Genomic DNA, 66,485 nt, shown 5'->3' with positions numbered 1-66,485 from the left:
ATATCCATGGATATACGTATCTATTCGTACGTAGTTTATACACGACATTAGTCAGAAGTCAGCTCGGGTCATGTGATAGTAGCAAAAGGCGTATATATTTGTTTGAATAAATTGATGTTTTACTACAATCCTTTGCAATCGTTGTTTAAAAAATACATGGTTAACGATGGTGGTGGTCTGTTTGATAAATGAATAGAGTGAGTCCGAGCATCGGCTAGCTATGTAACCTATGAGCTATAACACATCGTTACACAGATAAACGCGATAGCGTTGAATCGGCAAAGACGATTACCGTCGTGACGATTTTATATGCAACCATGACAAAGACACCATTTTCTAAGTTGTAAATTAAAACATATTTTACTGATCCAAAGTATGATAACAGCTGGGTCTAGATACGAATAAAATTTAGAAAAACACGCATTATTGTAAAAATCAATACATTTGTCGCTCCATTCAGAATCAAATATTACTTACTCATAATCATAAACATATTATTTGTTTCGTGTCATAAGATTAAATCTAAAAATAATATTATCAAAAAATGTAAAAGTTGTAAAATAATCCAATTACAATTTTTCTCCCGTGTGACAAAAACTTTGCCATTTTTACAATTTTCTCGAAAACTACTGGGAAATCTTAAAAAATGATCTAGATAAAGTACAACATCTGTGTCCAATGTACAATTAATAATAAAAACTTTCAAAGCAAGTGACCATATACCTAAAATAAAAACATTCTAAGGTTTTGCTTAGAATCTAAATTGTAAAACGTAAACTTGATAACAAAAACATTAGCCAAGACGACGCACTTGTCGACTAAACATACGCGATAAAGGTTGTGCTGCGGAATTCCTGGCATCCCAATTATTATACATTTCGCATACAGTTAAAACCAGTAGCGTTTTGTAACAGCAAATAGAATAACATAATATTTACCACCACTACACCACTGAACCGTTACAATTTCGTGTCATGAAAACTGTTCACAGTAGACATAGACCACGTGGTTACGTTTATACAAAGTCCAAAAAATAAATAACCTGGACTACCCACGTTATTGTACTTGTATTCATATACCAACGCAATTTGAATTCTCCTTTTTACATAGTAATATTCTTCAAAGTAAATAACATCTCCAAAATAAAAATGTATTTAATAAAAGACGCCAAGTTTATATAAATTTGTTTATTCAAGTGTTTAAAACCAATCTTTTAAGTTTAAAAAAAAGTTGAAAACAAATTAGAATAAAAACATTTTAAACAGAATATATTAAATAATGTTTTCACATAGTTTATCCAACAATCAACAATCCTACAGATTTCAGATTTGAAAGAATTACAAAATTCGAAAAACCGTTGCTTTCAGAATTGAAAGAGATATTCTTAGATCTTAAAATTGGTATACTAATAAAGGATTTAAGAGTCAAAGTAAGAATTTTAAAATGAATAACACTTAAATAATTGGAATAATATAAAACTTTGTAAATTTTGAATAATCTAAGAAACAATTATTAATATTTTTTTTTGTTTCATAAGAAAATTTACATCATTTCACATTAAAAATACATTATACACAAATGTATTAAAGGTACATGTACATACTAGGTACATATTGTGAAAAAAGATGCTGAATGCATAATATTATATAAATTTTAACAAAAAATGTAACTATATTATATTTGATTGTCATAACTTATATTTTATTATGAAAAAACTTTATTTTAGTTTTTTAATGTTTTTTAATAGTTTTTTCTACATTTTTTTGAAATTGTCTACTTCATTTAAACGATACAGACAGTAATTTAAGGAAAAATATTATCAGCATAGGCATCTAGTACCTAGTTTAAACATAAGAAGAAGATACAGTGATAAGTATCGAATATTCTTGAAAATTCCTTTGGTGTATGTAGTTTAGCGTGAATATTTTAGTGCACGCAGCTTTATTTAATGTAGGTAATATATTATAGCATACCTGTGTGTATCATAGTAAAAGGTCTACAGATATTAGGCATAATAGGTATAATATTGCATTTAAATAAATTATATTCAAATATTTGCACTACATCCTGAACTATAGGATTGGGTACAAAACTTTTCAATTAATTAACACTGTTGGTAAATAAAAACATATAGAAGCCCCGTATTTAGAACGTTTCGGTAAGCCGATTTGCGGTCTGGAATTCAAAACGCGTACATCTTGTAGGTATATAGTGTTATTCAATTAAGTGTAACTATTCCGGCATTGAGTTAACCCCTTCCCCCCCCCGTACATCATTCACAAAATAAAATGTCTACCGTTTCTTCGTCGCGGTACCTACCTGTATTGTATACCCGCAATACAATAGATATTATATGCCTATAATATAGACTTTAATTTACAGGGTAATTATTTTAACAGTGAAACTTGTTATTTTGGGCGTATATTTTCGCCAAAAACAACCTAAAGAAAAAAATATTTATGTAATTTGCACCACATTTGAAAATTTATTTAGTAATTTGCGCCACTTTTTAAGGTTGTAGTTTGCGCCACATATAACTAAATAAAAGGACATTATATAATCTGCACCATTTTGTACCTTAAAATATTGTAATTTGCGCCACTTTTAAAAACTAAACAATTTTTTTTTACAAAATAACATATTATTGTATTTTTAATCATTGATCAATCAAGTTTCTTTTAATAGTTATACATTTCTTGAAAATCATTTTAAAAAGTATTAAATATAAGTACCTACAATTCCTGTAATAAAAATCAATCATATTATAACTATAAACAAATATATATAAGAATAAAATAACTTAAAATAAAATTATTTTATTTTGAATTATTGATTAATCAAGTTCATTTTAATAGTTATACATTTCTAGAATATTATTATAAGTAATTAAAAAAAAGTATAGTTCCAATGTATAAAATTCAGCCATATTATAGTTATAAATAAATGTATGTAAGTAGACAAAAATTCCAACAATTAAAGTTAAAAGTGTGGCACAGATTAGGTACGTATTCTATTTCGTTTTCTGTCGTGGCGCAAAATACATGTTATATTTTTATATTTTGGCGCAAATTACATGCGTACTTAAATTTACCTATTGGTAGTGCAAATTACAGGCAATAACATTGACGCAAAATACCATCTCCCGTTATTTTAAAACGTACAAACTCTTTTCAGAAGATTTAAGTCAGGAACTCGAATAAAAAATTTTTAAATGAAATTTTAATAGCCACGTATATCGTACACCGAGCGTTACAAAAAAAATGTTCCGAATGATTCAGTCACCGTCAAATAAGAAGTATGTAGGTCTAATAACATATATATTACTCATAAATATATATCTCCATCGTACATACCCGATAGCCAAGGATACGTATTAAGGACAATTGATTAATAACCGACCGATTATTACAATATATTATACCTGCCTATGTCTATTGCTGATGTACAAATGTACAATGCCTGTACAATCGCTTGGTAATAATGATATATACCAAGCGACACAACTCACAAAAGATCCGATTTTCCATTTGACGAGAAAACAATAAATAATTCTATTCGGCCATATCGAATAGATGTACGGATATATACATGTATAATAATGTGTACAAGGGCTTATTATGTTAGGTACCTATATAAAACATAATAGTCAAGTCCACAACACAACATTCTATTATATAATACCTACACCCACTTTTATTTACGAAACGATCGCGGTTATCACTATCTCGGCTCGCCCCTTCGAACTCGTTCCCAATAACGCCTGTCATTGCAGAACTTTTACAATATATAAGAATGGTACATATATGTTATTTATATAAGTATAATATTATTGTAAGTTCTATTTGATTTCTAATTCTGATAAAACAGAATTAATGAAAAGACTGCGAGCGGTCAATGGCAGTGCCTCCGATCGTTTCGTTTTGAAAATTTATAAGTTAAAACTTTTTAAAATAATATATTAATATGTATAGGTAGGTATCAGTGGCAGCGTCAGAGGTTGAACCAGTGTGACTCTGGACATACCTCAACAAATATCCGAGACTTCTAAACCCCAACCAAAAATTTAAATTAATTTAAATAGAATTTATTCAATTTTTATTAACGTTTAAAATAAAACAAAATCGGTCCTTAAAAATTATCATATGATCGATAAGAATACAAAAATATTGTAACATAATGTGTAAGTATTAGAATATTGTAATATAGGTAAATAAAGTTTTTAACGTATTGAAAAATAGATATGAACCTATTTAAGCCACATAAATAGAAGTGTTTTTACTTACATTTAAATGTGAGAGAAAATAAAGCTACTCGAGTATCTACCTACTATTTTTATTACAATACCTGTTAATTCTAGAAAATGCAAATTAATTTTTTCATGTATGAAAAATATAAAAATATAATTGAGACATTGTCTATGCTCCACAATATTCAATCTAACTTAGACATAATTTTATTGCTGTAGAAAAGTCTAAAAAAAAATTGTTACATTTTGACGATTTTTCTGAATGCCATATAATAGAGGGATATTGTTAACATTAATTAAGTAGGTAAGTAGGTACGAGTATATCATTACATGACTATGAAAAATTGTGATTTTTAAATGAGGCTTTTACAAAAAATTCTAAAAGTTTAAGATAATAAATAGGTAGGTTATTATTGGTATTTTATTATCTAATGGTTCTTATTATTATTTACGATCATTTTCTATTGTGCAAACAAATTAATACCCACGCATCAACGGATGAAAAAGATAAGGACGAAAAAGATCTACTTTTCACATTAAAGAAAGACGTTTTTGAGTCTATAAAGGAAACATAATACTAGTTTTTGGTAACTTCAATGCAAAGGTAGGATGAGAAAGAAACTATTGTCCTATAAATGGAAACCATTATCTAAACATAAGGATTCAAGTGATAATGACTTTAAGCTAAGTAAACTTTGCAGCTGAAAGGACTTAATTGTAAAAAGCACGATGTTCCCATGGAAGAATATACCCTATTATACAAGTTTACATGGATAGTACAAAAACCAAATTTATTACATATTCATAATTAACTGTCATAATTATTACACAAAGAATATAAGAACATTATAAAGAGCTAATTTGAACAACGTAACAAACTATAATTATGACTGATAGAGAATAAGTGTGTTATGTATCTGTTCCAAAAATAAAGTAAACCTACTTAAATTCGAAGAAAGGCATTTTTATAACAAATAAAAAATAATATTAATAAATATACAAATTCAAACCAAAGTCGAAAGGAGTAGAAAATAGAAAATATGTTTCCTATTTATCTGTGTAATATCATTTTTTCACATTTTGTCATGTTTTGATACATCCATAACAGTAATTCTACTAAACACATTTCAGCAATAACTAATAACATTTTGCTTTGTTATCATAGATTTTATTTCTCATAAATTTTATAATATAATAAATCATATTATAATATACTATAGGTACTTATTTGATAGGTATATAATAAATTGTAAACACAAATACATAAAACAAAATAAAACTATAAGTACGTATTATATTCTTAAATTAATATTAATAACTTTAAAATAAAACTGTATTATAAAACGAAATGGTTTACCCACACCCGTTTTTGTTTAGATACTAATCTCTTTTGAACTATAAAAAATGTATTTCTGTTGATCCATACAATAAAATTGTATAATAGTAAAATTTACATTTTTATGTTGACAATGCAGATACATAAACATAAAAATATAATATATATTAAATAATACATTGACAGTTTTTTATAATACTGATAACCTATGCTTATAGCATTTATTCTTGATTTTTTTTCACAGCCCTTAAGTTAAATAAAATAAAATAAAACTGTTGACTATTATATCTGTAAACACAGTGTTATAAGAACATTATTATATGGTAACATAGAATGACTAATTTAATACAAAATAAATTAGGTATATATCAAGTTGTACGGCTCACTAGAATATATATATATTTATATCATAATAATTTCCTTTAGAACTTTTTTCGATTCACTTTGAAATGTATAGTTTAAAAACTTTAAACTATAAATAAAAATATAGAATTCACTATTTATAGTGTATATAATTACGATTTATAAAAGTTTAAAGGTAATAATATGAAAAATGAACGAAGCTTTTAAGATTAGAGTTGTTTCACAAATAGGTAATTATTAAGACAACATAAAATACAAAAAATAAAAATAAATACTTGATAAAGAATTGTTACATATTTTCAAAAATATTAAATGATTATAAATAATTAAAATAAATATAGTAAACTGTCACATGTCAAATTTAAAATTTAAAATTAACATAAACAATCATAAATTCTAGTTAGTCGTACAAGTTGTGTGAACATTTCAACAAAACAAAACAAAAACAAAAATAAATATATGTATATCATAGACCTATGTTTTACATATGCCAATACTAGTATAACAAACAATATCTGAATAATTTATTTTTATAACGAGAATATAAATAAATTAAAAGTATGAAAATGAAAATTGGAGCCATTGCATAAGCACCTGTTTTCTTGTACATCTAACAAGATAAAATTAAATAATATACATAAGAGAATTTTTTAACAAAATAAAATTTTGAATAGATTTAAACAAAAATAAAAATATATCAATGGAATGCTATAAATTAAAAATACTTGGCTAATAATATAATTTTTTTTTTCCAGTTATTTTTATTATTATTTTTTATGCTTATAAACAGAATACCTAAAATCTATGGTTGATTATTTTGCCACTCATAGATATCAATTATATAATTTAAAGCTAAACAGTGATTCACATACATAACGTCCTTGTTGGTGAATAATAAGACAATTTATTGTCACATTAAAATTTTTTTTTATAAAAACCATTTTAAACATTATCTATTTAACTTCTTAGAACTTATATATTTGTTTGTTTGTTTATGTTAGTGTAAACAATAACTTCAAAACAAATGTATAGAAACATTAATAGATATAATAATTATTAAAAACTGATTGAGTTACAAAAAATAATAATTATTATTTGTTATCACTTTTCAAAATAATTAATATCATTTTTTTTTTTTTAATTGAGTTGAAACTTATTTTTAAGAATACATCTAACACCAATTAATGTACAAGAAGTTTTCAATTAATATTTTTACAAAACACATTAAACATAATATTTTTAATAAACATACATATTAAAATTTTTAATATTTTTACACAGACTTGTCATGTTAATAATTTCAATATTACCATATCATTAAAAGAAATAATTTAAAATTAATGATCATTAAAGTATACCATGATTTAATAAAACAAATATAAATAATTGAAAGTAAATTGACAATAAATATATTAAAAAAATAATACAAGGACAACTATGTTATAAATAATTTAGGTAACAAAGCATATATAAGATGAAACATATATGTAAAAACAAAGTATAAAACTATAATTTGTAAATTTACAAATTATCTAAAATATTATCTTCAGGCTAATTTTGTCTACAAGATTTACGCAGTGCAATAGATTTAGAGTTTAAATTGTGGAAAAAATACTCAAAGTTACTAGTCATAAAATAGTTAGAGATAATATTAACATGAAAAGACCTACCGTGCATTTTGGAGTTTTTGGTAGTATACTTCAATTCTGAGATACTTCTGTTCACATTTAATCTAAGGTTTCAACATAATATGGCCATATACAATGTTGCTTAAGCTTAATACAATAAACAAATTATCACATGTATTTAAAATAAAGATGGACATCTGCTCCAATCTCCTTTTTGTTTGCACTCCCAATATTCATGTGTAAAAGTAAAACAAGGCTTTTTTGTCCATTTGCAAACATCTCGTTTAAACCATACTGGTTTGATAGTACTGTTATCATTTTCTTGGATTGTATCATCATCTTCTTCTTCTATAAAATAATATAAAAATCATCTACTGATCCATTTAAAGAGAATGCCATGCATTCACTATTTAAGCCTTTATTAAATTTAATTTAAATTTAAAGGGGTTTATTAATAAAGACTATTTTAATGAAATGTTGAGAAGAATTAAAATCTTAAATATATTTAAATAATACTTTAAAATATTTTAAGTAATTTTTCAGTGCCAACAATGACAGTTACATAACAATAATTTAACATGGTACAAACTTTTAAGTTATAAGTGTATCATTTATAATAGATTTACCAAATTTTCACACTACATAGAAAATAACTTTATTTTGTGTAATGGTGTTTTTATTTCCTTTATCAATTCTCAATAACTTGAAATAAATAAATTTTAAAATTTTAAAAACTTAATCCATCATATATAGCAAAAAATTGAAAATGCTACTGTGAATACTGCCTCTGTAAGTTTGTCCTACACATAACTATTTTCATGCAATAAATTAAGAGTGATGTGGCGTCCTCTTAAAATATTATTTACTACTAATTTAATCAAGCATCTAATACTTTAAAAATATTTTTAAATAATATTTATTATAGCAATTAAATATTGTACCATTTTCATTGGTTTGATTGGAATCTGCTAATCCTGTGTTTACTTTGCGATTTCGGACTCTCTGAATTTCTTCTAACCTCAGTTTTTCAATATTAGCTTCATCCCAAAGACCAAACTCCATCAAACGTTGATCTGGCCGTAATCTTGAATCTGTTGGTGCTACACCTTCTTCAAGTTCATTCAACTGGCTTGCTAACACAGTGAAATAGTAGTATTTTTCATTGTCAGCTCTTCATATATGTCAATAATAATAAAACAAAAATACAAGATTATACTGTTTACCGTTTCTATGTACTAAATATGTTTTTGATTTCTACAAAACTTACGGAGGTGCTTGTCTTTGCCAGGCTGTTATATAACTTCCTGTTTGACATGTAGGACTTTCAATAGGGCCTTCAAATTTGGTAACAGGAGCTATTTCAACTTTATTGTCCCAAGTACCATTTATAACCCATTTAATTTCATTATCTTTATCCATAACATATCCTTTTACCTAAATTCAAAAATTTAAATAAATTATAAAATACATATAGATTTGCAACATTTTTAACACACTTTTCTCTGCTGATCCCTAGTGAAATAACTGTAGGGTATATAACTTAAGCGGCATTTAGAACCATCTTTATGATTTGTTATTGTCATATCACCTGTTTGATCAACCCACAGTTTACCAACAATTATATTATGAACAGTAGTTGTAACTTTGGTCCAAGTATAATGATTTCCTGTAAATAAAGAACACTCATTAAAAATTTAAATTTATAAATAACTTGCATTCAATTTTAAATAAATTTAAGATTCACAACTAACCAGATGCTGAAAATTCAAGATGAGCAATACCATTGGGAATTGCTTGTAAGTATTTACCCCGAAATTTTGAGGACATTGAAAATTCTTGCCAACAAGACCATTCTTTACCTGAACAATACTGGGCCGAAATTGGAGGATGATGTGAAACCTACATTAGAATTTTAAATTAAACAATTGTATATAATTAATTTATAATACTATTTTTACTTGTTCATTAAATGCTTTCCAACCAAGGTCTGACATTCTATCACATTCATATGTTTCACCCAACAATGGATTAAAAGGTTTACTTGTCCGATTTACAGTTGTTGAATAAGATGAAATTGTAAATGCAGCAACATAGGCCATCTGCTCAAATGAATCTTTACATTGAGCTGCTGTATCTAAAATATTTGAATATTCAAAATCCTCAGTGATTCTTTGTAACATTGACAATGGTTCAGAAAAGTTTACCTATAACAGTAAATACCATAAGTAACACTAAAAAATTAATCAAAGGAATAAATTAAATAATACCGGCATTGGTATTTTAGACAAATCTTTTCCAATACAATTTTTCAAAATACTCCAAATATGTAATGGGTGATTTGGCTTGTCAGTGACTCTACACCTTCGTTGGTCTTTTTGTTTTAAAGGATGTTTAATAACATCCTCTAGTATTTTTTTTGCATGTTCAGAAAGTTGAGGAAACATTCTAGAAGATTTATTATTTTCATCCTAAAATAAATAATAATTACAATAATATATTTTTAGATTTGCATAATAAGATTGATAATATAGTGCATATACACATACACGGTCGGTATTTAAGCCAGTTGATGAACAAATCGCAGCTGTTAATATAGCAGAGGACTCAGCGGGATCGTCAATATCACTACTAGATCCACCACTGCAATCTAGTTCTTCATTAACTAATTTTCCAAGAACCTTAAATAATATTTTAATATTTAGTTAAGTAAAAATCATTTAAAATTAATTCTTTAGTAATACCTGTGAACTCGAAAGAGATTTATGTTGGATAATATTTTGAGACTGACAGTTAACTAGATAATTATTTGTGGTAACATCAAAAGAATCACCACCTTGAGCATCAAAAAATTCACAACTGTCTGAAGCATCATCTTCATCGGTAGAATCACCTTAAAAATATGAGCATTTACATGAATACAATATTTAGATGTTATATGTTAAGTGAGAAAATAATAACAATAATAAATAATAATACTACATAGTAAATATTATAATAACACATCTCTGTATTTTATTGTTTTATTTGAGTATATAAATAAAAAAAATATATGATTAACGCTAATCTAATCAATATACTTATTATAAAAATTATATAAATTAAAAATAGTTAAACAGCAAATGAAAAATCAAGTATATTTATCAAATTTAAAAATATATATATATAGTAACAATAAAGCTAACATACACTTAATACATATTAATATAAAAATTGTATGTAAACATATATTATATAAATCTTTAAAATTAAAATACAAACATATTATGGTATCTACAGTTAATATATTATATCTTTCATACTAATAAGGTTATCTTATTATAAAGTATAAACAATAAATCATAGTATGTAAATATAACCTTTGAATCATTATTATAAACAAATAAAATACTGTTATAGCTTTGACATAGAATTTAATTGATAAAAAATATTCAAAGCAAGAATAATTAATGAACTTAGTAAAATGTATGTCTTTTTGTTACACCCAAGAAAATAAAACTGAAAACACGTATAAACATAAGTAATTTAATCTTTAATATTACCTAGTAGATATTAATTGAATATAGATATTTAATATTTATATAAGTTATAGATACAGAATATATTTATTTTTTTTACTTGTTTCAATGATAACATAATTAGTAATTATCATAAATCATAAAATCTTATTTGTAAAACATAATATTTATGATTTATGATTTCCATAATTCCAACTATTTTTTTTTTTTGTCAATTTTTATTATACTATAATAAATGACTAATAAGTATTTCTCACTTATTTAAAATTAATCTGAAAATTGATATAAAATCTTTAATATTTTCATAGAAGATAACAATAATTTAATCTAGAGTTTAAGTTGAGAATAATTTTTAATACCTAACTTTGAGAATAAAAAATAATAATGATATAAACATTATTGTAATAATAATAATAATAATATAATAATTGATTATACCACAAGATTTTCATAAATTATCAACTGCCAATTATTTTTCTATTTGTATATAAAAGTTGATGTTGAACTTTCAAACATTCAATTATATTGTATGTCTGATAATGTCAACTATACAGTTTTAAACAGATAATATTTTATTAATAGATGATTGTGATTATTGCTATAAAAAAAAAAAATTGAATAAATGATAAAATAAAACAAAATAAAATTGATAAAATTTTATTTTATTTTTGAATAATTATTCAGTGGCCATTCTATATATTTTAATATAATCTATTAATACATAATCATTATAATCTGTATCATTTTTTAATAACTAAATTGATATTAAAATAATAACTCGCATTTTAATTTAATCTATATTTGTATGATAAAATATACAAATGTGCAAATAAAATAGTAAATTCACTAACTTTTATTGGGTCTTCAATGAACTTATGCAAGTTAATAATGTTATTAATTTATAAAATTAAGATAATATTAGTTTACATTATCATATAAATGGTTTAAAAGATTATTTAATTTTAATTTTGCCATAATCAAACATAATCACATCTATCTGTATTCTGTATATATAAATATACTATAAAATATCTTTGTTTATACTAGTACATATTATTTTTAATATTTAATTACTTACCTTGTTTGTCGTTATTAGCTACATGCTCCAATACAGTCTGTTCCCTAGCAATTTGATCTACCATTTCTACCAACTGTATACGCTGCCGCCGTTCATTGTACAACATCTTTTGCCATTTATTACCCTGACTTTGAGCCAAATCTAAATACTCTGAACAATTCTGAAATACATATATATTTTTACACTGGTTAATAAACCAAAACCTTTTTAGCAATAATTGTAAGTATTATCAAATAAAATATAATTACTTTAGATGAATCATAGTTTACATACATGATAATTTATCAAAAAATTTTAATTACTTTTAATTTTTATAATATTTAATTTATACAATATCATTCCACAAAATTTACTTCAATATTCAACTTTAAGAATAGTTTTGTAGCAAATTTTATCTAGGAAGTATTTTGGAAAGGGGATTAAAAGTTAAAAATTATAAACACTTATTTTTTAACTGGAAAACCAGCAAAAAAGGGATATGGAATATTAACGCAACACCAGGTTTTAAAAAAACCGATTTTAATTTTTATTTTAATATCAGAAATCTATCTCAAATGGAGTTGGTAACACAAAATCTAAAATATAAACTTTATTTAAAATTATAAGACATATATGTAAATTTCAAATCTAATATGATAAAATATCTTCCTCTATGACACCAATATAACATACATAAGATGTTTTTTTTTATTTTACTTAAATACATTTATCGTGTACAACTATGAACTAATAATTGTACTTGCATACTCACAGTTACCATACCAACTGACGCAATACGTATCAAATTTGCACGCTCCATCCATGCTTTTATTTTTGTGGAGACATCAGGAGGTATGTCTATAGTTTCTAGTTCAGTTAAGCACCGTTGAAGAGCTTTGCTATGTTTAGATATAATCTCGCTTTGTGATCGCAATTCAGATAATTTTGTATTTAATGAAGACACTACAGATGAAACTTCTAAGTTTGCACTCAATTCTTTTTCCTTGCCTCTATCTAAAAGTAATTATACAATATACATTACATTTATATATATTATAAATAATTCAAATATATTATTATACCACAGATAACAAATTGTAAGAAAATGGAAAATTATTAAGTTAATCATTCTACATAGTAGTTAGTTTAACTATTATTAAATAGTTAAGCCATCAAATTGTATAAAAAATATGAGGAAAAAATAGAACAATTAAGATATATTTTTACTACATTTACCAGTATTAGTATGTCCAACTTCTCGAGCTTTAGCCAACTCCAATTCAGTTACCCATCTTTGCCGTTCAACTTCACTGGTGGCGCGGAGGTGAAAAGTTTGAGTACCGCCATTTGATATAACGATTGTGCACGAATCCTCTGTGTGTATTGTAGCCCCATTCAAACTAATCGTACCACGACATAACTGTGATATTTCAGCTTGAGTCCTAAAATAGGAAAACTAATTATTAAAAAAATATAATATGCCTATATAGTTTTATAAGTGTTAACAGTTTCTTATTCTAAGATAAGACAAATTAAATACTAATGTGTAATACTATGTATCAATATTACAGCACTAAAAGAACACATATTTATGAACAATGGACTCGCACAAATAATTTAAACGACATTAATATTCAATATTATTTTAAAATACATAATAACATTAATTTTAAGATTTCAATGAAAAATAAAACATAAATACACAATCAAATTTTTACACATACCTATAAAATATTCAAATAACTTATATATTAATCCTCTTTATAAAATAACAAATAATTTTATTATTATACAAAAATAATATTTGTTGATTTTTTTTTTCAATAACGTATAAAGTTTTAACTATACTAGTGGTTTTAATATGATGTCACGGATCTCTACCTAAAACTTAAATTGGTCCGAGGACCCCTTATTTCTTAATATTTTAAGTACTTATTTTTCAATTTTGTTTAATTATGAAAATTATAAGTATTTATAATAAATTTATTATCGACCTTTTTCGCGATAATCAAGTTCAATAGAGATAGTTCAAAACTTTTCAAAATACCTAGAATTTCAAACCACGATGAATTTAATAATTCTACTAAAATAAAATAAAAATGTCACTTCAGTACAACACACGACTAAAGATATATCTACACAACCACGGACCCCCTAACATCAACACGAGGATCCTCGGGGGTCCACGGACTACCAATTGGGAACCACTGAACTATACTATCAAATACATAATAAAAATGAGCCAATTTAATTTTATTCAGTGAACTTAGGAGTACTCTAAAGATTTAGCTTTCAATTAAAATGTATAGCTTAAAATTTTCCATAGTCAATATAGGTACCAAATAATAACATATTATGTACAATTTAATTACATCCACTTACAGAAATTATTAAGATTAAATTGCTATTTATACATCTTACACATAAAATTAAGTTAAAATCTCATTAGACCAATCTAATACAAATTCCAATATTTTTATTGAGAAAACAACAAAAATATTTTTACTATAAGAATATAACTTTCAAGGTCATATAAAATAAAAACTAATACGTTGTTAAAACAGTTTAATTCACATGAAATGATTGACAGTGACAGATCTAGGTTTTTTGGGGGAGGGGGAATTGTTCATATTATATATTATATATATAAATATGTAAGCACAATATTTAAGATTTGATGTTAGTCCTTATAAATACAATATAACTGTCAAGGGGTGACGAGGCCACCAATGATTCAGAACAGCAATATAAACTTAAAATGTAGAAACTAATAATATCATAAATGTACAAAATATTTACAATATAACATTATAAGCATATTTAAAGTAAAACATGAATAAGAGAGGCTGATTTTAGAATATAGTAACAACTTAGGCTGTTAAAATAAAATTTTTACGAGATTCAATAATATTGTTCATTATATTTTAATATAATATATGTAAGATATACATAATAAATATTAACTAAATGAACACAGGTTTAATGTATATTTTCTACATGAAATAAGACATTCCCCCACCCCGCAATTAACACGTTAAACGCCGGTGACAATACGTAGTTGACATAGTAAAACGGGCGCTACTGGCCGATATCAGCACGTCGTCGACATGCGGTGAATTGTCCAATATTGGGACTTTGAGAAGGTGGCTATAGTCGTACACATTTGTAATTATTGTCGACTATTCAATAACGTATTGTTTATTACGTGGAAAAGTTGGTTTCGATTTTTCATGGTTTATATTTTAGGTTAGGTTATCCGTGGTTGAAACGCGGGAATTATACTGATTATACGCGCGGCTACCAGCGCCCGCATGTCGATCGACGGGTAGCGACAGGCATGTGCACGTCAATTCGACGTCGGCGTTTAACGTATTACGTTACATTTACAATTCGTATAAATATCAACTAGTAAAAAAAAGTAAATCAAACTATAAGCATGAAAATGTAAGCCGAGTTAATCTTCTAGAAGTACAATTTTCATAAAATTGTTTAACTAATTATTTTTCTAATTTGTTCATATGCTTTAAAATGTTGGTACAAAATAACAACTATGAATAAGTCATTAGGTTTTACACCTATACAATTAACATTGATGGCAACATATTTAAAATTATCTGACTGAAAATTTATAAAGCAGGTGAAGTAATGTTAATTGTTAATGAAGAGGTTATTCATTACTTCATTAATTTTGTTTGAACGTTCAAAGCTAATATTCTTTAACAACACTCAGCAATTAACATAAAATATGAATCATTATTATCTGTGTATTCATAAGGTTATCTGATAACACCATCAGTTAAAAGTAAGGTTCTTTGCATACAACAATAACAAGTTTTCTAAGAAAAATATTAAACTTATTTAATAATTAATTTTTAATTTTTTTAATATTAGACAAATTAAATACTTGCAATTATATGATCAAAAATGCTGTCTTATATAATTAAATCTAGAACATGGTTGTGTGTACTAGTTGCCTGCAAAATTACATCAGCACTTAATAATGGATTAGCTTTAACACCACCAATGGGTTGGCTTGCTTGGCAACGATTCAGGTGTACTATTGATTGTGAAACTTTTCCAGACGAATGTGTTAGGTAACATTAAAATATATTTAAAGTTAAATGCCATACATATAGTCATCATGAAAATCATTTCTTGTATAGTGAACAATTGTTTATGACTACTGCTGATTTATTAGTAAGTGAAGGCTATGATAAAGTCGGATACAAATATGTTGTAATTGATGATTGTTGGATGACGCACAATCGAACAGCAGATGGAAAATTACAAGCTGATGAAAAACGATTTCCACATGGAATTAAAGCTTTAGCTGATTATGTAAGTCAATAAACTGTTATTGTTTGTTATTATAAGAAACTTTAAAAGCAGAATTTTATAATATTGTTAGATTAAGTATTTTTTGTAACCACATAGTGTGTTTCAGTTCATTTATAATTAATTAAATAAAATATAGAATACTTTAATATATATTATGTATCTATATAAATTATAATACAGGGGTCACCAACTAATTTTTATGGAGGTCCGTTTTGAAACTTATCATACTAGCCGCTGTCCCTAACAGTTTTAGTAATTTACACTCGTAAATAAATACATTTTTTTTTTTAAATTAGTATTTATATTGATTTATTTATGCATTTGTTCAATACAGATTAATTTAATTATTTTTTTCATAATATTAATTTTATATGATACACTTATAATTTTTATTTATTTATAATATAAAAATTTTAAAATTTACTCCAAGGGTTTTTAAAAAAAGTGTTCACGGTTTACCAGATAGTGACCCCTGTTATAATAGAACCAAAATATTTTTGATACATTGAAAAAATTAATTATTAATAAGTAAATATTTAAAGTAAGTACCAATTCAATCTTTAAGAAAAAAAATTAATCACACATGATTTAAGAAAAAATATAATTTAATTGAATCATTACTATAAATTATTACAAATGAATAAGTTAATTTAAAATTAAAATTATGCAATTTAACAAAATATATATATTTCTTCCACACATAAAATTTTAATATTTTTAGGTCCACTCAAAAGGGTTAAAATTTGGAATTTATGAAAGTGTTGGAACAAAATCTTGTGAAGGATATGCTGGTATAAAAGGTTACGAACAAATTGATGCTCAGACATTTGCGGAATGGGGAGTTGATTATGTGAAATTAGATGGATGCTACACAGATGAACGAAACATGGACATAAGTAATTTTATATTTCATATAATAATTTAAATATTTACATGAAAAACAAATTCAACTTACACAACAACTTTAATAGATTTTCCACAGTTTGGAAAATATTTAAATGAAACCGGAAGACCAATGATTTACTCTTGTTGTTGGCCATTTTATCAAGAAGGTAAAGGAATGCAGGTATATATTAAAATAATTTTAAGATAAAAATGCCAAGCCACATCTGTTTTTACTAGATGTACCAATAAATGAGTAAAAGCAGATGAGTTAGTTAATTAAGAACAAAACACATTTATATGAATGTAGATTATCACAGTCTTGTATACAATATTTGGTTGAACCATTAACCAGAAAATACCACAATATGAACTAGATAAAACAGATAATGTGGCTCGGAACTTGATTTTAAATTAATTACCTACTATAATATGCTGTCAAAAAAAGGTAAATTATACACTTGTATCTCAATCATGTAATTTATGGAGAAACTATTGGGATATACAAGAATCGTATGCTTCTTTATTTGATGTGGTTGATAACTTTGCGGTAAAACAAGATATTTGGGCACAATATGCAGGTCCAGGACATTGGAACGACCCAGATATGGTAAGATTTTAAAATAATTATAAACTGTTTTATCTAAAATTCTCAATCAATAAAAAATATTAATACAAAATTATTTTTCTTTTAAGTTATTGATTGGAAATTTTGCATTGAGTCATGAACAAAGCCAAACACAAATGGCTCTATGGGCTATTTTAGCTGCCCCTTTATTTATGTCAAACAAATTATCTACTGTTCAACCAAACTTCAAGAAAATATTACAAAATACTGAAGTAATTGGTATAAATCAAGATAAACTTGGCATACAAGGCAAAAGAATCTATAAGGTTGCATATAATTGTTCATATTTATAAATGTTGAAATATATAAAATATGAAAATCATTAAATTAAGAATACAGTCAACACTTGAAATAGTTTTTATAATTAATTGTATACAAGAAAACTACATATTATTATATTATTTAAAAATAATGTTTTTTAGGACCAAGGAATTGAGATATGGTCAAAACCAATTGAACCAAAAAATAAAGAATACTATTCATATGCAATTGCTTTTGTTAATCGTCGAACAATAGGAACACCATTTTTATACAATATTACATTAAATCATTTAGGATTATATAACCCAATTGGATACAAAATAAAAGTAGGTATAATGTTTTAAATAATACAATAATGCATAGATACGTACCAGAGTACATACATAATATACAATAGGTAATGATTCATAAGACCCTCTATTATTTTATTACTATGGGTTCAAAATCGAAGTTTTCTTTTTTGATAGTGTTAACTAAACATTTTAACCCCTATTTACAGTTATAAAATTATGTTCACAGAAGCAAAAGAAATATTTGAAATATTTCAGAAGTATTTATATGCAAAAAATTATAATCTAAAAGTTAATTACCTACCTAATAATATATATTTCTTAATTGTTTTATGTACCTACCTACTCACCACAAGAATTTATTTGACGGTATTACAACAAAAGAAATTTTAAAACCAGATTCACTGCTTAAAGTTATAATTAACCCATCAGGTAAATAAACATTACTACTAATATTACATTATTATTTTGAACAAATATTTTAAACATTCAAATTAAATATAAATTATTGTTTCTATAACTGTTAATAACATTAATTTTTCAGGTGTGGTCTTGTTAAGAGCTAATATTATTTTAAAATATGAGTACATACATGGTTGATATATTTGATGACTTCTTCATAACAGATGTATGAATACCTGTACTGGAACAGTGTACATCATAGATATAAGTTAAAAATTGTAGTAAAATAATAAATGATATTGATAAATATTAATACCTATTAGTAGGTAAGAAAATCTATAAATTGGTAAAATGATGAATAAATATATTTGAACAAAAAAAGGGTTATTTTTTTTTTATTCTTGTACTTTATTATATATATTTGAACTTAAAATTTTACCATAAAATAGCTAAAATTTTAATTTGACCCTCAACAAATAAATTTTTGAATAACAAATTATTAAGTAATTTACTCAAATGACTGTCTTCATATTATATATTTATGGTTTTTAATTTTAGGTACAACTCACTTACTATATTAACTACCTTGTTTGATTTTCCATCAAAATGGCCTACCTATTTGGCTGTTTTAAACCATTTAATAATATTTATACCACTAAGCTATTCATAAAATTCTACTTAAAATCGGTATTCGCTTATAAATAAAGAATTATATATATAAAAATATATATAAATGTTATTTATATGCATTTAAAATTTTAAAATATGCAATATTAAAAAATAAACTACAATATTATACATATTTATAAATAACATATATATTTTATGATTGTGATGAAAAAATAGATAATTTATTTATTATTGGAAAAATAATAAGTTCCATATTGATCTTAGTTAAATTATGACGACGGTTTATTGGTTTGTGACAATGTGTTTGTATGCAAAACAACTTTATTCCATATCAATGATTGTTATGAGTGCATCTTTAAAACTCGACAACATTTCCGGAGGAAAATGTTTAATGAAAAAACTCTTCAAGTCAACATTCTCACCTTGGTGTATTTTATAAATTCCTTTTAAAATTATTAACACTTTATTTTTCAGAACATTTTTTTGTAATTAATACGCTTTTTTCATTTTCAGGAAGGTTATTAATATTATATTTGTTACTTGTTCTAACCTGAAGTCTCAAGCTTTTTAATACTTTCAACAATAATAAAAAATTTGTTTTAATATATGTTAAATCATTAATTACATTAGATTTAGAATTTGTTTACAGTTTTTAATACTTTTAGCATCACCTTCTTGTAGGTTTTGAATTAAATTTTTAAAATATTCACGTGTTATTATAGGTTGAGGTGGTAATGGTTTGTTAGGTAAAATTTAATGATATAATTGAATTATATTATAAAGGCAATTTCAAAAATATCTTTTATTTGTAAATTAAATCGTTTATTTCATGAAAAATATCTATAATCTTTTCTGCGACCCAATGAATCCCATGAGCAGTACAAATCACATGAATAAGATTGGAATAAAATGTTTTAAATTGTTGGCAGTCTTAGCCATATATAAGGCTACACCGTATAACATTAACAAAACTTTTTCATTGTTACCTTTCTCTGGCCATAATATTCTAAGATAATTGTATACAAATTTTTTTATGGTACTGCTATTTATTTTTTTAAAAACTTTTGAATATCTAAGTGATGGTAATTATGAACTTAGACACTTAAGCATTATAAAGTAACTAACACAAACAATTTTATACAATATGAACGTATTTTTATTATACGTTGACTATTGCCTAATGTAAACTTCAAACTACATTTGTCAATCTATCAGTCCATGTTCTGTAGTATTGACAAATGACATTAAGTCGATAATGTTAAACGAAATACATAAAATAAAAATATACAATATGAAAACCAGTTTGCAATGAATTAGGTACACCTATCTACCTACCAACTAATAAGTAATAATGATTTACGGAAACATAATATTATATTTTTTTAAATACTTTCAATTTTTGTGTTATAGACCAAATTTATACATAATAATTGTGTATAAAATTATATAACTAAATTAAAACATTTAAATGTAAACGTAATATGTAAAAACATGCATTTGTATGGAAAATATGCAGCTGTGCCCAAAATATGCAAAATAAAAATTTGTAATATTATTTATTTAAGTCGGAGCCGTGCCGTTAAGATTTGGTGCCCAGGGCAAAATTAAAAATATTTGTCCCTATTTTATTTATCATTATGCATTTCAATTTTTTTGGCGCCCCTTTAAACTATGCGCACAGGGCGCATGCACCCTAAGCCCCCCCCCCATGGCACGGCTCTGATTTAGGTATACCTAATTGATGAAAATCCATTAACTGCATGTAATTGCTTATAAAAATATGAACATGCATTACATGCAAAATCTAGTCTTTACTTATAAGTTTATAATATATATGATGTATTAAATAATATTACTATATTAACGATCATTTTGGCAAAAATTAATTCAACAGTCTGAGTTACTAATAGAAGTTATAAAGAATCCTTAAATTAGGCGCTGACACACTATTTCCGCTCAGATTCATTTTTCATATGCAATTATATACCACTGAATTTAAAGATAAAGTGTTTAATACAATTTACAGTAACGGACTCAAGGTATGCTTAAACTCAATTATACAACAGAACAACATCCCCGGTTTTTAAATATTCTACTTTGTAGTGTAGTCTATAGTTGTTTCATTAGTCAAGCTTCTTCCCATAGAGTAATACCATAACTATTTAAATATTAAATTAATTTGAGAAATGTTTAATTTACCACTTCAAGTTCTTAAAATTATAAGATATTAATTACATTTTTTAAAGCACACAGTATTTTTTTCAATGTATTTATTGCGTATTTTATATTGTCCTTTGATTTAAAATGATTTTTATGATGAACATTTTTTTACTTAAATATTTATAGGAATTAACAACTTTTATCAAAATTTGATACTAATGTATATTTAAACTATAACACCACAGCAATGTATTGTAATAACATACAATTCAAATTGTACTAAAAAATTTAATAATTATTTGTTCATAACAATGTATTGAAATTAAATTATTGTTTTTACTTAACATAAAAAAACATAAATAAGCCATCCCAAATGCTGTAAATTTTCAACCAGTCAAAAAAAAATATTCTTGAATAACATGTACCTACCATACATTTTTTTAACTTTTATGAAGTGTACAAACACTATTTGTTAAATTGGAGTTTTATTACTACTAATTTATACATAATAGGTAGGTACATAATATATAACATATCATAAACATGAATTTGTATCATAAAATATAGGTAGTTATTTTGTTGATTGATATAAAAAGTATAAATTTATAACTTAAGTATAATAATTATCAGTTGTATAATATTCCACTAGGAAGTTAGAATATATGTAAAACATTCAATGTATTAAGTATGAATGTGATATTTTACATCCAATAATATTGTAACATACTTTGTAATAAAACAAAACTAGGGATTTTTCAAATTTTTGAATGATAATTTATAACATATTTATATAATGAGGTGACGAACCCATGAAATTTTTAAATTTATAATACAATTGTTTATTATAGGTATATTTGTGTAAAATTATTTTATTAAAATATTTGATTCTAAAATGTCACCAATCAATTTTATTATCAACTAGTTAATAAAAAACCCAGAGGATTTTTTATTGACAAACAACAAAAAATGTAATAATTAGTAACTACTAACTAGGTCAATACTATAATATTTATCTGTTTTATAACAATAACTCTAGTTTTCAATAATTAATTAATATAACATTTGTAATTTAGCTATACATAATTTCAACTACAATTAGATTTTATAATATACACAAATACAATGCAATTTTTTAATTATATTTAGAACATTTATTAAAACATTAAATTTAAGTGTTTTAAATTATTAAAATATTTGAAATTATTCAACTTAAACTGATATATTAGGTACCTCTACTACTTATTCCATTTATGTTTAATGCAAATATTATATGCCAAGGTCTAGATCAAGGTAGGTATACCTACCTACTTAAATTAATATTTTGATACATGTTGGGTAGTTTTTCAAGATCCTTAAACTAAATATCCACTTAGATAATTTCAATTAAGGCTAATGGTAAAAATTTCTGAGAAGACTTAATTACTATTAAAGAACATAAGAGGGGTAATCAAAATTAAAATTTATAATATGTAATATAAATAATAGTTATGTACATAATTACATAGAAACAAACAGCCGTTTGAATGTAACTGAACACAATACAACTGTAAACTAATCGAAGAGAAGTAAGTCGATAGTGACTTTTTTGATAAAGTTGCAAGCCATAATGAAATAATGACAGGCCAAAATACTGAATAACTCCAAAGATATGAGACAGATATCAATTATCTAGTTTGTAATATAAAAGCCAAAATTTAAAAGCACATATTAGTCTAGGTATGTAACCACCATAAATATTAAATAGTATGGATCTGATCATGGTAAGATACAGTACCAATAAGTTCACAACACCAATCATAACATAGTCATAAATTTTACCTGTAGTAGGATAATACACCGTTGGACAGGACGAACCACCGTTTTTGATATCCTTTAATATAATTTGTCCACTTGAACAGCCATCCTTTCATGTCCTCGTCGACCATCGACAGTGGGGGCGGCGGGGTCGAACTTTTTACGTCTGCTGCGGCCATCGCGACGAGACTAGATCACTACCAATAATAATGATGACAACAACGGTGGTAGCAGCCGTAGTTGCCCGACATTTCTCTAGTCTACTAACAAACTACATGCGTTCAACAGAAACGGGTACAAACGAGAACTATAGCAACAACACACAGATATATATTTTTAGGTAATATTATTAATAATAAATAATATTTTCAGTTTTCACTAAAAGATAATTGTTAACCCTTTGCCCCGTCTACCGTCACATCAGTTGACGATAACGAACGAACAGCTGACAGTACGACAACGACGACGCTCGGAATCGCCGAAGTGTCGAACTATATAGCCAAGCTAGCTAGGCCCGACAATCACTCGCGTCAGTGCGGCCAACGGTCTTATCTGTATTCTATCCGTCGCTAAGAATATATTAAATCTTTAATCCGTATTTGTCAATATATTGTCATGGACTCTTGTCGGTTAACTTATGACGATGAATATGTACTTTCTAAAATTGTTCATTCTTCATTATTGCCTCCCAATCAGTCTATTACTTTTACGCCGAAAAAAAAAACAACTACAAAAACGCACTATCCAAATCAACATTATTATTGCAAAATGTTTACGTAACCACTAACCAGCTGCAATTAACGCCTAAGGGCTAGATTACGTGTACGGTGTACTTCACTTGTGTTCAATATTTTTTCGACACTAAACTGACGTTCGGGATCAACGCTTATTTCGAACCTACAGCAATGGATAATGTACGTTAACATAACTACCCAGTACGGCTAAATAGGGAAACGTGGGGCAAAATAGAGAAGTTCAGAAGTTAAGGTTTTAATAGGCATAAATTGTTTTTTCATATGATATATTTCTAAAATTACAGTCATATTATGATCTTTATGACGTCTAATATAATACAACTACCTATCAGTTAATAACAATAAAATAATTTTTGACTTAGTAAAAATTAAAAACTTAAAAAGCTCACTTTGCCCCATATTAAATATTAACTACGTTTTCTTGAAGGGAGAACAATTCTAAACAGGGGCGCATGTAAACTCCGCCACTGAAAAAAATCATGTAAAATTGAGTTCATGTAAATTCCACCAGTGAAGGAAACCAAGTAGTAGTATTGTATAAAATGAATATAATACAGATCGGGTGTCCCGTGAGGATTTACCCATTGCGATATCTCCCGAAATAATGGTGATATCGTGATTTTGATTTTTTAATAACTACAAATATTTCATGTTTTAATTTATTTTAATGTTTTGTTACAAAAACTAAAAAATATATTTTTTTATTTAATTATTTTCAAAAAAATTGAAGATAGCGATTTTGTAGAGTTCATTTTTCTGAAAATATTGACGTTTCAACATTTTAATTTTATTATTCTCCTCATTTTTAATATTTTTTCTAGTTTCGAGAAAAACTGTGAATTACATTGAAAGCGTTTGGCGGCCGTACGAACATGCGACCCACATTATGTTTGATACATTGATACTACTATAGTATTAAATAATTCGTAATTTATAATTTATAAGTGTAAGCACATAACTTACAATTTTAGTTGTAAAATATTATGATTATATCTTTAAATGACAAAACTATTAAAATTTAACTTGGGTATATCATGATCTAGTTCCAATAATATAAAATTATATATTATTACATTTTGTTACAGGTATTATACGTTGATTTTTATATATTATTGATATTTTTCGGTTATCTAAGAATAACATTGTTAGTTTGGTCGTTTCGGCTATCAAAAGATAGCAAGCCCATAATCATTAGCGCAACTAAGTAGTAGGGCTAAAATATTAAGGGGCTGTAGGCCCACAAATAAATACCTAATTTAATTTACTCGCTTTCATGCTTTTCAAAAAACTAGGTCTGGATTATTTTTATATCAATAGTAACAACTGTACAAATACGGATATTTTTTTTGGTATATTAAAAATACTAAATAAGTTTTTTGTCCATTTTTAATCACCAAAATAAAACTAAACTATTGGATGGTGATCGCCGCGATGCCATTAGACATTGGTCGATGCAACATGCTCGCATAATATTTCTGAAGCCACTTTTTTAGCAGAAACTATTATACTTTAATAATTCAATTAACTACTCCAGGCACATATACGGGGGGGTCTGGCCGTCTGGGGTTCAACCCCCCCCCCCACCAGACATATTTTCAATTAACGAGGAAAAAATTGTTTTATTATGTTGCGGCACAATTTGTATTGCTACTTTTATAATAATTGTTTGGTAACTGGTTACCAATTATTATAGTTAAACTCTGCTCAGAATAATTTTTCATTGTATATATTATAAATATTTACAATATATTATTATATTATATTTTAGCTATTTCAGCTTCTGCATTGATTGGGTATCTTCAGGGCCATATTTACCATTAGACAGGATAGGCCCATGGCCTCCGTTATTTTGAGGGCCTAGGATTTTTATGAACCTTATTATTTTTTTAGAGTATTACTTTCATCATATAAAATAAATATAAAAAACATAAAATATTTCAAAAAAATAAAATAATTAATCCTTATCAGCGTAAAATGTAGGTACAAGAAATCTGTAGCCTGTAGAGATAAAAAAATGTATAACATTATAATTATGTTTGTCAAAATGTATAAGTAAGTACTTAATTTTAATAAATTATTATTTTATTTTATACAACTCATTTGTGAAGAGGGGCCTGTATAAGAGATAGCTATATATGTTACTGTTGACAATAAAGGGCCACATTTTTTATTTTGCCTAAGGCCACGAAATGCCTAAATCAGGCCCTGGGTAAAAAGCGATATTATATTAATAAATAGGCGAAAATTGAAGATATAATAAAACTAACAAATTAACAGTTTGATATATGAAAATTATCTAATCTCACTTAGCTATTAAGTTATCAGAGCCTGTTTAAAAACAAAAGAGGATAACCTTTTTCACCTGCGTGGTATAATTACACAATGAACAATTCTTTCGGGCCCAGTTTGTTACCATCATTAGTATATAGTTACACAATTTTAATAATTCTATTGTAAATACCTATAAAAGGTTAAAATATAAATTTAGCTTTATAATTTGCGAAAACTTATTTTTTTTTATTGTACGAAATACGAATTGAGCAAACATACAGCAGTTATTTTAATTAGGAACGTGATTTATACGTGCGGATTTCTATAAAAATAAAGGAATAAAGCAAATTTTACGCGAATCGGCTACAAACAATATACGTTGTTAGATTTTCATACTTTTACGGAATTATGGCACTAGATTTCAAAAAAGTGGTCTTGATCGTTGGTTTGTCAATTATTGTTGTCACTGTTGTTAGTAGTGTCATACACGTGTTCGCTGTACGATGGGAACGACAAACCATCGATAGTATTGGACAAGAACGACTTTCAAATCCTACATTAAAATATGTCTCTGTAGTATGTATTTATATTTTCTACTGAAATTATCAAATTATGTACCACAAAACAAAAAATATTTAAAATTAAAAAAAAAAGTGAATATGAGTAGGTATAGTAGGTATACATTATCGTTTTATTTATTAGATAATATAAAAAATATATTATTTCAAATACAATTATGTATTTATATGAATTAATATTTTAAGATACATTTTTTACAGCTATTTCGTCACGGAAATAGAGCGCCAATGTTCAAATATAACACAGATCCACACAAAAATGCTTTTCCTGAAGGAAAAAACGAATTAACTAAAGTAAGCATTGATTTATTTATAAACTATTGATCATTACAACATTACAAAAGTATTTATATGTGTCAATAGAAGCTGAAAATATGTTTTTTTTATCATACACGTTAACATTAATTTATGATTCAGATTCTGAATGAATTGAAAAATATATATTTTTATATTCTTTTTACCAATTTTAAAATTTTAATTTTATTGGGTAATTTAACGATGAACGATATTACTTATTTTTTTATAATTCAAATATATTATTCATGGGGTCGTACAACTTTAATATATATTATGCATTTTACTATATGCAATGAAATTTTCAGATATTTACGAATGTTTGTTTTTGATTCACAACAAACTGATTTTGCGTAAAAATTCCCATTTTTATTTGTTGATTTCCAATTATTTTTAAAAATACCTATTTTTAATTTAGACCTTTCAAATGTACAAACTATGTCTAATTTGTTATCAAAAACCACTTTCAATTTTCCAAATCAAAGCATTTTTTCTTCTTCCTTTTCTTATCGTGTATAGGTGTAGGACGTAAGTCCACATACATACAAAAAAAAACACATATATTGTAAAATCAATAGATTTATCGCATCGCTCAGAATCTAAAAATACAGGACTGATGTAGGTACTTTATCTACTTTTTTCGCGGTCACAATTTAATGATAATCGAACACACGTATAGATTAAAAAACATGTATATGGTATCATTTTCTCACACAGTGTTAATCAACAGAAAGGAAAGCAAAATATGTACAAAAAAGGACAAATATTTCGACGCTTATACAATGGTTTCTTAAGTGACTTATACTTGGACAGTGAGATTTTAATCAAAACTACTAACAAAAGTAGAACGTTCATGTCAGCAGCAATGGTTTTAGCTGGAATGTATCCGCCAAAAGATTATCAAAAATGGTCAGACTCAGAAACTGTTTGGCAGCCTATTCCTATTTACTACGATTCGCCAGACCACGGAACAGTATGTATGCTTCTGTACTAATTACTTTACATATGTATATATAGTTGTATTCAAAATTTATGCATGTTAAAATGGGTAAATTATGTGATGAAATATTTCTATTTTGATATACACTTACAGGTAATATTACAGAGAGGTAGATATTAAAGGTCAAATCTTATTTATTATTGAATAGAATAAGGGTTATAGCCTACTTATAGGTAGGTACTAATAATTAATATAGTAATATTCAATGAAAAATAAATAGATAGTTACTACCTATTCTAGAAATTTGTATACTTATAATTTAAACGATATCCCTCTATATTTACTAATTAATAGTTTTAAGATAGGTTATTAATAATTAGTGTAATAAACGTGTGTGTAATAATCCCATTCGTATATTTATTTTTAAAAAAATTGTCAAGGAGTTTGAATATTTCTTGAATATTTTTCCTATTTATGCCTTTTATGGGCATACCGTTACCGTACAGTGTATAGCAACAAAATTCTAATCATATGTTTATACTTTTAGAATTTAGTAAGGCTTTCTATATAATAAGTATATGCCTCATTCGCTTGATCACTTCATGAAATATATTCATTTCGTAAAAATAACGTATTATTATTTATTACACATGTGGACAACTTTATTTTTACCTTAAACTGTAAAAATCTTATTTTTATATTATAAAAGTTAAAAGTTATGGCAACAATACTAATGCATATAAACGTTGTTTTAACATCTTGATATCTCGTAAGGTTTTGAATTTAAAAAAACAAAAAGATAACGGAGTTGGCTTTTTAACTTGTAATTGTTGATTACTTGCTACTGCTCTACTCATAGGCGCAATTTCAATAAAAAAAACTGAGGGTACTTAAGCTCTTTATTTTCTGGACATAGCATTGAATAGCTACTGATTGTAATATCATAAAAAAAATATTTGAAGGCGCTACTTTTACAATTGGGGGTGCGAATACCCCCTAATCGCCCTCCCTATTTGCGCCTATATGGCACTACGATTACTGTATAGTCTCATGAATAGTTCATAATTTTCCCAACAAAACATTAGGATTCGTTAAAAATGTCTGTAGTTTTTACAAGCATGAAGCAATCTCCTACAAATCCTTTAATATAGATTAATGTATCCATGCTTAATTCTAGTAGGGTTATAATAGAATTCACAGTGGTTATCCTTACTTGAGGGCTGGACTTATAAAACCTATTTTTTTTTTAATTTAGAATAATTGTCAATTAGAAAGCTTGAACTTATCAATCCAACTTTTAGATTATTTACAAATAACACAGATAATACGACGAAATTAAGATTTTTCACAATAGACCTACATATCTAAAGAAAAATTGACCATTTTTTGGGCCTTGCTTCCATGTTCTTAACATTTGCTCATTACTCATTCAACTTCGGGATGCCTTGGGCGTCAAAGTACATCATATAATAAAAATAATATACAAATAATAAGAGATTAAACTAAAAAAAATAACAACAAATTATCCATAATTTACATAAAAATATTTTTTTCAGATGTTATTATTTATTAATATACGAATAATGAACGATATAGGTATACTAATACGAGTTACACTGCTGAAAAAAATAATACATTTTTTTGTTATCAGTTATTATTTATTAGAAATGTATTCAAAATAAATAATGTATAATTCAGTTCCATAATATATTAATATCCTTCAATTAAATTTAAAAAATATATTTCATAGAGAACCAATAAGCATATTCTAAGTTTTTTTTTATATTTTTCCTTTTCATATTATGGTCCAATATTTAATATACAATACGTAATTGGTTGTAAATGTCAAACCTAGCTTTTTCATATAATAAAAGTGACTGTAAATTATTAAACTTTATAATACTAATTTACGTATGATATATACAAAATAAACTCTATTAGTAGGTATAAAAATTTGAAAATATACATATAATGATTAAGTCATACAATTTTCTGTAGTTGTTCGATGAGAGGGGAAAATGTCCGGCTTTTGATTCTATGGTCAACAAGTTATATACTCAATTTAACAACCATACCGACAAAAATATAACAACATTAATGTCGTATTTGTCTGAAAACTGCGGACAACTGATAAATTCTAAGAATTTAATAAAGCTATACGACCTATTTATATGTCAGGCATGTATAAAACATAAATTTAAATATTAAATACATTAAGTAGATAACTATAGTGTGTTTGAAACGCACAATTGGTAAATAATTTTAATATTGTGTTATTATTCCTAAAGAAAGCCGAAGGTTTACCATTACCTGAATGGATTAAGCCTTACCACATTGAAGAAATAAAGTCAATTATTATGAATAAAAAAACAACAGAATTGTATTATGAAAATCATAGATTTCAGAAAATCATTATAGGTGAGCAAAATTATTTATTGCAATATTCGAATATGAATAACATGATTCACATTCGTTCATTTAATCCAAAATTAACTATAATCAACATAATATACGATCTATTTAATGTAACGCTCATTATTTTAGAAAACACTTAACATTTTTGAAAATGTATATTTTAAAGAATTTAAATCATAACAAAATATAATTTATAGGAAATTTTTTTTTATTATTATTAATCATATTCTGAAGCAGCATTTCAATCTATCAAAATCAAGTCTTCAGACAAGTAACTTATTAGTTATTAGAATCATTTAAAATTTAAACAAAGTATTAGGCCAACATTTTACGAGGTATCCCTGTTCACTCCACTCCGCTCATTTAAACTTTAAATAATTTGCTCATAAACTACTAATTCAAAAATTTGATTACGATAGATCCAAATACTCCGAATAATATTCTATTTCAAAAAATAAAATAAAATTTTTATGTATCGAAGTAGGTATTTCAGAAAATATTCTACTTTGGAACAAGGAATTAAAAATGTATGTTATCATCAAAATCCAACAAAAATTTTAAAAATAGTGAAAAAAATAATTATTTAATAAAATTAACCACTTAAAATTATGTATAAAAGCAAAATATCATCATACATTAATAATTAATATTATTGAAATAATGAGTGTCTTATATTAAATAATTCATCCGATATAGGATATATATCTACAACCTACTAATTAAAATTCTATCTATACTTAAATAACGAAGAAAGAGTTCGCTAAAAAATGTATACACAAATCTCAAACCTTTTTAGACAGTTAAAAGTAGAAAATATTAAAAATTAAATTATTGTGATCTTCAGAGTGAAGTTTTCTTAAAAAGTATGGCTTATTGTTTTTTTCCTTTATTTTAAAACAATCTGTACAAACAGCACATTTAGTAATTTAGATATAATAAAAAACATAACATAATATTAAAAAAACAGCTTTTAAGGAAGTCACCTATTGGTGACACCTACAATATTGTTATCTTTACAATTTTTTTTTATTATTTTAATAATAATAAACATAATTAATTTTTAGGTTTAGAATATTAATTTTGAAACTTTTAAATTTGTTTAATTTAATATGTTGAAGGACCTCTACTAAATGAAATCGGTTTAAATATGGAATCGCATTTAAATAATTATGGTACAAGAAAAATGCATCTTTATTCGGGACACGATCATAGTGTAGCAATGGCAATGAGCTTTCTAGGCAATACTATTGAATTGCCCAATTTTGGCGCTTCGTTACATTTTCATTTGTATCACGGCGAAACGAATAATGAACACACTATCAGAGTATGATATTATAATTAATAATTAATATGTACATAAAATTAAACTACTAAAAAAGTAACCTTCTCGTTATCATATACCATACTTTCTTATTACTAATTAAAATTTTTTATAGGTATACTTTTACGATCGTTGGGATAATGAAAACGGAAAAGAAGTCTCAATACCTATTTGCGGTAATCCGTGCAAATTTAAGGACTTTAAAAATATTTTAGACAATAATTTATCTGGAGATTGGGCGGAAGATTGCCAACAATTAGAAAGCTAATTTTTTATTTTATTTTTATTATTATCATTTACTGCATCTATTTTTTGCGATTTGTTTTAAATTATCCATGATTATTTTAGACATTTTATTAAAAAAAAAAAAAATTAATTTTAATACTTTACAAAATTTGACCTAGCTGTTTTATATTACCTACTATCTGCCTTCTAGATAGTTAGGGATTGGTTTTACAATTAATTTTTATGTTATTTAAACAATTTAATAATAAACCTATAAATTTACTATGACATTTAATGTTTTAGTAATTATAGATGCGTGCACTATATATAAAATATTAAAATTATTTTGATTACGTTTGATTTTTCTTTTTTCTTATTAATTTATTGTTACACTCAATAACTATTAAAGTATTAAAGTAGGTCAAAAATGTTAACATTTTTATCAGTCATTACCTACTACGATTGAAGAAAACACTATCTTTAATGGCGGTCATTAGTGTCATTACTCATTAATTATTGCAGTCTAGATATAAATCAATAAATCATTATAAATTTTAATATTTAACAAAACTGAATATATAGTAATCAAGGTTAGATTAGGAAGTTTAGTCATTTTGCCTTCCATTTAACATCAGATGCCGGTGATAGCTTGCCGATAAATGCATTTTAAAATCATGAGCTCAATCTAAATATCTTAAAATATATTTTCGATGCGTATACTATTTTCTTTTTCTCAATTGGTGATACACCTCCAAATAAATGCCCGTCCTCAATTACAGCCAACTCTCTATCAAATTTCCATCAATACATTATAAAATCAAACAAACTTTAACTCTACGAGCAGTATAGGTACGAGCAATTGTACGACTATCTTCCGAGTGTCCCTCAGTGGCGGGCCGGGATACAGGGAAATTTCTTAGTGAAACGCGGCTCGTATATAAAATATATAAATTTATTAATATTATTATTGGGAAGTTATAAATTAAAATATTATATAATACGTAATAAGTATATAGGTAATATTATTAAAACATAAAAATCTATAGATTTCTGATTATTTTATAACGGGGGGTCGGCTTGTGTTCGGCGGTCCGGGCTTATTAACAACTTATTGTTATTTGTTACAATTTTAAAAATAGAATTGAAAATAGTTACCTATTATATGGGCCGTTATAGCATCTATGTATATAAGGCCATTAGTATACGGAGGGCCTCTAAAATTATGATTTTACGGGGCTGTTTTTTTCTCTCAGTATACCACTGGTGTCCCTCTTATTCATTTTCAATTTTTGAAGGCCAGTTTGCAAATCTTTCCTCTAACCAACTTAAAACAATACCTAACCCAATAAATGGTTAATACAATTTTTTTTAATTACCTTAACATTAATTTTTTTGATTGTATGGTTATTTATACCGACAGCTCAGTTTCTTTCTTTTTGGTCCAACTACTGGAATAATTGGTCTGTCAATTTTATTACCAAATAAAAAAATATTGTCTCTAAAATACCTAGCAAACAAGTGATTTACCATGATCTACTATTGTCTGTAGTTCGTTTTAATCGACCTCGCATGACCACTTGGGTCTTTCGCTTCTACCCCATCACGCCTTTAAACTTACTCTTAGACCTTAGTCTTCAAACGTTTAATTTTACTCAGTTCCCTTAATACCCTCAATATTCCTCTCAACCATAATTTTGAAATTGTCATAAAAGAAATAATCACCTTAATATTGGAAGCAGGATTTTTCATTTATAAATGTCATTGTTTTTTTAAAAAAATTATGTATATTGTCAATAATGATGTATAATTGTGTAATATTATTTAGAATAATTTATTGTCGATCTGTATAGGTAGTCTTGTATTAAAATCTAATAAAAAATAAATATAAATAGTAAACAGAACACTACATCAAGTGAAAAATAGTGGATTACTGAATCTTACATAATATGTAATAAATAACAATTGGAAAGTATGCTTTAATGCAATAATAAATTATCATATTAGGTATACAAAACGAATCCGAGTGGTTAGGTAAATATGTACCTATGAGCTATGGCTACCACCCATAATATAAGTATTTTTTTACCCGTTTAAAACTATCAATAAATTGTGAAAAATAAATGATAAAATTAGTTTTTAAAAATAACTACCTACTAGATCGTAGTAAGTACCCTTTTTAACAGTCTTAGATTCTAAACTATTTACAATTTCCAAAAATCATGAACGAAACTTTTGAGCATTAGGTTTAGAATGTTTAGATACATATTATACATTTATTATAAGAGAATAAAAAAAATATATTATTTATAAAAATAATAAAATATAATATGATAACACGACAATGGATTGACAATAATATATCCCTTGCGGCTTGCTACGCTATAATCAACAAATCTACACAAAGACAATCAGTATTTAATACATCAATGCCTAGCAAATCCTTTAGTGTTATAAATTTATAGGTTAAATAAATAGATTGTAGGTACATTAGGTACAAACTATAAAATAGGTAGGTTAAGTTAAGTACATAAAAGTTTGAAAAAAATTGAAATGCATGAAATACATAATGATAAATAAAATAGGGAGTGAATATTTTTAATTTTACCCTGGGCGCCAAATCTTAACGGCATGGCTCTGGGTACATACCTACTTACTAATGAAATAGGCATTACATATTTATTTGATTTAACTCTATTATAAATAATTTAAGCTTACACGTAGCAAAATTAAAATATAACTAAGTCATTTCTACAACAATTTACTACGATGAAACTTTACTATTTTTAAATTTATAATAATTTCAATTGAATAATTTAATGAATAGTTTGTTTTATTAAAAAGTTTAAAATAATATTATCATTAATTTTAAAAATGAATTTTCAAACGCCCTGTATTATATACCCACGCAACGAAAGTTCAGGGGTACTCAAAATTTGACACGCAAAAATAAAACATTGAATTAATATGAGAAACGTTTCGTTTTACTATTAATTATTAATAGACGTATATACCTTAAATAGATTTGAGTAAAAATGAAAATTCGTATTTTATTTTTATGGAATTTAAAAACGAAAAAATGTGTATAAGTAAAAAACTGAAAAATATTTCCCTTGCTTTAAATTGTAACATTTTGAGATACAACTCAGGCAACATTGTAGTTTATTGATTACCAGGGTCAGTCCATGTGGACGAAAATAGCTAGATAGCAATATAGTTTTGTATTTGTATATAATAAGTTAGTAACTCTGCAGACTGTATGTCAAAGCAAACGTTTCTATCATATTAAAATAATTTAGTGATGCGAAATGGAAGCACCTCTGATGTTTGAAGTGTTAATGTACCTTAATTCCTATTACTTTGGCATGTTTTCTATGTTCGAGTTCTCACTTATATGTGCCAAATCAATTGATGATGCTCAAAAAAAGACAGTTTCTCTAAATGAACTCGGGACTAATATGACAGTATTTGTGTTTCTCTGTCTCATTGAAGTGTTTCGTACGTTCTTATCACGCCGGGATAATGCGGCGGACAAAGCAATATGTGTCGTCCTTTCACTCATTCTGACTGTACCATCAGCAATAGGAGTACTGTATTTTTTGTTGTGGCAACAAAGAACTTTTCGGCTGGAAAATATTCTAGGATGCATACAACTTATGCTTCAAGCAACTCAAGTTTTCTTTGGCATTGTATCACTACTGACATTCAAAAGCAGTGATTCAACAACATGAAATTGTAATTTAAAAACAATTATTTGTTACTTTTTATTTGTATATAAACACAAGGTATTTTTATTAAAAAATCATCAACTAGTCAATTGTATTACCTTCATTTACACTTTGAATGTTGTATGATTAGGAACTTTTTTTGATTTAATACGGAAATGACAATAGCAACGTACAAATACTGAAATGAAAACAAAAACAATTCCAAGTGCAGCCATTATACCAACAGGGTGATGATATCTTATGCAGGAAATTACTATTGATAGACCCTGAAAAATAATATAAAATATTTATATATTGATAGTTTAGTAATTTTATAGTTTATAAATAATTAATGAAATTACCAAAACAAATTATAAAACAGTATTTACATGTACAAATATTTGATTAGATATTTAGGAAAACAATACGTAAACATAAAAAGTTAAAAAAACTTTAAAACAGCTATTGTTTGTTTTTAATTTTAAGTATATTTAAATTTGTATTGTTATAAACAAATTATATTAAAAAAAATTAAAAACAGCATAAACAATATTTTATAAGTTTAGGTTTTATAAAATATACTTGAATATTATTAAATAATTGTTCCTTTTACTTGTCTTATGGTCATTATAATAGTCAACACGATTGGTCCAAACTTAGAAATAGTTTTATAAATGAATAGTTGCCCACATGCAGAGCTTACAGACAAAACTATACAATCAGTTAAAAATGCTGGATACTAAAATAAAAAATGTGTTACTTTTTTGTGAATATAATAATAAAATCATCAATAAAACACCTCTTTAATAAATTCATATGTTTTTTTGAATGAACCCACTTGATACAGTGGTATAGTTGTAAGAAGTGACGATAGTAATGAATTAGCAAAAACCATTTGCATAGAAGTAACCTGGTATTGTGTGAACATTTTCCCTTGCCACGTTGATGTGAAACTGTCTGTTGCTAAGTATCCAACAAGCAAGATAACTCCGGCTGCACAAGTTGTAATGTCTACAGAAAAGTAATTTTAATAATGTTGATATGAATAAGCTAATCACAAATACAAAATAAAAACCATCACAGTATTTACCAGAATGTTTATTTTCTGTGAAAAATTGAAATATAGCCATACCAATCCAAATTCCTACTGCCGTAACATACTCGTAGTATTGGTACTTTTTACCAGACATTAATTTTCCCATTAACATAACTGGGATAATTTTACAAGTTTTTGCTAATACCTTAATAATATTTACAATATAAAATGGTATAATTATTGTACTTAAGATAAGTTCAGCATACCTGAGTAGGAAAACTGACATATTTAAGAGACTCATATTGACACCAAGAACTTATAATATTTGATACAGTACAATAACTGTACTTATATAATGGTGGTGATTTTTTAGATCGTATTCCCTCATTCATAAATAAAAATATACCAGATAAAACTGTAGATAAACCTCTATTCAAAAATACCAACATTTGTGAATCGTGGAACTTTGAAGCTTCATTTGTACCATAGTTCTAACAAAAAAAAAAAAACAAATAAATAGGTAAAAAGAAAAGATAATCAAAATTGATTACCTAAATTACCTAAATCATTATTAATAATGTTTCAATTACCTCAGACATCATTTTTTCTTGAATAACACCCCAAATTAAATAAGATACTTGCAAGCCTCCAAAACAGTATACAAAGGTTATTATATCTTTTCTAAAATTAGCTGGTCCATTGTAACTCGGCGATAAAGGTTGTTCTGGTTCTAAATCATGCTTATCCCCAAATAATGTTTTTAACAATCTACTTGTTAACTGATTATCTGTTTTGCATTAAAATTATAACTTCAATTATTCATAAAATTAGAGCATTGAATCAATTTAAGTACTTTACCTCCCAAATCTTGATTTTTTGCAAATTTGTAAAGCCAATATCCAGGGATTAATATTAAGCAATATCCAAGACTATTATTAATAAAAGTACTCAATGAAGAAACATTTTGATTCAAATTTGATAAAACTGGTAATAAATTTTGTAAAATGATTATTGTAATAATAGATACCAAAATGGAAAACCTAAAAATTATACATAATTTATGAAATTAATAGTTACATGGCCACATAGGTCGTAGATATAATTTCTCATCTCTAAAAATTCTCCAGAATAACTAATTTAATTTAAATGTTTATCACATACAAATTAGTGATTACTTCTACTATGTTTTTAAACAAACAACAATAAATTTATATTTATTAATATAAAAATATATTATTCAAATTACCTAAATATCAACTTAAAATTAAAAATAAATAATTAAGTTTAGTTTTATTTATTTTTTTATTAAAAATAATAATATTTTATATAAATAACTTATTCATAATATAGAACATAATTATTATCAAGACATAAATTTAATTTTTCAAAGTTTTAACAAAAATAAATTTAAATAAAAACAAAGAAATTAGTACAGGTAATATAAAGTAAATACTGGGTTTTAAATGCATCAGAAACCTATTTAAACCAATTAAAAATAATAAATAATAATTTATTCTTATCAAATACATACCATAATTTTATACACGAAAGAAATGCCATTGCTGATGTTCTATTTTTATTGGATAAAACAAAAGGATGAACTTATTGATGAATTTTCAATTTTCCTCGTACAATAATTAACAATATTAACTGTCAACATTATATTATTTTTAAACATTTTAAATGTGTGTATTTAGAAAAATATAAAAAATTTTACAATAATTAATTAGGTAGGTATCAACTATCAAGTCAAATTTTCAAGTTAAGCAAAGTAAAAAGTATATTTTTTAGAAAAAGAGACAAAACAATGATTAATCTGTTTTATTATTTTGAATTGTTTTATTCAATATTTATAAACCTAACATTTATATTTATTAAACTAAAATTATTACACTATTCTTATAGTGCATAAACGGTACACCTTGAGTGCTTAACTACATTATCACTATATTAGTATATTATTATTATAGTAAGCAATGTTATCTTAAATAGTGCATTAACCACGATGTATTGATAAGGTGTCATCACTCCACATCACGCTTGTGTATCTACAACCGTGCTTATGTTTAAAACAATTCTTTTAAAGGGTTAGCCTCCTATTAAGATATCTTAATTCGTGACCTAGAGTCTAGGCCCTAGACAGCTAGACGTTAGCCTAATGTTCTAACCAATGTGTACACAGTAGGTACCTTTGTTATATCGTATTAACTTTTTAAGAAGTATGTCCGAACACTTTTGACCTTTTTCTACAGTTTTAAGAGGTTTTCGTTAAAACTATCTAGACTCATGAACGTAAATTTTTGTGATTGAACGATACGTCTACACTTATTTTTTACAATTTATAATTGCGAATTTTGGGGTTTTGTATTTTTAAAATTCCTTAAAATTAATTTTTTTTTTTTTAATTCGAATTAATTGATGATTATTGTAAATTTATATAAAAAAACGTTTGATTTATCACATAGAGTACCTATCGGTTACATCTAAAGGTTATTATAAAATATAAAACATCACCATCTCAACCATCTCCCCCCTCCATTAAAATAACACTAGTGTCGAAATCTTTTGAATATTGACATTTAAATAAAAAAAAAAAATCGTCCACCCCGTTTTCTCAAAAAAAAAAAATAGTTTAAAGTCCATGATTTTAGTTTTTGACGTAATTATACTTCAAGGGTAACAAAATTATAGTGATAAATTTTTTTATTACTATTACTATAAAAAATATTTTTTTTGTCCTGACAAAAAAACACAGTCTGACAGACTGTGGAAAGTAACATAAGTATGTACCTAAATAAATACTTTATCAAAATTAATGTGTGCCCTTTAAAAATCGCCTCCCTTCTATAATCGTGGTCTGGATCCGCCTCTGTCCACCAGTCATTATTTCCAGTTAATAACTGACAATAAATATACTATTTCAAAACTCAAAACATTATTAAGTAGGGCCTTTATTTTTACAATTTATATAATTATGTCCATTGGACAACTGTGGAAGAAAATCTTATACATAGGAAAATTATGAAAGTAAAAAAAAAATTGACAATATCATACAATTTTTTAAAAAGATTATAAAAAATAATTATCTATATTATTTCCATATAAAATATAATGTAAACAATGTAAATGTTATGCAAAACATTTTGAATTTTATAACTATATTTAGCCTAATAGGTATGATAAAATACAAGTTTACTAGGTATTTAATATAATACTACTTATTTACATAGTTTTATTTTACAACAATCATTATACTTGAATACAATACACATATGTACTATAATCTATAAATCTAATGTTTACAATTAGCACATGTAAAATATTAAATCATATGACTTGTCAGTTGACAATATTGAGATAATAATAAAAAAAAACAGCCACTTAGTGGTGATATTCCAAATTTGTTTCACTTTAAATACTTTGAGCTTTAACAAAAACAGCTGAATAGTAAACAGTATTTTATTTTCAGATGAGTTGGCTTTGGAGTTATAAAATGGTGTACTTGATAATTGGGTTTGTGGAATAATCTATTTGTTATTTAATATTTATATTTATCAAGGAATAGGATTAAATTTTTATATAATTTTTGCAAAGGCAGTAGATTTATTGGTAAGATTACAGGAGGTTAGGTTAGATATCAGTAATCTTAGCCAAGATTTTAGGATATCAGGTAGTTTCTCTGGCCTTAAAATTAAAATAATAACTGGTTTTTTTTTTTTTAATAAGTTTTCCATTAGAAAAGATAAGAACTAAGAAGTAACAAGTCTAAATGTACTTTGTGTACTTATAAGTTATATAAAAATTTTTTAGGGTACTTGCAGTGCCGTGCCGTGGGAGGGGCCTAGGGGGCATGCGCCCCAGGCAATTTAAAAGGGCACCAAAAAAATTGAAATGCACAATGATAAATAAAATAGGGGTGAATATTTTTAATTTTGCCCTGGGCGCCAAATCTTAACCGCACGGCTCTGGGTACTTGACAAATTACTTCAGCTAGATTAAATATAATCTGGGTGATTTAAAAAAAAATATACATACAATATATATTATTGAACCTCACCAGATATATAATGTATTATTTCATAAGAGAGTCGTACAAATCAAAAAAACATTAATCTCATAAGTCATAATATACTATAAATTTTCATTTTATTATAAATAATTTATAAACATTTTATAATCTAACCGGAGGGGTGGAAATGACATTGATTGTAATATAGTAGATCTAAATAAAATAGTATATTATATAATCAATGGTAAAGGTTATAAAATTATAACTGAAAATTACTTATGAAATATAGATTATAATTTGTATTTATTCAGTTAGAAATTAAAATAATATTAAAAAATAAATCGCTTAAAATATAGTAACTATTATAAATAGATACCTAATATTTGTGTATTTAATAAAATATGTCAATAATCGTTATAGATCTATTTATTTTTATTTATCGCAATGTTGATGAACTACATTGTGATTGCAATGCACAAATTTCATCTTTAAATTTGTTTATAGTTTCTCTCAACTTTTTTAAACGTTCTTTGTACATAACTGTGTGTTCTTGTACTCTTTTTCTAGATTTTATCATTTTTTCAACTGTTGTCTTCTTTATACGTTCATCTAAAAAACATAGGTTACATAAAAAAATAAGCTAAAAATGATAACAAAGGTACATACAATGTAGATTTTGTTCATCAATAGGAGGATTTTTACTCAATGTATCATTTAATACATATTTCATGTAAGTTGATGGATCTTGAAAAATAATTTCCTCATAAAATTCTGACAAAACTGGTTTTTCACTTAGTTCAGAGTCTTGTCCATTGCTGTACAACTTAAGTACATGATAAAGTGTAACCTATAAATTATACAAGTAAATATAGTTTTTATGAAATAGTATTCAATACAAAAAATATGATAATAAAATTTAAATACAAGAAAACTCAACTACATACTAGAAACATAAATAATTTTTGATAAATAATATTTAATATTATAATGAAAAGAATAAATGATTATAAATATTAATTACAATGTATGAAATTAATATAGTTAAATCGTAGTTAATACTAGAGTAAATATATTTAAAAAGACAATTTTTTATATTATTAATGTTTATTACTGGTCTTTCACTTGTATCTTGAAAAAATATCTTGATAACTAATTCAAATTCGCCCCAGCCTGTTTCAGACACCTCAAACGGAGGTTTTTGCACCACTCGAGTTGGACTTTCATAGCTGTCATGTAATTTAAAATGAACTTTTTTGACCCAGGTACCAATGTCTTCATTAACATAAGGCCTTACATAAACACACCATTTGTGAGTATGACCATCTTCGTGTCGTTTTTGACCAAAATATTTAGCAGTATTTCCATATATAATTGGTTTAACAATAGAAGTTCCCTATAGATAAACAAAAAATTTGATTGAAGTGTTTAACACAAAAAATCATGGTTTAATTTACCTTAACTCTAGTCAAATCATTAGTCGCCATTTAAATAAATTTAAGCGTAAGTGAATGATTTACAATGTTCAATTAATAATCATTATTTTATTTTGACATAAGTACAGACACTAAAATCTACAATTATTATTTTTTTTATTACTAATATTTATGACAAATTTTAAATGTAATAAACTAAATTATATTATTTGAATAAGTTTGTATCTTATCATTAACCGTATAAACACTATAAACAAAAACCTGATTACGGTCTTCATCTTTAAATACCGTGGTATCAGTAAAAATTGAATATGATAAAAATTTAGTTTTTAATAAATGTTACAGAAGTTAGTAACATTTTCGGTTAGAATTGATCACGAACACGAATCACGATTTTATAAGATTGTTAAGATTAAATAAGTCAACTCATAAGATTATTAAGACTATATACTACATAGTCTTAGAACCAACGAACTGAGGTGGATATATAGTATATTTTTCATCCAGACCATGAGCATTTGCAAATCCTTTTGTAGTTCAAAATGCATGCAATTTTACTTTTTAAAACTGAGTAAATTACTATAATAATAGTAATATAAAAATTTAATCAAGTAAACATGGTATAATATAGCCATCTAGGCTAATAAGACTGTCTCCGTTTAATGCTCAGTAGTCAGTATCGTATTTTATATGCAATATAATAAGCAATTACATAATTCAAATTTAAAACATCGATTATAGTGACCTTATTCAATGACAAAGTACACTCGACATCTATACTATAATATCTACTGTACAGCAAAGCAATTAACTGCTTCCCTAATTTTTATGTTTTTAATATTTATTATTACTTAATGTAGGTAACCATATATAGGAATTTGTATTCATAAATATTGAGTATCTTTTTTTTCATAAGCTATTTTTTGAATATTTAAATAAGTATTCTTGTACTTTTAGATTGGGTTAGTCAATAACTTCAACTGTACAAGATAAGATACATTTTTTGATACTTGTAGATTCCATCTAATCGTATTTAATTTTAATTTTATCATTTTTATCGGAATAATTATTGAATCTTTACAATCAACCTTTTAACCGTTTGCTTATTCAATAAGCTTTATTACCGTTCTGAGTGTTCTGACCATATGTCCTTAGGGTAATAATACTCTATGGTTCTGACACGCTACACACACTTACCTATTGATTTCTTACAGGTATTTTTAATCGTTCAAAAAAAGATAATAGGTATTAGATAAGGGGGCGTAATTTTACAATTTCTTATAGAATGCATTACAATTAGTAAATAACCTGTAACTAAATTCAAAATTGTTCTAAAAATAAGTACATTAAAATTTGCAAACGAATTTTTAATAATTTATGGTTTTTTCTTTTATACGCGTGGTCGTAAAAACAAGTCAATATACAAATAATCTAACATAAAATGGTCATAAATCATAATGCATCAAAAAATATTATTACTTAGTATATTTTTAGTTATAAATAATTTAATATTTATATATAGAAATATTCAGAGTATAGTTATTTAAGATAAGTACCTAGTTATTATTTAAGCAGATATACTTTCTTAAAATAAAAAGTATATACGGGTTTAGACCTGCAAAACTATTTTAATAAATAAATACCAATTAAAAAAAAAATTATATTCAATGCTTAATTTATTTCAACATTAAAACAAAAATAATAAAATAAATTTATGTCTACAGATTAAATATGTAAAATAATATGTATTTATTTTAATATAATAATATGTTATTAAGTATTAATTAGGTATATTAAGTTTGATACCTGATCAATGGTAAATATAGTAATAATTAAATTTTTTAATAACGTCATTTCTATAATAGGTACTATACCGTATACGTATACTGTATAGGTTATAAAAAAAGTTAAGTACCTTGGTACCTAAAAGTTTTAACATAACTGTCGTAACTATACATCAAATCAATAAATTGTCAATCGATTAAAAAGTAAAAAAAAATTATACGTATATATTTTAATATATATAAGTAGATTTAAATTATTATGTAAAATAGAATTAATACAAAATACCAAAACATAATTTAATTAACAAATAATTTAGTAATTACATTTCGTAAGCATATTGTTTAAATAATGTATTAATATAGTTGCTATTAATACAATAACACGTATGTAGGTATGTAGATTATAGGTTATAGATATTTACAAACACAATCCTTAAAATAAGAAGTTGGTAGTATATGTATATCTAATAGGTATCGAAAGGGTACTGTATAGTGACAATTGGCAAATACTAGTACATCATAATATATTAGTATATATAATAAAGCAACGTTTAATTTATTATTCAATCCTTATAAGAATAACGCCATAAAGAAAGATGACAGAAAAACTTCCAATCGTACACTGCTTCGGCTTTTCGAATCATTAGATCAGGATTCTTACTTAATGGCAGTGTGGACACAAAAAGATCGACAGCTTCGGCTGAATACCCAAAGCCCGCCAAAACATCTACTTTGCATAAAGTTTTCAGTCCATCTAATCGACATTGTTCCTTAAATGTGCTTCCTACGTATTCTAAACGAGCCACAGCTGTCTGGAAGGTTTCCTGCCGTTCTTCCCACAATTCTTTAGTCACATCATCCCAACGACGATTGTATTCTTCGTTTGATGTCGAAGTTTCAATGCAGATTAATTTTTTTCCGTTGATTCCGGTGACTTTTTTTCCAATTTGTTTTGATTTATTGTCGTAATTTGATGTTATGACTAGCAGATCAGTATCTGATAAGCTTTTCCTTATCTGACCCAAGGTTTTTCGATTTTTCCCCACGTCTAAAATCTCAGTATCCATTTTAGGCATTTTACTGTCGATGACTTGGTTCGATATACATTGGTAATTATTTACTTGGATGTAATCAGTACTATTTTGTTCTGTAGTCTGTTTAACTAATGTACGCATATCCATAGTATTTTTTGTTTTGTTGAGCAATTTGAAGAATTTGTTTTTTTTTAGCTTTACCATTTCACTAAAATTATCGTTGATCTCGACAAATTTGCAATTATTATCATCGTAGTCATCCGTAATTTTAAGATCATGAAAATTTATTTCAGAAAACCTATACTTAATTGTATCTTCAAAAGGATTACAACTATTTATTTTAGAAGACTTTCTCTGTCTAATATCTTCTATATAATTCAATAAACTTTGCCATGTATGTAATTTATGATTGATAAACTTTGTGTAGTTATCTAAAATTTGTGTATCTAATTCGTCCTGAGTTCCTCGAAAAGCATTTTTAAAAAAATATTTAAATTTATTTGACGATCTAAATTTAGTCGATTGCTCATTTATTCCTATACTTGAGAACAATTTATCTTTCTCATTTAATGATTTAATAAGTTTTCGAACTTTTTGTTCCATTTCTTTTACTTCGAAGTCTAATAAATAGGTATTGCAATTGTCCGTTTTATCACAGTATACTTTATTAGAATAGTTATTTTCTTTGATATTGTCATCATTAACATCAATATCTGGATTATGATTTTTAACTTTATCAACAGAGTCCAACCATTTTTTATATTTCCATAAGTCTTCCAAAGTGCATGATGTATAACTATCAAAAGTTAATGGCTGTATTTTTTTAGATGGTTTGATTTGTTGGCTTGTATTTTTATAAAAAGAAAATGTTTTCAATTTTTTTTTTGCTCTTTTATTTACTCTATTATCGACAGCTTTTAAACTATTTTCATTTGTTTTATCATCTATATTGTTATTGATAGCTTTATAAAATTCTTGATTATCTGAGTTGTTTTCATATTTACTTTTTAAAGTATTATCATTAATCTCGACGCATACTTTGTTTTGAACTTTATCTGAAATAGTAATAACATTATCAGTAGTATGTTTTGATTCAAATTCAAAGATATTTCTATGATAATTATCGGAAAATAACGATGTTTGTAGCTCATTTGTTGAATCAGACTGTAAACTATTGTTTACTTTAACTTGTGTTTCATTTACTTCCCAAAATTCAAAACATAACTGTATAAGTTCTTTTTGATAATTCTCCCATCCATCTACAGACAAGAGTTGTGAATTGTTTAATTTAACTTTATTATCTACATCTGAACCAATTGGATTTAAATTATAATGTGTATTACCAGTTACGATATTGTCATTATTTGATGTGAAAGGTATTTTTGTACCACAGTTATCCATACTTCAATTAAATTAATATTTTTATCAAAAAAATGGTCAGATAATTATTATTCAATAATAAACAGTATGATAATTGTATATGTGTGTTTATATATTAAAAATTAAATCATTATTGTATGGCAGAATTATTTTTTTAGTTATTTTATAACTGATTCCAATTTATTATTTTTCTTACTTAATAATTTTTTTTAATCATTTACACTTGAATAATTCGTATAGAATACCCAGTTTTTGTCTATTTCCCAATTATTATAATCAGATTTACTGCATCTATTTTTTTTCAATGTTTTGGTAAACTCATTTGACGTTTGTAGATGTTCTTTAACAATTCTTGTGTTTAATTTTAAGATTTTATTTTTTGGTAGAAATGATGTTTCAAATTGTTTTATTTTGTCATTTAAGTTATCCTTTTTATTATAGTTATTATATAAGTCTTCAGCATTGTCAAATTCAAATTTATTTGTTATTTGTATTTTCCTTGAAACTGTATCTTTTTTCAGATTGTTAAATTTGTTGACAATTTCAGTATTATTACGAGATTTGTCCACAATATTTTGATGTGTTCTCTTTATTTGATTATCACCAAATGATTCAAATTTTTTAATTTTTTCTAAAAAATTGTGTTTTATATTATTTGATGGTATATTATTTGTAAATAATATTGAAGATACTTCAATATTATTTATTTTATTTCCATAATTTATCGAATTTTCTAAAGAATTTTCTAAAATCAAACGTCTTCGAATTAATTGTTTCGTTAATTGTGGATCCATTTCCACTTATTGTAATCAATACAATACTTATTGTAACAATATTCCTGAATCATTATCTGAAACAGAATTAACAATAGCTGGAAATTTATAAATTATTATTTATTATACTTAATAGTAAATGTATTAACGTAATATTCTGTTTTCTGTGTATATAATAATATGATGTATCATTAATTTACCAATAATAATAAAAAATACATTGAATGAATTTAAGTTTAAATTAATATTAAAGTTTTTTATAAATTAAAATGATTTGGTGGTAATCTATTTGTATAAAAATAAACGTATGTTTATTCTCTTTACAGATTCAAAAATTACTGGGTTGTTTTTGATAAAAGTTATATCAATAGATTTCTTGAGACTTGGAAGGTGTTTAAAGTTTAATTTTTCTCCTATAGGTCCTAAATACATGCCACCGAGTGAATTACAAATTAATTTAGTGGAGTCATTAACAAGTATATTAAATTTTATAATTGTTATATTGCGTGTAAATATAAGTTCAGACTTAGAGACGCCGAAGTATGATATATAATATATTTATAAATATAATATAAATCATATGATATAAATAATTAATAATTACCCAAGATCAATATTTACCATCTTTTCTCACTTCTATAAAACCACTTTACCATATTATTACTAATTTTTTCTGTTTAATAATCATTAAATTATCTAGCATTCTAGCCAAACGGCAAACAGAAACTGATAGATTAATTATTATATGACTTATAATATAACATATGGCATACCATAATACTAAAATGTGTGATGTATTGTAGTCCGTAGGACATAGATAAAACCTGTAACGTTCAAGGTTCAGAACCTCTATTTATTGGTATTTGGTACATTATACGATGTATAATTTATATACAATTATAGCCTATAGGTATAGCCGTATAGATACTAGATAATATTATACTAATATATTATTACAATAGCAAATAAAAGTCAAAAGGTAAAATGATTTGAATGTATTAATAACATTTTAAGTATAATAATGACTAATAAGTACGTTGTATTATATGTGATGACTGATGAGTAAACACCGAACAGCTTTTATTCAAATATTGAATCACACTATGTAGGTAAGCATACAAATAATAAAATAACATTTGTCAAAAAATAACGTCGAAAAGGAAAAAATATTTCAAAGAACATAATATTTACATAAATAAATACATTCTGAAACTTTTTAACTTATTGATATAAATTATAGTTTTACAGTTTGGTGCAACGCTTAGCCCTTAAGTTATATATTTAACTTATATTAAAAAACTTATTTATTGAATTAATTAATAAAAAAATTACTATCGAGAATTTGAAAAAAGAAAATCTATGTTACATTCATACTCATAATTTATATAGTCATATATTAGTCACATTTTAGACAAATTTGATAAATTAAGAAATTTCTCATGGCTAATAATTGCAATTTGAAATATTGAAAAATTGCGTTTGATGTAGGTATGTACTCAGAAGTGATAATAATAATGTAAGAGGTACCTAAGGCAGTAGGCATCACCTTTATTTTAGTGGAAAAAAAAAATAATAGTATTTCGTAGAAATATCAACGAAAAGCGTATTGCTTTGTAATTTACATTTTATTGTTTTAAACATTTAATAATTAAAAAAAAAAAAAATATTTCAAACATAAGTACATATAACGTTAAAAAAATATCAATGCAGTAAAGACTAATACAATTTATGGTTATAGTAGGTACTTACCTATCAGATGTTCCGACTAGTATTCTATAGTAGTAATACTAGTATACTATAGGTAAACGGTAAACTATAAATTATAACTTAAAGGTAAGTCACCATGTGTAAATGTGTAATGCTTACTCATAATTCATAACACGTTTATTTATACCGATAATAGTGTACGTATACTGTTAAACTTAACGTGTATTGTTTATTTATTGATTATATTCTATAATAATTGTATAAACCTTCTTAAAATTATTTAATCATTGTTGTCTTTATTATTATAGTTTGTTTTTTGTTATTTAATCATAACACTAATATAAATATTAAATAGTTTGTGATTAAAAGTTAATAATTTAAATTTACAATAGAACTTTCTAGTTTTTATGGTATATATGTTATTCTGTTATTTGTAACTGAACTGTTGCGCCGTTGTTTATGTATGTTATGTTCTAATTCTAAAATGTAACGGTTGTAACGTAGATAAATAGGAAACCTATTTTCATTATTATATTCTTATATTCGTAATTAGTATACAAATTAATTAAATTCATACCCAACTAATTATCTTTAAGTATAAATTTTAAGTTTGACGCTTTAATTAAATAGTTCAACAATGATCTATGTTTTAATTTTTCTGGAATTAATACCATTTGACTTTTAACAACAAACATTATATTGTACAACAATAATATAATACATATTATTATAATTAAATTATATACAGCAAGGTTTCTATCTATACATAGAAACTGTAGAACCGAACTATTTAATTTTTAAACATGGCATGTCATTGCGATCATTAAATTTATCAATCCTAAAATGAAACATTGACTGAAGATTCATAGCATTTGGCAGCTAGTTTCAACTTCTTAACCTTATTGTCCTCGTTTATAAATTATATAAGCCTGTAATCTCGTAAGCCGGATGAGCAATATTTAAATAACAGTATACCGTATACCTTCCATGTAATAAACTCAGTAAGTCAGAAATCAGTTAGTTTGAATAACTGGATTGTAGCTATTTATAGTTTTTTATATTTTATACTTAATAATTAATTTTTAAGACTACTTGAATCTTGTCAGATGACGTTATTTCAATACTAAAAGCATTCTATTATGTATTATTATATTTTTTATTTGCGATAAAAAAGTTTGAGTCTGTGAAAATATTAAATAATTTATTCTTCAAATTCGGTTTTTATATCTAAATCCAAAATATCTCAAAATATCTCTCTATTCTCTTTACTTTCAATAAATACAGTAAATTTGTAAACAAAATACTGAAAAAGTAGGTACAATAGGTACCTACATATTATGTTATTATTTATATAATTCATAAAATATTATGTTCATAGTTGTAAATAAACAACATTTTTGGGTATTGATGGACTGAAACATTTGTAGGTCGGGAGGGGGAATAAGCTTAAATATTTATACTTAATAAAACACATATACCATACTAAAAGTATTTCAATGTATCACGTCTGATTTTAAAGTCAGAATGGCAGTTTTTTGACCTTTTCCCCTTTAGAATATTAACTTAAGCCTGTATTATTTGCACTAATGAACATATATAATATAATGAGTATTATATGAAAAAAATTGTTCAAATAAAATATTAAACTAATAAGGAAAAATTAATGTTTAAATTATTTTTAAGTGTTCTTTATATTCTGATATCTGATATACTTTATTTATGATGAATGTTAGAAAACTTATTCGGAATAAAAAAATAATACAAATTCTTCATATGATTGGTATATCGTGTATAGTGTATACTGTATAATATGTATAGTAATAAAATAATCATCAGAAACTAGTATGCGTATAATTTATCTATAGTCAGCTGTTGTCTTTTTCTATAGAAGCTTATTAATCACGATTCACGAAAGGGTATATAATATACCTATAGGTATATACATAAAAGGTAGCAGGGGCATCATTTCACATTTTTTCATGAGATGCAAAACCAATATTAAAAATCTAAAGTAATACCAGTAACTCGCATTGTCGAGTCATCCCACGAATTTTTTTCAACACCCTTTTTTTTTGTAAATGTAGATCATTTCATAGAAATTATAGTATAAAATAAATAACAATAATTTTGTTCATGGGATGCATTTGCACACCCTTGCATCCCACAAATGACGCCACTGAAAGGTAGGAAAATTGTGAATTGCACATCTCATATCTAATACTTAAATTGCTTTACAATATGACTATAACTGTCTATAACTGAATTGTCTGGGTTCTGCGAAACTAAACGGTAAACCGTTGAAATTTAAAAACTGAAAATGTTTGTTATGTGTTACTGCGAGTACTCAGTCATATAAAGCACATAAAAGCATTTCGAATCGAGTGTCACCAAAATTATATCGACAGACATGGAGACGGCTCGACAGTAGTTGACTTTGAGTGCACACTTTGCTCATATACACCGGTTCGATGGAGCGATTTTCGGGAAGAGTACCTATACGATTCGGAGGCGCCGTAATAAAGCCGATCGGTCACCCGACAGAGTGAGCTACGCTCTCAGCTATCACCACCCGTCGTCAGAAATCCATACGTTGCGTGTCGAGCGACAATACGAATTGAGTAACTATAATATTATACATAATAAATGTATTAATTACAATTAACTATAATATTAAGCCGATAACTTTACTACGGCGGTATCTCATTATAGTGATTAACAGGACAGCGAGTATAATATGTATTACTTACCATTAATTGCGGTTTATTATTAAATATTTAAAATATTAATGCTAATTAATTTAAGGGCCGCACCAGTGCCGGTCTGGCTCACCCGGCTACCTGGTGATCGACAGGGGCCCTTGCACATATTTGTATATTATAATTTATAGGGGCCCATAGATAAATGGAGAAAAAAATATTAAGGTTACTCGCGATTCCATACTCGAGTTTCAGTCGAATCAATTCATAAACATTGAACATTGTACTCATAAATACCTATGTCGTCTATCAATCAAGAACATCTTCAACTAATAATGTCCTTATTTGCAGAAGAAGATAAATTAAATTTACCTATTCGAATAAAAGATGAAATAATTGATCAATTAGCATCTTATAGTCAAGAATTGAAGAGAAAATTATTTAAAAAAATATTATTATAAATTACAATATATATTATATTATTAAATAGTATTACTTTCATTTTGTATTTATTTAATCATAAAAAAAATGTAATTTCATATCGATTGAATTACCTGTATATGTCTCATATTTATAAAAATTATAAATTAAAAAAAACTTTTTTTTTTATTTTTCTAAAAGGGCGCATTAAAATATGATTGTGCCGGGGGCCTAATCACAATCCAGACCGACACTGGGCGTCTGGGCAGCACGGACTATTAATTGTTCAGATATATTTGGTCAGGTAATGTAGTGACTATCACGGATGTCGGATATAGATATTATCAATAAACAAAAAATTAGTCGTATTATTACGTTTTATCGACCTGGCTGGGGAGGAAACGGAACTTTATGGTGTTTAAGCAATAACAAAATATTATATCGAGGGCAGAAGCAAAAAGAAAAATACGACAGCTGTGTAATGAGTTCATGATACAGGCAACATGGGATGATGATATAGCCGCATACTACGTGTAACGTAGCACACCGCACTGGCCGAACATACGCCGTCCGTCTCTTTACCGTGGCAGTGCCGGAGCCCGGTGCGTCGGTTGCCGCTCACTGCTCAGCAGTCAGCAGTCGCCACACTCAGCACGACAGCACTCGGCAGTCAGCACTCGCTATCGGGACGGTGCGCGAGTTGGCCGCGCGCGTAGTAAAGTAGACCACACCAAAGCCGTTGTAGTCGTTACCGAACGCATGCGCGCGCACACTCTCTCATACTGGCCCAGTGCGCTATCACACGCAAACGCACGCACACTCCCCCTCGTTCATTCTTTATCTATCACCGTCGTCGGTTCGTCGCGGCGTGTTTGTTTCTCTTTCTTTCGAAATTTCGTTTTTTTTTTTTTTTTTTTTATTATCACATTAACATACAGTATACACAACGCACACGATATCCCACACGCGGTGTGGCCGACATCGGGCACAATCGTAATAATAATATAGGCGCGCACACATTTTGTGGGACGCCAAAAATCCTCTCTCCTCGCGCCACTCTCCCACTAGATCGTTCCGTCGTCGTCTCTCTGGTTGTCGTCCGTCGTCCGACTCCGTCCGCCGAGACGTTATATTATTATTATTATTATTATTATTATTATTATTATTATGTTCATTATCGTACGCACGCTCGCACGCACATAGGCGCGTAAGGGTCCGATCCGTTGCGCGCGCGACGTTATCGTGTTTCGAACTGACGACGGGGGAAAAAAAAAAATCAAATAAATAAATAAACGACAAACGTTTCAGCGAACGTTAACCCGAGTCTCGAAGCGACTCGCTACCCACTGCCACAACAGATTACACTACAACAACAACAACAACAACAACAACAACAACAACAACAACAACGAAAACCACCGTCACCGATCGACCATCGCATTGTTCGCGCGCGGTGACAACGATCAACTATCGAGACGTCCTTGGCTCGATCGTGTCACGCACGCATCACTTCTGCTCGGCCGACCCATAATCGTCACTCGTCACTCTCCACTATCGTCAGCTGGACTGGACCAGTTGCCGAGTCGCAACGTGTGTGCGCGCGCCGCCGAACACGTAGGTAGTAACTACCTATTATAATATCATCACGGACCGCGTATAATCTCGTGGTCTGCAGGGACCACCGACCTCCTCCGCTGCCGCCGGAACATGGGTCTGGCCACCAATATTCTGGTGCACGTGCGTGTCGACGATACGTGAGCAGCAGCGACCGGAGACAGCGTCGGGCGGGTGGCCGTCGTGTGCGGACGTGTGTTGGTGATATATTATGTTGGTGGCGGCGGTGGCGTTGCGCTATATTGTTGTTTGATGATAGCCGTATTGCCGTGGAACCATGACCGCCCAGCAGCAGCAGCAGCAGCAGCAGCAGCAACAGCAACAGCTGAAGTTGTTCACGTACTCGGTGATCGAGCGCAAGGACGAGATCGAAGAGGTAAGCGCAGTCGTCGACGATCAACGATCAACCGCTCTGTCGCGCCGTACCTCGCTCGCACTCTTGTACGAAACGATACTATAACAGTGCCGTGCCGTGTGTGTGTGCACGACCCGCACGTCGTCGTCGTATAATATTGTACGTTGTGTGCGCGAGCCTTGTGCGTTGACCGTCGTCGTAGTATCCAATCGATGTCGGGTCTTTATTTTGTTTTATCCCTTAGAAATACGAACGGTGTTATCAGACCCTCCAGAGCCTAACGACTGGCCTCAATGACCGCGAGTACCATGACGCGCTCACCAGTCACATTAGCAAGGACAAGAGCCAAGAGGAAGTTATCAGTTTGGGGCTGTTGACAGCTGTACTTCTAGATACAAAAAACGCTGACAAAGTATGTATGCGTGTGCTATGTGTTGTTGAAAATGTCTGCAAAAATGTATAACCACTTATATGTGGTCAGGGGGTTCTCAATTACAATTTTTTTTCCATGGCGTATTGTATAAGTATTATTTTTCATGGTATTATGCGCCTCATTCATTATAAATCATTTACACCTATCTCCCACTTATTGTATAGTAGCAATTCTAATATAAAATTGTTGTTGAAAACTTTTTCATGTACAAGAAAATTATTAAATATTAATTCTCATTTATTTATGACTTTTTATCCCCCAAAAAGAAATATTTTAATTTGTATTCATTTTTTTTCTAGAATTAAATTACTTAATGCTAGTTGCAGCAATACTGGTTCTTAATTTTAGTGGATTCGGTAATAAACACCATGATGAAGGGTCCTTTAATATTTGTAATATAAAGATCATAGCTTTTAGATATGACATTAGGGCTTATTTGGTGGTTAGATTGTCAGCATTGCTACTAGTTGCTGCTCTTGTTTGAAACTACTTTATTGTCTTTATTCGATAATGAAACACTAATTGAATAGGAACTCATCTATCTAGACAGTCTAAGTACTATATTAACATTGTACATTTTTAAACGCTACAATTTGTTGAAAAATATCTTGATAATAAAATTTATCAATTTTTTTTTAAATTCATATTTTTTGTTAAAATAATCTTAATTCTACATTTATTCTTTCAACAGATATATAGAGATTTAACTTTGTTATCACGCGATGGTCTACAAAGTGTTATATCTCATTTACAACAATTTACTTTAGAAAAATGGAGTCGACTTCTAGATGCTCCTCGCAAACAACTATTGTGGCTAGTTCGAGAAATGGTACGAAATAATATTGCTGGTGTAGATAATCTTTGTTGGAACTTTGATGCGAAATGCAGCAGGTGGTGATATTTCTACAACCAATATTTCACTCATTGAATATTTCCTTGATCTTTATCAAGACCATAGGTATGATTTATATTGAAATATACATTTTTATTACACTTCATATGATGTTTTTTGTGTTTTAGAAAATGGTTAGAGAGATTTCCTTGGTTGATAGCATCCGTTGTGTATTCTTTTTTACGTTTTATTGAAGATCACAGTAGTTTAATTCCTCTACGCAATCGAGAAGTGGCTTTCACTATATCTTTATTACGTGATCGTTTCACAGATTGTTTGGTTATTGGTCGAGATTTAATTAGATTGCTACAAAATGTTTCACGTATACCAGAATTTGAAGCACTGTGGAAAGATTTACTTCATAATCCTCAATCATTAAGTCCAACTTTGACAAATGGTACTTATAGTTAAGACCAAAAATTAATGTATTATTTAAAAAAAATTGTATTAATTAATTTAATGTTTAGGTATTATACAAATATTAGAAACTCGAACATCTCGAAGATTTTTACAATCCCGACTAACACCTGATATGGAACGTAAATTAGTGTTCTTTACTTCTTCAGTTCGATTTGGTCATCATAAGAGATACCAAGAATGGTTCCAAAACAAAGTAAATATAAACTTTTTGTTTTATTTTCTCCAAAATAATATTGTTTTGTTTTGCAGTATTTGAATACGCCTGAAGCACAATCTTTAAGAAGTGATTTAATCCGATTTATTGTTGGGCTTATACATCCTACAAATGAATTGTTGTGTTCAGATATTATACCTCGTTGGGCTGTTATTGGTTGGCTTATTACCACATGTACATCAAATATAGCTTTAGCTAATGCTAAAATGGCCTTATTTTATGACTGGGTTTGTTACGATCCAAAACATGATAATATTATGAATATTGGTAAGTCATTAGCAGCTGTTTAAAAATTTAAAAGGAGACTATACCCTTCTATATTGTCTTTATATTATACACACGAAACATTGCAAATCTACTTACCGGATTCTAAAAAAAAACTGCTAATATCCTCTTTAAATTCATTAATATGTAAAGTTTCTTTAATATTAACTACAAATAAGCTGTACTAAGAATCCGATGTATAAATGTATTATATTCGTTTGTGAAAAACAGTGATAATACATGTGGGTATAGCTTTCACTTAACCATGACTGAGATTTTAATTTAATATGTTGTATTTAAATGTATTTTAATTATCTAAAAATGTACTTAATTGTATAATTTATCATTTATATATATAAAAAAAAAACATAAAACACTTAATTAAAAACTATGAAGCATTTGTAATATAAATGTAATTTGCATATATATATTTTTTTTTTTTTACAGAACCAGCAATTTTAGTTATGCTTAACTCTTTACGTATTCATCCAACAGTGACGGCCAGTTTGCTGGACTTTTTATGCCGAGTAATTATACATTTTAAAACTTAAATTTTTTAATAGATTCTACTGATCTAGTCTAGTATTACTAACATCCAGTGAGGTTGTGCTAACATATTATAATTTCTTTGCTATAGGTTTATTTTATCTGTTAATTCATAGGCATGTACAGGGGATGGTTAGGTTAGGGTAAGTTCATAAATAGCAAAGATAAATACAAACTACTAACTAGTATACATGTTTGCTTTTAAGCAATAAATAAAGAAAAAAAGAAATGTATGTAATTAATTGAGGGAGGCAATGTGGCTGTGGACAATTATGTAGTTTCTGAACAAATGGTCTATATAAACTATAAAAACTAAAAGGTGTGATAAGAAAAAGTTCAGATTGTGGTCAATGTTTACATGTGTTATTATTTTTTTTAAATAACTATTTAATTTTCTAATTAAATAAAATCTTAAAGAAATTAACTTAATTTTGTGTCATAGACTTAAAGTAACCTATGCACTTAAATCATGTTTTTATTATTAGTTAACTTGTAAACAATTTAGTTTAAATCTTTAAAGTTAATTTATTATGGTAGGTGATAGTAAACGAGCAACTTGCACTAATAAATTTCATTCTGTAAAATAATAAAATTTTAATTGTTGTTAATTATTGAATATTTTTTTAATTTCAGATTATTCCTAATTTTTATCCAGCTCAATCAGAGCGAATACGCAATGGTATTTTTGTTTCATTGCGGCAAATTCTTGATAAAAGAGTATTAGCATCATTAGTTCCTTTGTTTACAAATCCTCGAATAGATGGTGAACTTAGAGCTATGATACAAAATACTTTCCGAGAATTTTGTGATCCACCTGCTGTTCAAGGTAATAAATATAATAGTAATATATGTATATACATATATATTTTTTATGATAATTTAACTAGTAAAAATTGTATTAAGCAAATATTTTAACACAGGATATTCATTACTTTTAAAAGTATTTACTTTTTTGGAAAATTGGGACATAAAATTTTTACATTCTATATCGCTTTTTTTCACCTTTATTATTTGTGAATCCACTATTCTTTTCTGTACACAATCCAAAGAAAAGTTGGCTTTTAAAATGTTGATACAAATATTGAACATATTATATTATATTGAGTAAACAAAAAACAAATAAACACTGGCAAAATAAATACAGGTTTGTCCAGGAGGATTTACCCACTGTGATAATTCTGTTGTTTATTTTTTAAGACACAGTTAAGGACTACAAGTATTTCATATTTTAATTTAATTTAATGTTTTGGTAAAAAAGTTAAAAACATAATTTTTTATTTAATTAGTTTCAAAAAAAAATCGAAAATAATCATTTTGTAGTTTATTTTTCTGAAAATGTTGACATTTCAACATTTTATTTTCAATAGCATTGTGATTTTTAATATTATATTTTGTAGTTTTGAGAATATTTTTATATTATTATATAGCCTGAGACCTTGGGCCACATATTTGATAACATGGACGCTTATATGGTATTAAACAATTTATAATTTTTCTCGAAACTAAATTTCCACAAAAATAAACTTAAAAATGACTATATCTTCAATTTTATTTTTAAACAGTTAAATAAATAATTTTTGTTTTTATTTTTTCTTCTTAATACTCCTTGTCCCTATGAGTCTTATAAAAAAAACAAAATTATGATATCTCCATTATTTTAGGAAATATTGCTATGTCTAAATCCTCAGGGAACACTGTATATTTCTAGTTAATTACACCCTTAATTACTAATGAGTTCTGAATGTTATAGCTTCACTTATCTCACATTTTCTATAACATTAATTCTTCTCATTGTTAATAGTTCACTGTTAAAAAAACTCATTCTGTAACTATATTAAATGTATAACAATATTAATTCAGCCAATTTTTATTTCAGGTGATCCTATTAAAAATGACGACATAATGGATAATTTACTTTCATCGCTTAAAGATGAGTTAATAGCAGAAACTGATGATATCTCATTTAGTGACGAAGAATCTGAAACAAGTCCTAAGAAAAACATAATCCTTGAAAATAACAGTGTACCTGCTATTAAAACTACCCCATGTATGTTAATTGATTAAAATATACAACGTTATCCGAATTATTGAAATAATAATTTGGATAACTTTAATAATTATGTAATATATATTCTGTTCACTGTGAAAAGGTTCCTTGGCAACTATCAGTTTAGTCAGAAATTGCTTGACTTCCATTATTTGAATAGTATATTCTTGACGCCAAGATCCCTTCTTATTTTGTTCAGATAATGTCTTTATACTTATGCTACATTAGTTAAATTAATTGTATTTCAGCAAAAGTTAAACTAAAAGAAAAAAATGTGCTTCCGCCTGATTTGGATAAAGAAGCTTTGCAAACTTTATCTAAAGAATTGAGACTGGAGACTGAAACTTTATATTTTGAAAAGGATAATGAAAGAAAATGTGAAGCTATGGAGAAAATAGTTCAATTAATTGTACAGGATGATGATATATATCCTGAAATGATAGCAGCATTAGGCTCTTGTGTTTCATGCTTATTGAAAAATCAAATTGAAGAAAAGATCTTTCCATCTGTACTTAATGATGAGTAAGTTAATATGTATTGTCTATTACAGTAGTTGGCTACCTATTAAGACAAAATTTGCAATTTACATGATTTCCCACTTTTTAAAGAACCACAAAAATTGTTATTTCAATATTTTCGATTTAAAATAAACAAATAAAAATATAATTATTTTTAACTCAAAACATCAAGTATTTTAGCTATAGTAATAAATGGAAATATTGGCTTTGCATGCATTTGGAAAGCTTGGTACATACTTTTAATTTTATTTGATTATGATGGCCTGTGTAGGTATTTCATATTCTTAAAAGAAACAAAAGTATAATGTAATATAATATATATTATATATCTTATATAATTTTTTTTTTTTTATATAATAAAATAATTATTTTTGCGTATGGACCTAGAGAGCCACAATTTAAGATCGAAAGAGCCGCAGGTTGCCGACTCCTGGTTCATTAAATTTATTTAATACCACAATATTTATAGTATAAACTTGTGCTCAGTTGAGTAGAGTAGTACTAATGTGTTAGACTTTTTCTTGAAATCAATTACTTTATATATATATATTATAATATCACTTTAAATTAAAATTTAATTTAGCCTTGTTTAATTCTTGGTTTGTTTTTATTTATAAAATGTATTATAAGTATTTATACCTTAAGATCAGAATAGTCTTAGAATCAAAGCATCAATAATCTTTAATTAAATGTTTATTTAATGGATACTAATTATTTTTGATTTTATATTGAATTTCATAGTGCGTTGGAAGACAGTATTGGAAAACCAATATTTGTAATGTTTCGTAGCCTAACACAATTTACTGAAGATGACTCGCGTAGGTTACAACTTTTATCATTGCTAGCTGAAATGAGAACACACCAAACTAGAATTGGATATTTATTACTCTATTATTTGCAAGTGAGCAGCTTAATAAACAACAATGCTGATAGGAAAATGAATAAGTAAGTTTAAAATTGGAACATGAATTAAATCAATGATAATCTTAATCTTAATGTTCTATTTTTAGTGGTATCAAGTCTCATGTATATAAAGAATTTTGTGAAACCCAAGAAGTCGAATTAAATGAATGTTTATTGAGTGATCTTCAGTTATGTCAAGAAGATGATGCATCAATGTTTTGTTGGTTAATCCCGGCTGTCTATAATCAGTTTTCAAAGATCGTTGTTGGAAATGAAGATTTCTTACACTTAGTTGTATCTACTACTGATGGTTCACAAATACAAGAAATAATTTGTTTAATTTTGCAAGGTAATATTTTTTTTTCTGAATACTTGATTAATATTTTTTGAATTAATTATTAATTATTGTAATTATTTAATAGGTAAATTAAACATGTTTCGATCTGATGCAGTACCATCATTAGCCACTAGTTCATTGGATTGGGAAACAATGGAACAATATTTCTTTTGGCAATTAGTGTCTGCACATGCCATTGATATTAAAGTGATATTATCAAATATCACAAAATTAGACTATAATAATCACCCTGAAACCCTGACTAGTATTTTGCTCACGCTAAAAAAAGAAAAGTAAGGTTATTTTATTTTGAATATATGACACAAAAAATTAATTATTAATAACATTTAATTCAATTATTCTAGGCCCACTTTAGATTTGTTGAAACCCATACTATGTAGAGAAATTAAACCTTTAAATGACCAATTTGTTATATCTGTGATATCCAGTTGGTATTTGGAACATGGAGATAATGTAGCTAATCTTGTTTCTCAACTATTAATTAGTAGATGCCCAGTTGTGTCTCCAACTAAACGAAAACGTGGACAAGGTAATTGATTTTTCATACATATCTGATTGATATATGTTTTTTTAGATTTTGAGTGGAGCTATCAATATATTGATTTTATCTTGATGTGTTTTTTCTTTTTGTGCATGACTGTATGAGTACACAATAATGCTTTAATTTTAAAAAAAGGGGGGTGGTTTTAGATATTAAATTGTATTTACTTTGTATTTTATAGAGGTCAAACTTAATAATTCCTAGTAATTATTTTTATAATTGATAATAACAAACAAACAATCAAGGAAAACCAAGAAATTTTTTGCTAGTCCAATTTTTGACTAAATTAATTTTGTTTTTTTGATATAATTCAAAAATAAAAAACCATAGATACTTGAAATTTTCACCAAATGTTTATATTATTGTTTCTATTTACAATACATTTTTTTTCTAATATTTTTGAGCAATTTATAGACATAATTTTTTTTTAATTTTTCACTTGTTTTTTTGTTTATTAATGCCGATTAAAAATTATTTGTTGATGAGAAATGCTTAATAATTTAGTACAAAGTTTCTCATAATTTGATAATTTTTCAATTAAAAAATATCAAAAATCTATAATCACAATATTTTTTTATAAGCATTTTAAGTTAGAATTTCGACAACATTTATAAAAAAAATTATTTTTATACCCAATATTTAAAAATTTAATACAAGATTTCTTATAAATAGTTCATATTGAAACCATAAAATCTAAAAATATACAGACAATTATTTTTTATAGATATTTTTAGTTTGAATTTAGATGAAATTTCTAATTACTAAAACAATAATTAATGATAAGTTAATTATTTTGTTATAATTTAAGAACATTATTTGTGGGAACTCAAAACTTATTTGTATCTTTTATTATTATGAACTTTATTATATGTAATGGCTGTTTTGATTTTTTTTCATATGTTGTTATCTATTTATGAGTCTATTCTTGCTGTATTACAGAATTTACAGAAAGATCTTATTACATTTGTAGTTATATAAATTATTATGATATGTTATAAGTATATATTATTATAATAGAATAAATGAATATTTTTAGAAAATACCATATCACACTATTATTGTAGTACTAAAAGTAAAATAATTGACTATATTAACTTTATTAAAAAAAAAAAAAAAAACAAAAAACATCGGTTTTTTATATACAATGATGTATCATTGAATTTAAATTTAACAGACCTATAATAGTGACCCTAATGTACAGCATCTGCATACAAATTGAGTCCCAATAAAATCTTTTAGGATAAATTTTAAGGTATATACTAATTTAGTTTATGTTTTAATACTAACTGATTTCCATCAAACTTAAAAAAAAACATCTTCCTTCCTATTTTTACAGACTTAATAAGACTGTCTGTAACAAAAAATGCTAGAGGTATGGTTAAAAAAATTTTTTTTTAATATTTTATAATACGTTAATGAATGTCTATAATATACTATCAATAATTAAAATGTTACTTGTGTATAGTTAAATGAATAAAGATGATGACAAAATTATGTTTTTATATTAGTAAAAATATATGTTATAAAAATTGTACATATTCAAATTGTGTTATTTTCTTTGTTTTTGATATCATTTTTTGTATTAATAATATGAGTACTTCTAATTTTGATTTATGTCGCATTGTACATTTAACAAAACATTTATAAATTGATAAATATTTGGATAGGCTGAATAAAACAGCATTGTATTTTGAATGGAAGGATTCACAATTGTTAGTGGTCCTCGCAAATGAATATGTAAATAAGTCCCACAAATTCCCTGCTTTTATATGTTATTTATATTATTATATGATAAAAGTAATATGAACGTAGTCGTTTTCATTTATTTATATTATGTTGTTTTTATATTTTACTCAAAATTCTCGGACTCAATTTGTATATTTTTGGTTTGTCAACCCCGGACTCAATTAGTATATTATTTTTTCCCTGTTCAAGTATTGTGACTCAATTAGTGTACACAATATACTCTAGAGCACTACTCACTTATCTACCTTTTTTTTATTATGTAATTAATTCTATTTCAGGACAGGGTTTAGGTTCTAGAGGAGGTGTAGCGCCACCCAGTGCTGAGCGAATACTTGGTCACATGGAACGTATTCGCAGTCGGGGTACTTGTCCTGTACTATTTCGCGCTGAAGGCATGCAAAAAGCTTTGCAAATTGCACAAGCTGCATGTACAGATACACAGCGCATGTTGTTTAGCAACCTTTTTCAGTTGCTTGAAGAGGATGAACCTCATACACCAACAACCAATAAAAATTCAACAAGTGGTAAACGTGGTCGCAAAGCAGCTCCTACGTTTGGTAATAGTAACAAAAAAAATGCTAAGTCTGTGATAAAAGACCTGTCGGAGAGCTCTGAAGAGTCTAGTGAAGTGAGTTAACAATTTTTGTAAAATATGATAGTTCATTCAAGTATTAATGTGGTTTTTGTAATTTTTTAGGAGGAAGAAGTTATAAAACCAAGACAGACAAAAAAACGGAGAAAAATAAATGCAGTTGCATCTGATAGCGATTGATATAAGGTATCTTTACTCCATGGTAGAATCATTTATACTCTACCATAAGTTAAACAGTGCTAAACAAACATAGTTGTTTTTCACAATTTAATTCCTCCTCTCCCCCAATTTTAATTTAATTGTAATAATGTTGAAAAAATATATATATGTATATATATATATATATATATATATACAAAAAAAATCGGTGAAAAATTATTTTCTTAAATTGTTAATCGATTAACATGTTAATACAGTGTAGTACATTATTTTTATTGTTTGTAATGTGACTGTTTTTGTAAATACTAATATTTTTAACTGAATATATTTAAATGAATTACACTTTTTTATCATTTGTAATCATACAGTTTTATATATCCTAAACAAACAACCTATCAATTATGTAGAGAAGTAATGGTTGTAAATTGGTAAAATGATATTTTGTAACTAAATAAGAATATATAATATTCTTTGCTAAACAAATTTAACTGTTTTTTCATTTAATAAAAAATAATATTAAGTATTTTAGTATAATGTACTTTTTCTCATCAAGTGATCAAATATTAAAGTACATTAAAAAAAACAAAAACAATAAATAACAATATTTTTAGTTTATTTTTAACCATTGTTTTTTCATGATTACTTATTGATATTAGCATAATGTTGAAACAAATAAAAAAAGAGTGAAATACAGGAATTAGCTGGTATATTTATGTATATAATTCACTAAAAAAAAAAATTGATTTTGAACATTAATTAGTTCAACATAAGTATTCAAGAATTTATTAAAAAGTTTCTTTTTTACTATTTGTTCACCGGTTTTTTAAAAAATATTTATACTATATAACAAATTTAAATTTACCATAATATATACTGTATACTGCCGCAGTAAGTATTTTTCAAAAATAACAAGTACACAATATTTTAAACCTTTTATTTAAAGATTTAAAATATTTATCTTTGACACTTGTTATAATTTTGATGAATGCATTTAATCAATTTATTACACTTATATTTGTATTTAATTTTTAAATTCCAAATAAAACTAGTTATTATTATTCTGTAATTGTGGTGTGGGTATAACCACCATATGGTTGGATTATTGCAGTATTATTAAATTAAGTTATTAATTATATTTTTTTAAATATTCAAAATTAAAAACTGATATATTTCTTAGAAATCTATTTGGGTAATGAATACACTTATTTAATTAGTAATGTTATAAAATTGTTTACTTGTTAGATACTGACACTTAAGACATTTTGTTCTATAATTTGGAATACTTAGCTAATTTAGGTGAAATAATAGTATGATTTAAATGAAATAAAAAATATAGATTATTATTTTACATTCAAAATAAATTTAATTTATACTAATTAATTTGTAATAGTTTCTCAATTATTATATAAACACAACATGTGTAGTTACATAGATAAAACAATTGTGTAATATTTTCTAATTTTTTATTTGAAGAATTGATTTAACATCACAAATAGTATCACTGCAATAACTCTTTAAACAACAATAATATTTTATATTTTATTGTTATAATTAAAATTTAGTTTTACTCCTTTAAAATATCAATATTTATTTGATGATAAGTGCCTTGGCAGTTGTTAAATAGTTGAATACATTCAAATATGTTGAAATACATTTCATCATTTTCATCTCTATACTCAAGGATGTGTGAAATCTATACATCAAAGAGAAAATCATGTTGTAATTTTTATTTTTTAATATTTATTAGTTTTTAGTCTTTCTACTCACTTATTTATTCAATATAATAATAAAGAAAAGCTCAAAGGGGTTCCAAAACTTAAATGGTTTGCAATTTTGGCTTTAGCCAATTATCTATCAATTTAGTTCCACTAAACGTTGAATAATTATAAAGTAAAACTGAAACAACTATAACTATTGGTATGTTTTAACGACTGTTAACAACTAATATTTTATATCTATTAGATATGTTTTTAAAAGCTAAATTAAAATTAGTAAAATTATAATTGATTGAACAATTAAATGAAAATTTAGAAAATTCAAAAATATGGGTGGTACTGAAAAAAAAACTGGTAAGTTTAATGAATCACAAGAGATAGACACAGTATTGTATAAACTGGTGGTGCATTATACTGGGGCTCTGTCACCTTGGAATAGTAGGTTATTAAAATATCACAAACGACATATATGTATAGTAGGAACTATATATGGATTTCTAGATAATGTATCAGAACTAATAAAATATATCAGAAATTCAATACCCTTATTTATAAGTTTTTAAAATTTTCCTCTTTCCCTAGGCTTCCAGAGTTCAATACCCAGCACTGTATAGCTGTAGAAGTATCACATTTTGTTATTTGTGGATCTAACATATCAAAAATAAAATCATAAAAGGCATTTTGAACAACTGGAAAGGAAAAACTTTCTATTTTTGAAATAATTAAAAGTATTGTATAAGTTTTCTTGTACAATTGAATATAACAATCAACAATTTGAACAACCCCAAAATCATTTTAAATAATAAAAATATTTAATAAGATGAGAGTAAAAGTTAAAACTACTAGAGAATTTTTTAAACAGA

General features: G+C 26.3%; 8 protein-coding genes across 12 annotated transcripts; 4 read left to right on the top strand and 4 right to left on the bottom strand.

Moving 5' to 3' along the window:
- Nucleotides 1-7,347: 7,347 nt before the first annotated feature.
- On the bottom strand, nt 7,348-23,709 carry LOC113550416 (oxysterol-binding protein 1). The gene is made up of 13 exons (XM_026952223.1): nt 23,555-23,709; nt 13,382-13,587; nt 12,918-13,159; nt 12,167-12,326; nt 10,315-10,463; nt 10,120-10,251; nt 9,841-10,041; nt 9,532-9,777; nt 9,325-9,472; nt 9,070-9,239; nt 8,841-9,007; nt 8,515-8,744; nt 7,348-7,921 (listed from the first exon to the last, which is right to left on the bottom strand). Exons 1-13 carry the CDS (start codon nt 23,707-23,709, stop codon nt 7,752-7,754), a joined length of 2,376 nt encoding a protein of 791 aa, XP_026808024.1. The 3' UTR covers nt 7,348-7,751.
- LOC113550417 (alpha-N-acetylgalactosaminidase-like) lies at nt 15,586-19,321 on the top strand. Of its 2 annotated transcripts, XM_026952224.1 has the most exons (10): nt 15,586-15,947; nt 16,037-16,239; nt 16,309-16,483; nt 17,205-17,379; nt 17,455-17,549; nt 17,814-17,975; nt 18,062-18,259; nt 18,416-18,580; nt 18,901-18,976; nt 19,089-19,321. In XM_026952224.1, exons 2-10 carry the CDS (start codon nt 16,070-16,072, stop codon nt 19,142-19,144), a joined length of 1,272 nt encoding a protein of 423 aa, XP_026808025.1. In that variant the 5' UTR covers nt 15,586-15,947; nt 16,037-16,069; the 3' UTR covers nt 19,145-19,321. The 2 variants fall into 2 exon arrangements, with proteins under 2 accessions (XP_026808025.1, XP_026808026.1); XM_026952225.1 differs by lacking the exon at nt 15,586-15,947 and having other exon boundaries at nt 15,963-16,239.
- A 112-nt stretch (nt 23,710-23,821) lies between the features above and the next one.
- LOC113550418 (testicular acid phosphatase homolog) lies at nt 23,822-32,630 on the top strand. 2 transcript variants are annotated; one of them, XM_026952227.1, is made up of 7 exons: nt 23,822-23,870; nt 27,336-27,428; nt 28,159-28,401; nt 30,367-30,546; nt 30,657-30,786; nt 31,902-32,107; nt 32,220-32,630. In XM_026952227.1, exons 2-7 carry the CDS (start codon nt 27,363-27,365, stop codon nt 32,370-32,372), a joined length of 978 nt encoding a protein of 325 aa, XP_026808028.1. In that variant the 5' UTR covers nt 23,822-23,870; nt 27,336-27,362; the 3' UTR covers nt 32,373-32,630. The 2 variants fall into 2 exon arrangements, with proteins under 2 accessions (XP_026808028.1, XP_026808027.1); XM_026952226.1 differs by lacking the exon at nt 23,822-23,870 and adding an exon at nt 26,526-27,132 and having other exon boundaries at nt 32,220-32,629.
- A 2,896-nt stretch (nt 32,631-35,526) lies between these two features.
- On the top strand, nt 35,527-36,143 carry LOC113549055 (transmembrane protein 80-like). Its single transcript, XM_026950203.1, has one exon. It carries the CDS (start codon nt 35,635-35,637, stop codon nt 36,055-36,057), a length of 423 nt encoding a protein of 140 aa, XP_026806004.1. The 5' UTR covers nt 35,527-35,634; the 3' UTR covers nt 36,058-36,143.
- On the bottom strand, nt 35,879-38,756 carry LOC113549054 (adenosine 3'-phospho 5'-phosphosulfate transporter 1). 3 transcript variants are annotated; one of them, XM_026950202.1, is made up of 9 exons: nt 38,601-38,756; nt 37,928-38,109; nt 37,660-37,856; nt 37,336-37,560; nt 37,124-37,274; nt 36,833-37,044; nt 36,647-36,772; nt 36,153-36,320; nt 35,879-36,021 (listed from the first exon to the last, which is right to left on the bottom strand). In XM_026950202.1, exons 1-8 carry the CDS (start codon nt 38,627-38,629, stop codon nt 36,159-36,161), a joined length of 1,284 nt encoding a protein of 427 aa, XP_026806003.1. In that variant the 5' UTR covers nt 38,630-38,756; the 3' UTR covers nt 35,879-36,021; nt 36,153-36,158. The 3 variants fall into 3 exon arrangements, with proteins under 3 accessions (XP_026806003.1, XP_026806001.1, XP_026806002.1); XM_026950200.1 differs by having other exon boundaries at nt 35,882-36,024; XM_026950201.1 differs by lacking the exon at nt 35,879-36,021 and having other exon boundaries at nt 36,066-36,320.
- Nucleotides 38,757-40,751: 1,995 nt separating this feature from the next.
- On the bottom strand, nt 40,752-42,700 carry LOC113548538 (YEATS domain-containing protein 4). The gene is made up of 4 exons (XM_026949478.1): nt 42,533-42,700; nt 42,190-42,471; nt 41,745-41,925; nt 40,752-41,687 (listed from the first exon to the last, which is right to left on the bottom strand). The coding sequence occupies exons 1-4, from the start codon at nt 42,560-42,562 to the stop codon at nt 41,515-41,517; spliced, it is 666 nt and encodes a 221-aa protein (XP_026805279.1). The 5' UTR covers nt 42,563-42,700; the 3' UTR covers nt 40,752-41,514.
- Nucleotides 42,701-44,643: 1,943 nt separating this feature from the next.
- Nucleotides 44,644-46,770, bottom strand: LOC113548803 (uncharacterized protein PFB0145c-like). The gene has a single exon (XM_026949875.1). The coding sequence runs from the start codon at nt 46,728-46,730 to the stop codon at nt 44,859-44,861; it is 1,872 nt and encodes a 623-aa protein (XP_026805676.1). The 5' UTR covers nt 46,731-46,770; the 3' UTR covers nt 44,644-44,858.
- Nucleotides 46,771-53,214: 6,444 nt separating this feature from the next.
- Nucleotides 53,215-64,186, top strand: LOC113548174 (integrator complex subunit 3). The gene is given in 18 exon segments (XM_026948908.1): nt 53,215-53,923; nt 53,981-54,295; nt 54,519-54,686; nt 55,399-55,578; nt 55,580-55,665; nt 55,728-55,996; nt 56,067-56,212; nt 56,269-56,500; nt 56,945-57,024; nt 57,677-57,869; nt 58,920-59,090; nt 59,339-59,612; nt 60,350-60,553; nt 60,619-60,860; nt 60,934-61,141; nt 61,214-61,398; nt 63,435-63,784; nt 63,854-64,186. Coding segments are annotated over 17 exon segments (3,162 nt in total). The 5' UTR covers nt 53,215-53,923; nt 53,981-54,196; the 3' UTR covers nt 63,929-64,186.
- Nucleotides 64,187-66,485: the final 2,299 nt, after the last annotated feature.

Source organism: Rhopalosiphum maidis, chromosome 1 (genome assembly GCF_003676215.2).
Source record: "Rhopalosiphum maidis isolate BTI-1 chromosome 1, ASM367621v3, whole genome shotgun sequence".
In the NCBI taxonomy this organism is placed as follows: Eukaryota; Metazoa; Arthropoda; class Insecta; order Hemiptera; family Aphididae; genus Rhopalosiphum; species Rhopalosiphum maidis.
This window is presented reverse-complemented; position numbering and strand designations above follow the sequence as displayed.

Coding starts and splice junctions, on each gene's coding strand:
- LOC113550417 (XM_026952224.1), top strand. CDS start 16,070: ATGCTGTCTTATATAATTAAATCTAGAACATGGTTGTGTGTACTAGTT. Junction 17,976..18,061: donor ATTGGAACGACCCAGATATG/GTAAGATTTTAA, acceptor TTTTCTTTTAAG/TTATTGATTGGAAATTTTGC. Junction 18,977..19,088: donor AGTTATAATTAACCCATCAG/GTAAATAAACAT, acceptor TTAATTTTTCAG/GTGTGGTCTTGTTAAGAGCT.
- LOC113550416 (XM_026952223.1), bottom strand. CDS start 23,709: ATGGCCGCAGCAGACGTAAAAAGTTCGACCCCGCCGCCCCCACTGTCG. Junction 10,252..10,314: donor AATCTCTTTCGAGTTCACAG/GTATTACTAAAG, acceptor ATATTATTTAAG/GTTCTTGGAAAATTAGTTAA. Junction 9,008..9,069: donor CTAGGGATCAGCAGAGAAAA/GTGTGTTAAAAA, acceptor TTTTGAATTTAG/GTAAAAGGATATGTTATGGA.
- LOC113550418 (XM_026952226.1), top strand. CDS start 26,965: ATGGCACTAGATTTCAAAAAAGTGGTCTTGATCGTTGGTTTGTCAATT. Junction 27,133..27,335: donor CATTAAAATATGTCTCTGTA/GTATGTATTTAT, acceptor CATTTTTTACAG/CTATTTCGTCACGGAAATAG. Junction 30,787..31,901: donor ATTTCAGAAAATCATTATAG/GTGAGCAAAATT, acceptor AATATGTTGAAG/GACCTCTACTAAATGAAATC.
- LOC113549055 (XM_026950203.1), top strand. CDS start 35,635: ATGGAAGCACCTCTGATGTTTGAAGTGTTAATGTACCTTAATTCCTAT.
- LOC113549054 (XM_026950202.1), bottom strand. CDS start 38,629: ATGGCATTTCTTTCGTGTATAAAATTATG. Junction 37,561..37,659: donor AAGAAAAAATGATGTCTGAG/GTAATTGAAACA, acceptor TTTTTTTGTTAG/AACTATGGTACAAATGAAGC. Junction 37,045..37,123: donor CACAGAAAATAAACATTCTG/GTAAATACTGTG, acceptor ACTTTTCTGTAG/ACATTACAACTTGTGCAGCC.
- LOC113548538 (XM_026949478.1), bottom strand. CDS start 42,562: ATGGCGACTAATGATTTGACTAGAGTTAAG. Junction 42,472..42,532: donor ATGATTTGACTAGAGTTAAG/GTAAATTAAACC, acceptor GTTTATCTATAG/GGAACTTCTATTGTTAAACC. Junction 41,926..42,189: donor AAGATACAAGTGAAAGACCA/GTAATAAACATT, acceptor TATAATTTATAG/GTTACACTTTATCATGTACT.
- LOC113548803 (XM_026949875.1), bottom strand. CDS start 46,730: ATGGATAACTGTGGTACAAAAATACCTTTCACATCAAATAATGACAAT.